Genomic DNA, 72,089 nt, shown 5'->3' with positions numbered 1-72,089 from the left:
GGGACCCGCATCTTCAATACCTGATAAATTAACCCAAAACCGTGCAGCTAGATTTATCTTCTCAGACTATTCTCTCGATACTAGCCTCACTAATCTAACAACTAATGCCGGTCTCCCTAGCTTGCAAGCGCGCCGTATAATATCCAGACTCTGTTGATTTCACAAATTTTATCATGCCTTATCACCTACCACAGCAGTCATCAAACCGATTCACCAGACATCCAGTCGCATCAACCCCACCTTGGCCATTTATCCGCCACGTGCCCTCGAACGACAACGCACCTGAATTCATTTTTTGATAGGTCAGCCATCGACTGGAACGATCTTCCCGCTGACATCGTTGTTCATTCTAATCCAAGCGATTTCAAAACCGCCACTGAACAATAAATTTTTCTGTTAATCGCGATAATCCTGTCAAGCCTACCCCTCATGTAAAACCCCGTACCCCTAATAAATAAATACGTAATAGCACCTTCTCTTTTTGAAACTTCATCCGCTTCTCAGACTCGCAGCAAGTCGTAACCGCACGCTGCGATAGTTCATCCTCTGCATTCACAACGCTATTCTGATGCGCAGCACGTATTTGCCGCAGCTTGCTGCTTCTAGGGCTCATAATCACATGAACGCAATGCAACAACACAACATAAAGAATGAAAACAAGCCTATCGAACAAGGGCGGGTGGGGGCGAAAGCAAACTCGCTGTGCATGACATGTCAACTACTAGAGTGTACTAGAATTTTAGTACTATATACTAACCACTACTGCCACTACTCCGACGGCTACGCAGCCGTTTACATACGCTGTTCGTACCCTGACAACAGCCTCCCGGAACACGCGACACGTCAAAACATCGACCAAACCAGTGCCTCCTGGAGAACTCAAGGATAACTCAAGGAGGCACTGACCAAACTCGTGCACGGGCAGATCTCGGAACTCATGGCGTCTTCGCCGCATTAAGACCAGCACCTTGGAAAGCTATGTTGGAAAGGGACTGAAGGCAGCTCGCTGCAGATCGGTGCGTTTGGTACGATATCCGTTACCTTTTTCGAGCACAGGATCGTGAATGCAGACTACTGTGCTGCGGGCTTCTCGTTAGCAACATCACGAACAAACCACAAACTGAGTTAAAGAGTATGAAGAATCCACCACGTCCACCGCAAAGGGACGAGCACTCCGCGCCGCCAAAAATAATTGGCGATCATGATATACGTGCTGCAAGGTAGATAGATACAGTCGTGCCTCGTTAATATGGACACTTTGGTTTCCGACCAAAACTGTCCATAAAGCGAGTCATCCATAATAACGAGTCATGAATAAAAACAAAAAGGATTTTATTGAGAAAAGAGAATTGGAATTAACGACTTCTTTTGCACATAACGGTGCGCACTGGACTCAAAATTCCACAGAACACCGGCAATTTTGAGTGCATTATCCTTGTCATTGTTGTCTTAAAAAATTTTAGTGCAGTCTGAAGCGACTCGCTTACCATGACACCCGTGATGTTGGGCTTTGTGTTGGTCGAACTTTCGAGCACGAACTCCTCACTGGCCGATGAATCAGCGTCTGATTCTCTACTCACCGCCACTTCCAAAATGGCCTCTTCACTGAGCAAAGTAGCCGCTAAGTAGCTGCTAGAGAATCTCCTGAGGCGAGGAAACAGCTGAGCCCTCGCAGCTTGGATTGACTGAGATGGCTTTTGCCGCTTGTATTCACAGATTTCTTCGTGTCTACGTTCAGCTCTGTTCTTTTGCGTTTAACTCCCGCCTTGCCAAAAGCCAGACTCAAGTTGGGGCTACTTTTTTGCCTAGTTAACCTTTCCGCCTTTCCGTACTGATTCTTTATTTTTTTTGCCTTGTACTGTTTCTGTAAGGAAGCAAGGGAGTCAAGTTGGCAAGCTGCTATGCAGAGGGCTATCGAACATCCCATCTTCTTGGCGCCGTTTTTATGTGTTCCCATAAAACAAACACTGCAAGCTGAAGTACAGTTTAGAACGTCGGCTAGCCGACTACGACGGGCTCAGACCTTGTCAAGGCCGCATCGTTGACTCAAAGCGAAGCCGACATACGGACCGCCTAGTGTGCAAAGTTTGTCAGTTCGGCAGCGCAACAGGGACGAAAACCAGGAGCATGAGAGGGAAGTGCGTCCAGGACCGGACGACCGGTCCCGGTTGCGTGTTCGTACGTCGCCTTTCTTTTGTCGCCCTACTTTGTGAGTGTGTCTTAACTCTCACCGAAAAGCGTTAACGGCTTCATGGAACACACATTGCGCTTTGGGAAAGAAAACTTCAGTTCCCACCGCCACTGTAGGCACTTGTGTTTCTTCCTGTCATTTCTTTCTTACGCTTTTACTGGCCTCTCTGTTCACGTTCAGCAGAATTTATTGCAACCACATGTTGCTGTTTTCCCGACTGCGGCGGCACTTCCGCTGCACCCAGAAATCTCCTGGTTCCCCCCTTTCGGGGTCTTTCTTACGCTGACCCTCGGTTTTCTGTGTACGTTCCGCTCCGCTCTTGCGCTCCCCCCCCCCCCCCTCCTCCTTTAGTACGGCGACACGCAGGCTTTGGTTCTTTCCAACCCCACAGGATTCGTTCAGGCATCCCGCCGTATCGGCTGTCGCGTAGGTTCGCGGGCGGCGCGCCCTTCTTTAACTTGCGTTCGGACTACTCTTTTTTTCAAGCACTGTCCATATTAACGAGACAAAAATACATAGGTCCAAGTGGGGCGCGTGCATTCTTCCCCTGTCCATTGTCCGGACAGCGAGTTTCCATATTAACGAGGCATAAATACATTGAAAAGGTTTCGTCCCCAGAAAAACTGTCCATAATTCAGGTCGTCCATATTAACGGGGGTCATATTAACGGGGCACGACTGTATACGGATATACCTTGCGTGCTGGACAAATACCATTGCTAAACCACGGCCGGTCTCGAGGGAGAGAGCGCTTCTCTTCTCTTACGGCCTCTCCAATGGGGGTCTGTTTCCACCGCCCGCCGCGCCTCGGTGGGGTCGCCACCGCCCCACTGCTGCTCCTCCGCTACCGCCGTTCACGCGCAAGGGAAACGCGCGCTCGCTTTTAGCTTCGCCCGCGTCAGAATTGCAACCAGCAGGTCCTGACATTTCGCCCCTTATGGTTTATACAAAGTCCGTCATCAACATCGAACATTTATCGTGTACGAGGAATAAAATGCAGTCAACAATCCGCTCACGCGCGCGCTCCTTCGTCAGTGCGGCCGTGCACAGTCGAATGAAGCTTCGGGTACACTTCAACATTTTTTACCCCTAACTTTTGTACAAAAATAGATGTACCAGGTTATGCAATGTGCCTTTGAATGTTGTTAGCAGGTGTAGGGCGACCTAACGTGAGTGCATGGTGAACTGTTGGGTGGAGATTCTGTCAAGCGCTACCGTTTTCGTTTATATCAGAAAAGGCACCGGCAAAAATTCATGGCGCGTCTCAGATTCAGAGTAAATAACAAAAATTTACTCATATAATAAAAATTTCACTTGTCTAGTGGAGTGGGCTGTTCTAGCTTCGTTCAAAACATATATCAGTCGGTTGAAAGACCGAAGATGTATATATAGTCTTGCGACTAATTTTAATCAAGGAAATGGGCATAAATAGTTAAGCAGAATCGAAAAGAGCGGCAAACAATAAAAAAATTATCCTTCAAAGTTACACATTGCACTATATATTCATAAATTTATCAAAATGCGACCTCCGTCTAGAAAATTCAGGCTCAAAATCTTCCTGTACGGCTTGTGCACATAAGGAGTTGGCCTCTCGGTCTTCTCTGTCACTTTCCTGGTATAATTAATTGAGAAGAAGAATTCTGAGAAATTTTTCAAATATCAAAGAAGCGGACCTAATAAGATAGCTGTTGCCAATTCCTTTCGGGCAACTCAGTATTGAGTTTTGAAATACTGACAGGATCTTCAGTACTTCGAGAACATTTGTGTGTAGTAGGCGCACGGCAGCTTTTTCAAAAAAAAAGCTTGTCCAATAGGGCAACAAGCTCGTTTCGGATAATGCAGTCCACTAGAACATTGTCCTCTTAGAAGAGCGTACTACATGAGGCTGCTTCTTTCACTAGTTTCAAGAAGAATAGCGCAAGCGTCACACCCGAAGTTAACTAAACGATATATCCAGCGACGTAAGCTGAACCGGAATATGTGACAGTGCGAAATGGGATGGTAGGTGATGCCATCACTTCCTTCAGTGCCTTGATTTTGCTCTCAGATGAAACGTCCGTCTTGACAATGTAGTCATGCTAGCTGTTACGGCCCTCGCATCTGGCATATATGTCATACCCTTCCGCACATTACTTTCCCGAAGATCGAGAGAGCCTCAATGGGTCGCTATATAAGGCTTGAAATGAGTCTTCAGTGAGAGTTTCCTTCTTTAAAGGGGTCGTGAAACGAAAATGTAGCAGCCCAGTTGCAATTTTCCTTGCTTCAGTAAACATTAGGCATGCCGATTCCAAAATATCTCGTCGAAATATTGCTTCTGCATTTAATAATACCATTCTGAAAGCGCAGCATTTTTGCGTTTCTGAAGCGACCATGCGACCCTGTAGGCCGGAATTAGAAGTACTCGCCTACGTCATATTTAGCCGTTTAGAAACTCAGATATAATCATTATTTCCCATACAATAATAGGTTGCTGTTAAAGTTAGCAAATAAAAATATATTACATCAATTATTCGCTCACGCAAACGCATTTCTTCAACAATACTGTCACGTGACGCGCGGTCGGCGGCGGCGGCGGAGCAGGACGGGTGGTAAAGATGCTGCTTTCTTGTGCACCATACCACAGTGTCTCAGTGGTTATGGCGTTTGACTACTGATCCCAATTACAAAGGCGTTATACCGACCGTAGTGGCGTCTGTTTGATGGAAGAGAAAAGCTAATATGGCATCCTTGGGCGCTGCACATTGTCAGTGCTCTTTGAAGAACTTAAGGTGGTTGAAGTTATAGGAGCACTCCACTTCACTGCGATGTTTGTCGTAATGAAATGAAAACACTGCTGCATCTCCGTGACACCACGCGGTCAACTTGGGAGTCCTTAAAATGGCTAACATAGCAACAGAACAGGGACACCTTGCATTTTGCATCCATAGAAACATGGCAGTAGTGGCTGAGATCGAACTTGGGTTAACATTGTACAGTACTACATAGGTTTTGCATCTATGAAACACGGCCAAAATCGAACTCTAGCCACATAGTGCATGGGCTCCTTGCACTTTGTGTCCATCACAACTGAGCCACAGTGGCGGCGCTGTCTATTAGCATATCTACAACCAGAAAATGCATATTAATGTATCAAGCAGCCTTGTGGCAGTAGACAAGGCCCACGGGGAGATGTAGGCAGTGCACCGACATTCGGAGCCAAAGAGCACTCCAAATAACAAGCAAAAGGAAAATCGGACATGGATGCCAAACGAAAACGCCACCAAGCCAGCGAGATCGTGTATTGTACCACGCCATGCACATAGCGTATTAAGTATTTCTGCATCATCTTTGTGTCCATAGCATTCCTCTTGTCAAAGTTGTCTTGTCAAAGGCAAACAAAAAAGTGCTTACCTTCATTATCTCGATCATTTTCCATGTGCGTGAAATGCTTTGACATTTTGTTGGGCTGTTATTGTAACAAATGTAATTTCTTCCCTCCCCTGACTATGCAGCGCTGTTGCCTGCTGTATATGTAAATAAATTAGAGGCCACAAAAGATTGGAAGGATGGGCGAAAAAAAAAAATGTCTTTCTGTCCTTTCTGTCGCTGCTTTCCTTTTACAGTAGCAACATTTCGGAGGGTATATTTGGGGAATTGCGAGAACCCCAGTTTTTGTTTCCAAGGATTGGTAGGTGACTAGGTGGTTTTTATATAATGAGTATTTTGCCTAAATGGGAGGGTAGGCGATGTCTCGATGGGAAAGACTTGGTATATTACAAAAGGTGCATGCCATGGCGGAATTGAACAAAAAGGAGAGCAAATGCAAAAATCAAATTGTAATTCTTCCTATTGGGTGTCACTTTCTGCTTTTCTTGGCAACATTTCAACTCTGAGGCATTGTTCCAAAGTGTCAAAAAGATTTCTAGTTGGGCTAGTTGGTGACTGACTTGTTCAAACATCGTTGCACTTATGAAAAACAGGCGTAGAAAATAATACGAGACACAGGAGCACTCCTATGTCTCGTATCGTTTTCTACATCAGTTTTTCATAAGCACAACGAGGTTTGAACATCCCTAAGTGTATTACTGCTACGTGAAGCTTTTGGATCTGGCATTTTGTCATTCTTCGGACACAGCCAGACAGGTGCAGTAGAATCTAGTTGATATCTGCCAACTTTATGCAATTTCCTCTTTCATACACTGAAAATCGTGGGCAGTAGATATCTCCCATAGAGTTAGACTTTTTCTTCCGGGTAATATGTTCCCTGATAAAACAATTTCCTGATTAATAATAATAATAATAACTGGTTCACAAAAAGGGATAGGCGCAGTATCTGTCACACATGTTTCTGTGCACACCTGAACCATGCCGTATAGCAGGGAGGAAGATGGGATTGAAAGTGGAAAGAGGGAAAAAGGAGCCGTAGTGGACGTCTAAGAAATTTTTACCACCTGGGGATCTTTATTGTGTGGTGACAGCACATGGATGCCTCTTCGTTTCGTCTCCATCAAAACGCCGGCGGTGGCGGTCGGGATCGAACCCGGGTACTCATAGTCGGGCATCTTAACCACTGCACCGCCGTCGCGGGGCACCATTTCCTAGTTACTGCATTCGAAATTTTGACACGTTCTGGCCGTATAATACTTTTCGCACTCAACCAGACATACGGACGAGTGCTCACGACATTGAAAATTTAGATTTTAATTTTCTGTACTAAGTATTGTTGCTTGCATGTGTACGTGATGTGAACATACTTTGTGAAGTGTGTGGGCCTGGATTTAGTTCTGTGTAACCGCTTAGGAGCAGTACACGCATGCATGGGACATTAATGCACTCAACATTTTAAAAAAGCCTTTTCACAAGGTAGCACCACCAAACAGCAAAAACTAGTTTTGAACTGAGCATAGGAAGGTTCATTTACCAACCTAGAATACATAGAACTGGTTACTTTGTGGCCACATGCTAACAGTGCTGTCTTGCCCAATGAAGCAGGTTGGGAAGGCATAAAAGGAAAAGTTGTTGCTGTCGATGGTAACTAAATAAAAACCGCAAAGCTATTTGAGTTTTTAGCCAGCTATAAAATGCATCTGGTCAAATCAGCATTTTGTTAATGGCAGTTTTATTAGCACCAGGTATGCTTTAGTGATTGACCTGTGCTACCTTTTCATAGGACCTAAAGACCTGACACATGCCCTTAGATTCACAAACTGAAGAAAGCCTGTTTGCCTTGCCAACTGTGTGGCTAAGGGCTGATAGTAACTACTTTATCTGATTTGAGAGGACTTTTGGAATAAGAAAGCATGTCATGATATTTTATACCAGGCACATTCTTTTCCATGTAAACTTACTCCTAAGAGAAAATGCAACAGTAGATTTATTTTGCTTTGAGATTCCTACGAAAAAAAAAATGCTTTACATAGATTGACAATTGAATTTAAACATCTCCTTCTGCACAATACTTGAGATTTTCCAACCCTGTGTTGGGCACATGGTTGCCCCTTGCCCTCATATGTGTCATGTACCCAAACATATATGCAGAATTTTCTTGCAGCTTTCGTGTTTTCCTGGGGCTTTGGCTAATTTTGCTATGTTCTGTTTTGTAGGCAACATGTATTGAGTGCACAGAATACAGCTTGCCCACTGGACAACACATTGAAGCGACTGCTGTCAACCTCTGCAGTTGAATCCTTTCGTTGATGCCTTCAGAGAGGGCAAAAAGAAATGAAACTAATATAAGATACCATTTTATAGTATTGTGTTTTGAGCGTATATGATACTCAATTTAGAATCTGTGCGGCAATATTACAGATCACACTACTACTAGTGTGTTCTTCATGTTCTGTAGCAATTTTCTGCCTCACGGAATGTGATTCGTCAGGTGCAATATTCTTTGTGCATGTGTGTTAATACAGGAAGCACATTAGCAGTGCCGTTCATGGCATCGGTTCCTTGTACTGACACTTCTTTGCTGTGCTTTATTTTGCAGGTCGTGTCTCCTAAACAAAGGAGTGAAAGGTTTCATGGGAAGAAACGTTCAGTACCACACCTGCCAACCATTGCTGTTTCAATGGCATCATGTTCAAAGCATTGCATGTCCAGTGATCTCGATGCTAGAGCTTTATGCACGTTGTTGGACATTGAATGCTTCAATATCAATATATTACCTACCTCTGTTTTACATAATGAGTTGAAAGAATCAGTGTCTTTTTCTTAATTATTCTTTAATTATGCCTAAAGAGCTAAAGGAAGTGACAGGTTTTAAGTGTTGGGAATTTTTAATATAATGGTGATGGTAATTACTGGTACAGGTTTTATAGTGTGTGGGAGCAGGCACAGTCTGCCAAAAGCATAGAGCACAGGGAGTCTGCTTTTGAGCCACTTTGTGTGGATTGTATTTGATTTTCCAATGCTCCAAATCTTGGTGGTAAGATTTGTTTTTTTTTTTGTCTTACCCTCTCCAGTGGGAAGGACTCTCACTAATGCTAATTCAGCGCCACTACACGACTCATAAGCAGACTCCCTGGGCTCTACACTTTTGACAAAGGCTTTACATTAGGTTCATTTGAACGGAACCGAGAATCCTACTGATGCGTTAAGTATGTTTGGTATTTTTTAATTTTTTTTTCCTGTGCTAAAAACTCTGCCTTCAAGCATTTCCTCTTGATGTGAAATTGGGCTCCTGAAGATAAAGCAATAGCTATGAAGCTCGAATGATAGCCACTGAGAGATTTTGTGTGTGACATCATGACATGTTGTACAGGAATGCCATTGTACTAAACATTTTTATTTTTAGAACCATACGAGTGAAGCCATAATTATCCGGTTTCACTGGAGTCTCTAGAAAAAAGTGCACATAAATTAGTAGCCTTCACCATTGGTGCATTGTTTATGATGGTATGTCTTGTGCTAATATGCCCACACTCATTTTAAATGTCTAGCTGTGAGGCTTAAGCACTGCGACTTTTCCTTAATTTTTTGTTTCGTATTATACCTGCCACTGACTCTGCAAAAGCAGTTATATACTTAGATGCTTTGATCTGTAGTGGTTGGCCGCTTTTGAATGAAAGCCAGACATGTTTTGTTTTTGTTTTTTTTTCTTTTGATATAAAATGGCAGAGGCAGAATGAAAAGGAATATCCTAGCCCATGGCGATTTGGCTTGATCTGCTTCTGCCTGCTCTAAAAATTGGAGACGTGCCCAGTCTCAGGCATAATAAGGTGTACCTTGAGATTTCAATTGTGAAAGTTTTTTTGCAGCATTGTCATCTTAAAAGCAGAATCTGGACTGAAGAGCGACTTTGGCCTCTATAGCTGCTGCACCATTACTCTAAAGGCAGTCATTCAAAAGCATGAAAAGGCGTGCCATGAGTGCTTAAATTGGCACAGGCATGCAGTCTAACATACTACGTCATGCACCTCTGTTCCTTTTCATGGTGCATTTACCTATGCATCGCGGTATTCTGGTTCTTTTTGGTTAGTTAGAAGTAATTGCTCTCTTTGTTATGGGCATAAATTTGATGACCCTCTCAAGCTTAGCGCATTTGTCCTAGACCTTGAATTCTTACATTCCATTTTCAGGCCTTGGTTCACATCTGAGGACATTTTGTTAGGTGAAATGTGGAAGCATTTACTTGCGCTTTTTTTTTTTTTTTTCAGTTTCTGTCCACAAACTGAAACTGTATGTATAAACAGGATGTTCTTTAGGAGGAAGGACAGTGATATCTAATTTGAATGGCTTTTAAGTGTGTTCAGCTTTCTTTTGAAAATATTTAAAGAAGGTAAATTTCAAATTTTTGTAGAGCTTAATTGCTAAGCATAATTAACTGCCACTAATTAATGCTTACATTTGCATCAACTTGAATCTGTCATTCAGCTCGTAATTGTGCATATTTATTTATTTACTTGGATTGAGGCCAGTTTCCTTACCAAGTTATAACAAGCACTCAATTTTTCTTCATAATCCTGAACGTCATAGCTAAATTTTTGCATGCATTACCTTTTCTGCCCAACACTAAATGGAGTGTTGCAGTGTTCTCTCCTCTTATTGAAAGCATTTTGGGTCTTAAATGCAGATCCAGTTGGCACAGTCTTCAAGTATACCACCCTTCCTGGTCAAGGTTCACCACATCAGAAGCATCCAACGAGCCAGTACACCAATTCTACGTGTTCTCATATGGGGAAACCCTCGGGCCGCAAGCTTCACAAATGCAGCCAATGCAGCAAGAGCTTCAGCTCTAAATACGTTTTGGGTGTGCACCTCCGTACCCACACGGGCGAGCGTCCATTTCATTGCGACTACTGCAGTAGCAAGTTTACACAGAAAAGCGACCTGAAGAGACACGTCAGGACTCATACGGGCGAACGTCCGTATTGTTGTTCCTACTGTCAAAGTAGATTTGCTCACCAAGGTGTTCTGGTAGTGCACATGCGTATCCACACAGGTGAAAAGCCGTATCAGTGCCAGCTGTGCCCAATGACCTTTGTGAATAATTCGACTCTCCTGACACATGTGAGATCCCACAAGGGTGAAAAGCCATTTCATTGTGACTTGTGCCCAAAGGCATTCGCAAGAATGCACAATTTAAAACAGCACAAAGGGAAGGAACATTAGGGGAAGAGCCGTCGTCTGTGCAGGCCTCAAATGGTTTGATAGTTATCCTGTTCTTTGCAAACTAGCTACATACAAACTACTATACAAGTTTAGCAACTTGACCTACATCAGAGGTTTTCAACTTGTAGAATTTTTTCATTTGCGCTAACATATTTAAAAAGGTATTTTGATGATATCAGACAACACATGCACAGACTGTCTTCTAAATGTTTTCTCAAAATGTAGGAGACTATTGAGCTCTCAAACTTTCATTTTAAATAATATCATGACATTCTTATTTGGAATTTCTTACTTTGAACAATGACCTATTATTATTTACTGATGCAACTTGTATTTCAGAGCATGCTTCCCTTGAGAGTTTCAAAGAAGCTAACGAGGTTGTGACATTTTTTTTTTGCGTTTTGATTTCACATTTTACGTCAGTTCCGGAAATATCACATCATGTCTAGTTGTAGGCATGACAATGGAAGACACCTGCTCCTTTGATGTTTTCTGTGTTAACTGTAGTGAAAAAATCATGCCATGAAAATATTTCTTGCTTAATTTGGACCCTTTGCAGGAAACCTGTTAAATAGTGTTAACAAAAAAATGTTGAGTGTTCAGTTCTTTATATTGCCATTCCTCAAAGAACTGCCACTGACCTTGATTTAAATTTAGTATTTTTTGTGGTATTATGATGTTTCAATGAACTCTGATTGACCCATCTCATTCACACCAGCTTCTGCGTAGATAATGGATTGTTAGGCTTGCGGACACTGTAGTAAATTATACTTGCATTGCAATGGGTGATGAAACATTGTATTCTTCTAAGGTTCTTAGTGATGCATTCATTTCAATGCAGTGCCAAATATATTTTGTCTATTCTTATTTATTCCTTGTCTGTTTTCTATGCCATATTGCTTAATTAATTTTAGTTTATTTCATGTATTATGTAGTTTATTGCAACGTGTCGGTTTTGTGATTCTCATTTTCATCACTTGTTCTGTGTGTAATTCAAAACCAACTCTGTCTTCTCTAAGTTAGTCCTGTAGAAGGCTATGCTCCCTACCTCCCTCACAGCCAATTTTTTTGCGGAGATTTTCTACCTCATGCTTTATCAGTTCTCAGTTCTGCATCCCACAATAAAGCTACTTTTTGCAGTGGAATTTTCCTTCTAATGGCACAACAGTGTGGAGGAAATTTTTTGTTTGGGAACAAATTTTGTACATTTGTTTTGCAGTATCACCATATGTCTACTAAGGCATGCCATTTCATTTTTCGGTTTTTTGAAGAGGAGGAAAAATCTGAGTAAACTAAACAATATGATGCCGACTTTTATATTTTTGCATCATGCTGCCTTGTGCACAGTTAGCCCTAGTATAAGATGGACAGACATTTCCACTGCACATGCTTGCACCTTTGTGGCCCCATTTTCGTTGGCGCTCTGCCAAGGTGATGCAGTGGTTACGGTGGTATTGATATGCCCAAGAATGTGGACTTGAATCCCGCTTGCATCATCCGCTTTTCCATGGGGCGCCCGTGTGCTGTGTGATGTCAGTTCACGTTAAAGAACTGCAGGTGGTCGAAATTTCCACAGTCTTCCACAAGACATCTCTCATAGCGCGAGTCGCCTTGAGACGTTAAACTCCATAAGCTAAACTTTTCCTCTGGCCACAATATTTCAAGTGGATGCTTTGCTTTGGTTGACCTATTTGAAAAACGGGCACAGACTCATCTCGTTTTCTCTGCAGGGGCACCTTGTGTAAACTAAGCGTTGGTGCTTGGCGCCACCACGGACCCCTAGCTCCCATATCGAAGCTGTTATCCGTACCGTGGTGATAAGTTGAAAGGTGAAGGAAAGAAACCTTGAACGGTGACGGTTGAGGCTGTGGTCAAGTCTCGACCGATGGGCTCCTCGTTTGGCTCCAGGACCTTCTTCTGTCTATGAGGGTAAACCAGAGGTGACAACATTAGGAACTCTTAGCTCATACATGCCATATGGACAAATAATCTTCTAAAAAACATGATCGGCACCTGAAAAGGGGTCGCACCGATGCAAAGGAATTTGTGCCACACAAACCAGAAGCATTTCCTAAGTTCTTTTTGATCCACTCGATGAATGACGAATCAGTAGCGAACTTGTCAGTTTTCGTCATTGCTAAAACCCTGAAGAACTGTGTAGGCAAAAACTACAAGTAGAGACCAAAGAACAGAACAAACTGTTCTCTCTGCAAAATATCGGCAAAATGAATGTCACAGTAACTCTGCACCGCACCCTTAACAAGACAAAGGGGGTCATCTCTGAATACGAGCTGTTACAAAGTACTGATGGGGAAATCGAAGAAGAACTAGCTAAACAAGGAGTAATAGCAGCCCGCCGCATAACCATCCGAAGAAATAATGCAGAAATCAAGCACAAACACATAGTCCTAACATTCAATAGTGCGATCCTGCCTCGGTCCATTCATGCAGCATACCTAAATTGTAAAGTCCGACCCTACATTTCTAACCCCAGGCGGTGTTTCAAATGCCAGCGCTTTGGACACAGCTCCTTGGCTTGCCGGATCAAACCGACTTGTGTCACATGTGGAGAAAACAAGTACACTGATGACAGACGTGAGCGCACACCGAAATGTGTAAACTGCAATGGTGCACATAGCGCATACTCTGGGTCATGCCCGGTCTGGAAGACAGAAAAAAAAAAATCATCACCCTGAAAACAACAGAAAATCTGACATACCCTCAGGCAAGAAAATGACTCTTCTTTCAACACAAGGGTACATACTCTGATGCGGTGACCCGGGGACCACCACTGCCTTCAGTTTCAGTCTGCACACAGGTCAATTCAATGGACGTGGTGTCGACATCCAGGTCCCCACCCTGTTCACAGCAGCCAATGGCACACGCCGCAGGGCTAAAAATCTCGCGCGATGATCAGTGCCGGAAGATCTCAGTCGTTGCCTTCAGCAGCGGCCCCCCTGGCGACAGACAAGGCTACCTCATTGTGCATCAGTTTTCACGGCAGATTGTTACGCTGTTTATGCTGCTGTTGAGAAAGTAAGGAATGAAAACCTTAAAAATAGCATCATTTACACAGATTCTTTAAGCGTCCTGACTGCATTAAACTATAAAAAAGTCGTCGAACCACTGATTGGAAACATAATACACAGCATAGTACAGATAACGTCCCGAAAACATAATATAAAATTCTGCTGGGCGCCCATCATGTAGGGATTAGGGGAAATGAAAGAGCAGACATGCTCTGCACAGGCCAAATCCATGAATATAACGCATGAGAGCATACCCCACAGGGATTGCAAAAAGTTGGTACGTAGCAAACTAAGAGCCAAGTGGCAAGCTGCTTGGGCAAATGAAACAAACAACAAGCTGTATTCTGTAATGCGCTTTTTAGGGGAATGGAAATCATGCCGACACCAAGAACGTTTTAATGAAGTTATTTTATGTCGTCTACGCATAGGATACACACACATAACACATAATTTCCTCTTGACAAAAAAAGACAAACAATTGTGTGAAATGGGTGGTGGTGAGCTCACTGTCAATTACATTTTAATCTCATGTCCGCTGGGAAAGCATATTTTACAGTATTTTATAATGAACACATTTCATTTCACCCTGCATTGCCTTTAGGCAAACAAGCATTCATCGATTTTTCTCTTGTTTGTGTATTCCTTAAGAAGGCCAAGTTGTTTCAAATCAAATACGAGTATCATAATTCTAAGCACCTCACGTAACAACTCGTATAACCTTGTGTTTAGCGCAGCATCTCTGCAGCTGCTTTTGCGCCATTAAACCCACATATCTAACTAACCATCTCATTTTGCATTTAGGTGCAAAGCCTGTTGAGCTGTTTCGAGGGGTGCATTTTTTCACAATTTCAAACTTGTGCCCCAGGTGAAATCTGGCTTTGAGCGGTATGTTAATGAAAAGGCATCATAAACATAGCAGATTGTTTATATGACCTGCTGGCAACTTCACTTGGTGGCCAAGCATCCAGCTGCACTAGAAGGATGGTGCAGGGACTTTGCAGTGGGACCACTTATCGGATTATGTGATATCACAGCAGGGACTTTGCAGTGGGACTACTTATCGGACAATGTGACATCACAGCCAGCTATATGGCATTTGTGTCAGCTTGTCTTGCAGACTGGATGCTATGTAGCCACTCTTGTATATAGATAGATATGGGCATCTGGAAGTCGTCACGTCAAAAGGTGCATTGTAGTGTACAAGTGCTGGGCACAAAGTGTGACACTCCTTTGTGTGAGCTGGGCTGCAGGCATTGCAGCTCCTCATGCAATCATTAGCAGCGGCAGGAAGTATGCAACTCTTGACTAGACAGACAACTTGTAAGAAGCTGCTAAAATAGTAGACAGTTCAGTACAAGTTGTCATCGGAACGGTTGTTTGTTTCTTTTCTCGTGGCAGACACTGGTGGTGCCCTTAGTGATGATTCGTCTGGATGTCAGACATAAGCATTCATCCAATGGGCCTACATTAGAGAAAGCAACTGTGAATGCTTCTGCACACTTTGAAATACTCATGGAAGAAATATACTAAACCGGCTGAGATACATAAGTGGCTGCTTTTTAAGCTTGTTATTGAGTTATTTTGCATTATTTAGGCATTACTCCTTATAGCTATCCCAGTTTCTGTGCACCACCTTGACCTACTCTTTTGAGATTGGCATTTGACTATACAGCAAAGGTGGAATAATGGTTTCTTTAGAGAACATTTACATTGTAAGTGGAAAGCAGAGGCCTAATTTTCAAAGTTGATTTGCAATTTTTCACTGTGCTTCAAGCGCAGTGGACAAAATGTGAAACTGGAAATTTAGCAGTTATACTTCTGCAGTCGTGTCCGAGAAGCCATCACTGGTTCAATTCTCGGCCAGTCAACACTGCCTTGCACACATTGCAAAAGGGCTTGTCCCAGCTCAATGTTGAGCAGCATATTTGAGGTCTGGCATCTTGTGCTGTGTTGTATTTTATGGTTCATAAGCAACTAAGACTATCATGTGCCAAATGCAAGGTAGAAATTTGCTTTCTAACAAATGTTTAAAGTATGTTTAAAATCTCATAGCTTCTTACTGTAGCGAGCGCTACATTGGCCACAGTCTCGCTATTTCGCCATGCCTGTCTGAAGAGCAAAGGAAGAAGAAAAAGACAGGTAACTCGGTAGTTGGTAGAGGCGAACGCCAACAGCAAGTTGTTAGGACAGAAGGTTCGTTGGAACGTTTTGACGGCAGTGTGCCCCAAAGTTCGACGTCTTCTGCACCTGAATGAGAATGGTCAACGACATATGAGCAAAGGGTGCTCATATGTGAGGTGATTCCCTTCACATAAATAAAGCTGAAATCATAGAGTAAACTACTATGTGCAAAAGCCATGTCTTTCCTTTCAAGGCGAACCTAAGCATAGCCATGTAAATTACCCTCGCGTAATTCCAGGTTTAGCAAAGCTAAATCACAGCTAATTTTAATCTCAGGCCTCTTATTAAAATGTAAACACACAAGATATTTCCACGAGTGAATTTTCTCCTATGTGTAAAGAAGGGTGAAACGGTATGTACTCGGGATAACAGTGCAAAGTGTTATTGCCGTAGTTGTCTAGTCTTATGCTTGCAAATAATATGTGAATTAATATGTGGTGTTCCACACAAATCACATTTTGGTGTGTTTTCTTTTCCAACAATAAACCATGAGTGAGGTGTGTTTGTCCAATGCGAAGACAACATAAAATGATTTCAATCAAGCGTTTTTGGTGTGACCATGACTCCCATCCCATTATGACAGGTTTTACTAGGTGTAACTTATTTTACTTCAGTGTTCAATTTGGACTGCCAGTTTGCTCTTGAACGTCATTGAGCCTTTGGCTGAAAAATTTTTTAATCTCTAGAGTCTGGGCTCGTGCAGCACACGCATCTGATTTTTATTTCCGCCTATTCCAACATGGCTTGGAACTCCATGTGTTGTGGCTCTTCTTGTGTTGTGTATAAGGTCTCCAATTAATGGTCTTACTGCGTTTCTTGGGTTACTTAAGGTGAGTAGATGTTCAGTGTAAATTATGCTATTCTGGATGCTGTGAATAATTATTTTTTTATAGCCATACAGACCGCAGCCGACCCTGTGGTGAAAATGGACATAAACTTGGGTAGCAGCACTGTTTTTTTCCCCAAATACTTTATGTGCCACAGCACTTCCTACGTAGCGTGCTTATATTGAACTATCTCTATTAAATGCTGACTGGGAGACCCTCCTGACCGGCAGAAGATAGCGACAGACTGGGCTGCCATCGTCATGAACCATAGAAACATGAACGTTTGAGCAACATTACTAGAACAAACTCAGTTTAACAGCTACCCATACCTCTCAGCGGAGGAGAGTGTCCCAAGTGGCGGTCGCGAGAACTAGCGGCGCTGCAGTCAACTCTTGCTCTTTGCCGAGCGCTTCGTCTGCTACACGCGACATGAAAGTATGGAGCGGCCAGCACACACATAGCTTTTGCGTTCTGCCGTTGCACTGTACATGGCTGCAGTATAATTATAACTACATTACGACAGCTTTGGCTTCGAAGCAACGCATTACCTTGGAGAATGCGTTTGTGTTATGTGAAAATCATTTGTTAATGCTATGAACAAGTGTGAGTGCCGTCGGCTTGCTCACGAGCACTGTTTCTTGCGTTAATCCCTGGCCTGTGTTTTGTAGTATGGTCTGTCATGGCATAGATCCTGTCATGCAAAAAAATTATCTAACTTTTCAGAGCATAGGAGCACTCTAACCTTAGAAGGTAACGCAGTGGTTGTCACGTTTACTACTGCGCTGCGCAGATTGCCTCAATTACACGCAGAAATCTGCTAGCCTGTGCAGCCTGTTCATGCAGTGCATGAAGTCTGGCTACTCGCGTCAAAAGATATAGTGAACACAGATTACGCATAAACGGCCTCTGTCGTCACCTAATCAGAAGCGCTTTTCTTAATGTCTCACTTTCAAGGTATGGCGTGGAACTAGTTCTGGATCGGCACTCTCACGCTCCTGTATATAGCAATATGTAAAAAAATATATATATATTCCTTTGTCGTCTAAAACAACGTCAGATGTGAATAGGTATTTAACGAGTTCACTAAAAGAGAAATCGGTGAGAATGGGCGTGTGCACTGCGAAAGGAAATGGCTGAACAAGCGCATGAGTCTTATAAAAACTTATATTGCGAGTAATCAAGTCGCGCCCCTGATAGATTCCCCTCCTCCTTTACACACACACACAGAAAAACAACATAATTTTACTGTTTGTAGGGGAAGTTAATGCAATTTCAAACTAGCACTGGACTGCAGTATTAAAACACGTACAATATTCAAGGTATATTCAAGGGCCGGAAAGGGCATTAGAAGTGAATTACATGAACCTAAGTTATTTATTAGCACAAAGAGAAAAAAATGACAAAAAAACGCAATATTGTTTACAGCACTTATGTCGAATGCTGATGAAGTGCAGCAAACAACCAGAGCTTGACTTCATCAACATAGACAGACATATTGCAAGGTTACACGCAATTAAGAGGAGAATATTATACCTCTTTTGGGAAATATTTGAGTGGGCAGCATAATCCTTTTTGTGTGTGTGTGTGTGTGTGTGTGTCTAGTGGGAAATGAACGTTGGCGTTCATAACTTCCCCTGACCATCTTTCTTTTTTTTTTTTTTTTTTTAGCATGTGATATGTATTCCTTCAACAGCAAAAACCATATTTGCAGTGAATTCACTTCAATGCATGCATTAATGAGATCGTATGCTTGGTTGGCAGCATATTTCAAGCTCATTCAGAAGCTTAAAAGCTTTTGTGCTTGCCCGCCTCACAAAAATGCAGTTATGAAGTCATTCGACATATCATACTTTAGTTCAGGCAGGAGCTTAACGTACCAGCCATTGGAAGTCTGGAAGGCCTAGCTTTTAGATGCAGATATAGATCATCTTCTGGGCTTTTAAGATGCTTACCTTTTAACAACGGGAAATAGCTTGAAGAACCGTGAAGAAGCGATAAGCTACATTCCCATCCCTCCTAACTCCTTAATTACCCCAACAGCGGCTGAAAGTAATCCCTTGAATCAAATAAAGGCTTAATTCATTCATTATCTTCTTTTGTTTCATTTTCTTGTCACCTGCCGCAACTCGCTACGTTTTCTACGCCGCATGCATGCTCAGTTATTTTGAAGATTTTTTTTATTTTTGTGATCATCTTGCTTTTTGAATTTCTCTGCAGCTCTTAGATGTCTTCTCTCTTCACATTAGCTCTAAGTTGGAAGCTCCGTGCACAATTTCGCTTCAATGACATGCTTCAGAAGAGCTGTAATCAATGCTCAATTCACATAATATAAGAACTTTATGCGCAACATATCATTGCCGTGACTATTAACCGCTCAATGACAAAAGTATTCTCAACAAGCAAAATTCCTCACCCTCATGGCTCGTCTATTTCCTCGTCGCGAAATATACACAAATTTCCTTCGAATTGCTGGTACTGCGACGAACTCAAAATTATCTAAATCAAAATCCGTTTATGCAGCTCAGGGGGGGAATTCTGTAACGCTCTCAATTTCGCTCTCAAGTTGTAGAGCGTGACGTCAAATTGACGCGGCTTTCACGTGACCTTAAGACGTCAATCGTGACGGATTACGGAATCGACCAATTGCCAGCGACTCGTAGCATGACTCCGCCCCTGAGGTCCCCGTTCCGCGGTCGTGCCTACTGCTACACATTTGTCGCAACGCTAGCCGAGGCCGACGAGGGACCGTATGAAATGGCGCAGTTAATACGCAGTAAATAAAATTAATAAATATTTATTCTGCTGAGGAACTGTATTTACAACTAACTAACATGAAGCATAAGGAGATACGTTTTATGCTTCGCAATTAAATTTGCTCTTTAGTAACTTTTTGTCTCCGCGAGGGCACGCTGACGGTGTCAAAGAGGGCACATGGCGGCTTGCCAGAAAACAGCTGATTCCTCGGCTAGTTGCTATTTTCCGTGCGTCGCCTGAAATCGAGGTCCTGTGCGGATGTCGTGAGCAGCTGGAAAAATCCGATTGAAAACAATGAAGGCTACGAACCTGCAGTGATCAGCGTGGTGAAAGCGTTGGGCATGAAAATCGACTAAGTCATCAGCTTACTGAAGAGTGTCAGCGTTGTCAAACAGTGTTTACTATCGATGGCAAGAGCGCCGAGTGGGAGGTATGTGGTCTGCTGTTCTGTTTGTTTAAAAGAAAATACAAGAAGATCATGAAGGCTACATTACTGTGTTTGCCGACAGAGGAACGTTTGCACTTGCAGTAAGGCAGGTGGCAGCTACTATGCTAGAGTTAGCAATTGCAGTGCGGGAAACGAGATCCGACACACGACCCTCCACTACGGACTCCTCATGCAAGCCACGGTGACAGTCACTCCTGTGCTTCGCAGCCAGTTGACTTCGGCCACATCGGGCTCCGTTCCCGATATTCCGTTGATGTTTTGATGTTGATTGTTTAGTCTCTATAAGGTACACAAACTGTGATGTTAATGCTTCCTTTGGTGTGTTCAGAGAAATAAAATACTTTATTCAGAAATTTGATATAGTGACCGAGGAGAGGACGAGCTTGTTCAGCCAGGTCTGGACAGGGATGTGCAGTATGTTGTATTTCGCGCAGCAGGTTGTGTTTGTTAGTGGCACATTGTTGAACGGTATCCCCCCCCCCCCCCCCTTTTCGACGGGAAAGACAAACACATCACGCAAGCTTGGTGCGCGATGCCGGAGGCGAGCTGGTGAATCTGCTAAATTTCCCTAGTCTTATAAACAAGAGGCCCACCAGTGAGGTGTGCAGATTACCTCGAAGGCGAAGAATGTGTGCTAGTTTTGAAGTGTCATCATGGAGTGTGTGCAGTGTTTCAAAAAGATGTTCATTTTACACACATTCCTCATTCTATTACCTTTCCATGTTGTGTGCATTATGTACAAACCATTTCAATTGAAAAGCCAGTTTGCACAAAAGATGCTTTTTCTGATTATTTGGTGAAAACAACTTGGAAAATAAATTCCAAGGTCAAAAGTAGGTGACAATTAAGTAAAGAGGTGCTTATCACATGGTTATGGTGTATGAAAGAGCGCTGAACACGGGTTGAGGGGAGCCTCAGTTTGAAAGCCGAGCCCACATTTCGATTTTGGTTGGTTGGTTGGTTTGTGGGGTTTAACGTCCCAAAGCAACTCAGGCTATGAGAGACGCCGTAGTGAGGACTCCGGAAATTTCGACCACCTGGGGTTCTTTAACGTGCACTGACATCGCACAGCACACGGGCGTCTTGCTTTTCGCCTCCATCGAAAAGCTGCCGCCGAGGCATTTTGGCTAGCAAACCAAGGTTCCTCCTCAACCCTTGTTTAGTGCTGTTTTGTATTGAGTAGCCATCTTATTTCCCTCGTTCTATCATGTTTATGGTGAAAAATATTTTTGAACGCTCATGTCTTAGCTGCCTCTACTGTCTTAAAGCTGCTCAGCAGTCCCCTTGCAGTTTTACACGTTTTATTAGTGTACATAACATCTGCTCACACATTGCCTTAACAATGTATGTGTGATGCTTATTTTATTTTCACTAGAATTTTGTAATCATTCAGCAATCATTGTGGGCACTGCAGCCTAGTATTTGTACACCATTCTCCTAACAGCTGTTACAGCATTTAGCACTGCGAGCAAGATCTCTAGTAGTATACCATCCAGCTGGCATTTTTACTTCTGATATGTAAGCGTTTTGCACACTGCACCATGCATACAGTACCTATTTGTATAGGTAGCTTCAATATGTTGAAAGGGAGCGGCTTCTTTGAGCCCGATAATTATTCTGCAATATACGTGTCAATGTTGTATGGTCATTGTACATCAAGGTAAGTGTGCTGGTATGTATGATGTCTCTTTCTCAATAAAAACACTCGAGTGAAATACAGCGGCCAAGAAATAAGTGCTTCTACTGAGTATATGTGGCAGTAAAAAATCTTTGGTGCCATTTTCTGATTCCAATAAGCGTCATGGATATTTATTACCTTGCTGTAACGCTACGCTTTTCGGTTTAAGTATGTTTACCACACAGCTAGTGACCACAGCCAACTGTGCCAGGCTGCAAGGTGATAGCAGAGAAGGGACAGCAAGTTGGGTCTGGGATGACTTGGCATTGGTGTAAGCAGCCATGACTCCAGTGGGTAGTCACTGTCTCCTGCATAACCAAACAATGACATCCACTTAAGTCCGCCTTTTGCATGTTCTAGTATACAATCAAAGATCCATACCAACTAGCCCGCAGTGAGGTGGTAAACATTCACAGGAATGTTGGCAACGTGTCACAGGGCTGTCCAAGCAAGCATCATTGTAAGGATAGCCTTGTAGCTTTACAGTGATATAAACAAAAATGTGTTAAGATTACCTGCACAACACAAGCGCTACGGTTTCTTAGGCAGTAAAGAGATTTCAAACATTGAATATTTGGTTCCTGGTGCCATAACACTAAATTTGTACATTAACAAGCATTCATATGCATAACTATAGTCCGTCTTATGCATGCAACTTCAGCGAATTCAGACAATCGATCACTCGCCGAAATACAAGTCAGCTTCTCTGTAAGGCTCGTAATCCAACCAAAGGGTCTCGTTGTCACACAACAGTCTTCTAGTTCTTGCTGAAACGAAAAGAAGCAGGCGCTTTTTGCAGCTACTCACATTTTCGAGTAGCGAACGTGTCGTAGGGAGGGAGCGTAACGAATGGGGGCAAGGCACTACAATCCCTAGTCCCTTCGTTCTGTATTTTGAGGTATATACAGGTATTGAACTTTCGTCAGGTGTCGCTGGGTAATCTCGAAGACAACAGCTGGAAAGAAAAGAGATCTTTCCTCTGTTCGTTTTTTAACATTGCGAGGGGGAACGAGTCCTTTTGGTTAGAAAACAAGACTTGCAGAGAAGCCAACTTACAGCAAGTGGTCGATTGCACATATTAATGCATATAATCAATATCGTTCGATAACCGACGCGGGGTTTTTACAGCTTACCCAAGAAAAAGTCGCAGGCGTTTAGCAGGCCTTCGTTCACCTTTCGGCGTGCAGGAGTACCGCTAGACGAACGCGTTGTTTGGAGTCCTTGGTCCCCCGGGGCAACGAGGGTCAAAAGTGCGTATGTTGGCGTCGCAGATCTGTAATAAAATAGGCACAATACAAGTTTACAATGACGTTTCGAAGTCGTAGCCAAACACACACAGTCAAAACCAACATTTACTCACTACTGTGATGTTCACAACGTAGAACCCCTTGCCTATAGCGACTTCTTTCCATATCGCACCGCGGCACCTTGACGACAATCAGCGTTCCGCCCGATGGCTTCCGCTATCAGCGCACGCACCTGCTGATCGATGCCTATGCGATGCAAACGATGTTACGTTCCCGACGCAAGCTGGTAGCCCCCGATAGCAAAAAAACACGATGCGCATGCAGCCGCAGTGGCTGCGCACTCGTCCGTGAGCTGCGTGAGCCCCCGTTCATCGATGTTCGTCGGCAATCGCCGCACAGTCACTCCACTTTCTGCTGGTTTCCGAGTTGAACACAGTCGGAACAACTAGACCGGTACGTCAAACGCGTCTTCGTCCTCCCTTCTACGCCGTGGATCGCACCGACACAACTGTCACACAGCCAGCGCAACGCTATAGCAACGCAAGGAACACAGCCGCCATTTTCGCTCTACTCAGTTGACTGGTTTTGGGGTTACCTCGTTTCGATGGGCAACGTCACCACTTTAGTCTTGTTGATGACGTAAGCGCAGTCACCGGTGAGATCAGTGATGACGCAAAATTTCAATATGGCCGCCGACCAATAGGAGCAGGGCAAGTTGAGCGGTTTGAGACTGGCATGGAGGAAGGAAAGCTTAGGAGAGGCCCTGACGTCATTTTTTTGAAGCCGGCGCGGCCGCGCCGCGATCGGACGCTGCAACGTCTCTCCTCCTCCTTTACCCATAGAGTTCCTTACACTAACTAGAGGGAAAGCTGAGGGCGCTGCACTTCAGCCACCATGGGCGCGCTAAGAATCATGGGCCGGTGTGCTACTTGTTGCGGGACAGTCGGTTTTTCTCGGGTACGTGGAGTGGCGTTACTGCGATGTTTCTTTTTTCGTCATCATCATCATTTGAAAGTGCGTACATAGACCGCGAAAGACATAGTAGCGAAGGCTCAAAAGCAGACGTCGCCAATAAATGGTTTCTGTTTCCCGAAATGCCACTAAAAACTTCCTGAAGTGATTGCGCAACCATAAATATTTTTATAACGTTTTTTTATTTCAAAGTTTGCATATTAAGTGCGAAATATTGGTATTTGTGCTGCTCAAAACTAAGCCAATAGGAGAAAGAGCCATCGCTTATATTTGATAAATATCACACTGACATGCTGTTTCTCTCTCTCTTTACAATTTATAGTCACAATATTCAATCTTAGGGCATTATTTACGGTAGAACAACGTTTATATTTGCATTAGTTTTGGCCAAAAGTTGTAGTTCTGCACTCGGTAGCTCACCGGCCCATGATGCTTTGAGCGCCCATGGTGGCTGAACTGGCCGTCTGGAAACTCCATGTAAACGCCCATAGACGGCAGCACAGCTTTCCCTCTAGGTAAGAGTAAGAAACTCTATGCCTTTACCCTTTCTCAGCGACGCTCACGTACCTAGGGCCCTTAGCAACGCTGTTGCTAGTGGCCCGAGTTTTCATAGCAACGCATCGCCGTTGCTAATGGCCCGACTTGGCTAACCCTAAATTTTGACGTCACTTCCGCCACACTTTCTCCAATGCATTGGGAATGGCAAGGGCCTCTCCTAAGTTGTTTCGTTCCTCCATGGAGACTGGTTTTGTATTGAGAGCGTTACAGAATTCCCCCCCAGAAATTGTTCTTCGAAGTAAGTTATATCTCTTATGTGCAGAGCTTGTGCCCACATTTTAATCTCGAGGAAGTCTATCAGGGGCACGAACAAATGACAGACTTCCAATTCATTTCGATAGGCTTCGTTGCGCACGGTGCAAAGCATGCAGACCAGCATAAAGAGGCCTTATGTTAAAAAAAAATATATATATATATATATATATAGCAGAAAGCTTCGTCTTAAGAGAGGACGCGATAGCGCCTTTAACGCCGTCTCTTCATTCCGCCACTTTTAGGCATCTAAAGGCTGGTACGTAGTTGAGAAAGCGTACGTCTATTTGTTTTTGATTTTGGGGTAAAGACGCAGCATCTTGACGCACACCCTACGTTTGCAGTGAATGGCATAGAATTGGAGGCACATATGGCGGCGGATTTTACAAGCGTTTAGGGGTAGCTCGGCTGGAAACGCTAATTGGCCCAAAATTTGTGACGTCATATATGACGTCACAAATAACGTCATGGGTCACGTGATATTTTATGATGTCATGTCCGGATGTAGGGCGCACGTATTTTCTCTAGACTGTCCCTGGATTCCCCATGCTTTTCAGAGCGCCCGGGCGCGACCCGGCGGTGTCGGCGGCGCGCCGCAAGCAAACGGCAGCTGCCCAGCCGATGGCCGTCGGCGGAGAGGCACGAGACCTAGCTTGCATGCAGTGCGGACACCGTGGAAACGGCAGCGACGTCTAATAACATATGCACGCTTCGAGCCGCGAAGAGGTTTCCGAACCAGCTTGTCACACCACACGAATTGCCGGGGAAATCACAGCTTAATTACTTTCCTTTATCTAGATCTGTGTGAGACCTTTCGGCGACAAAAACAATCGAGGTTCGCCAACGCAGTGTGACCTGTTCGTAGGCCGGCCGGGCGAATTTTCCATTGACAACTGCACACCATGTTTGCAGTGATTCCGCTCTTCTGCCCATTTCGTATATTTGCAAAACGTTTCCTTGCAAAATAGCTTTCTCGGTGCGACGTCGTTCAGGCGCGCAGGCTGTCGGCAACGGTCGTCCGTCCCGTTGCCACGCGTCCCGATATAATTCGGTCTTTTTCTAAGCAAAATAGTTCATTATGAATTGTTTTAACCAGAAATGCGCTCGGTGACAGCTCTTATTGGCTAAAAAGGGCCTAATTTCCTCACTCCAAACTAATGCGCCGGCGAATGCATATATGATGCCGGCCGGCAACACCGCGGCGCCGGCGCTATTATAAGCACATCCTAGCTGCAATAGGTATAGCTAGTCGATGACTGTAGGGGGCAAAAAAAAAAGCTTTGAGGACAAAGGGAATAGAGATACGTATTTCGACTCTACAAATTTTTTAGGTCAGAATTGTGATGCTTGGAGTGATATGATGATTAGGGAAAAAAAAAAAAAAACTAAATAAGCTGTAGTATTAAAGGATGACCTCTCACTGTTTTGGTTACCCTGTTGTTAAAAACAATCAGGTGCCTAATGAATATCCTATTCTCATTTGGGCTGATTATTATAAAACTATGTAAATCATTTCACATTGATCAGGGCTTGTTTTAGATTAAGTTTAATAAAGCAAATCCCCATCTTGCACTTGGAGCATAATGCCTTCATACCTCAAATAAAGTTGATGGAGCATATCATAAAGTCGCAATTAATACAACCGGATTTCAGAACATTCAGCCTCAGGATTTCAGGCTAACAAGAAGAAATGTTGTACATTGTTACTAAGGAGGTCATGTTATATATGGGTAACTATAGGAGCATTATAAGATGTGTACTTTTTATGTAGTACAGAACTGTGCGTAGCCTTTAGAAAACATGAAAATATTGCAGCGTATATCACATGAAGAGTAATGGCATTGTTTGTTTTGTGAGTGTCAGCATATGTTTGCTGTCAAATTCAGATCCATGTGATGCATGCATCTTTTAATGACTTAGTGCTTGTTCTAATGCAACGCATGGACCATTTCAGCTTGTCATGCCTTCGCATGTCTAATATGTAATAAACAGCGTCTTACGTCTTCTGCATTTCTTTCACGGCAACAAGTTTTGCATCCGTCATATGTGTCAAGGTGATTTTTAACTGGACCTGTAGCCTGAAACAGACTGCTGACTGCCATCACAAATTTGTTTGTTATATATTCAAACACTGCATTTATTTTTGTTCATAAAAACATTGAAATGCTTTAATAACTTTCATTGCCTTGAGTAAATGTTTGTCATTCGTTACATTGATTGCTTGCAGTCGAGAAATTCTTTAAATTTTTATTTGGCTATACCTTACACTTACAAACACATATAAAGTTAAATATGTGCTACACTATTTTTCCTTCCATTTAGTATCTCTTTCACACAACCTCAGAGTTTAAAGACAATTATTTATCAAACAGCACTTGTGAATATATCTAAGTGGACACTTTTTTAATTGCACAATGATGGCATAATGCAATGAAGAATGAGTTAATGTGGTCCACCACTTCAGTTTGCAAAAGACTTATGAAAGAGAAAAGTAGCATGCACTATAGCCAATTTTTAACAAAATTTTCTAGGCATATGCCACCTTTTATGCAACTAATATGTCAACAGCAAAAAAAAAAAGAAAAAAGAAAAAACCTTTCTTATACATTAATAAGGTGCAAAGATGAGTAAAGCGAGTATTTGCTGAATTTCGGGCTGTCCAGACATTGTGGGATTGCTTCTCAGGATATAAAAAGGCACTTTTTTAGCATAAAGGAGGGGTTAGAAACCTTGCTGTCCCTATAGGGGTGTGAGGACTGCACTGGGTGCAGTGCTCAGGAAAGTGTGGCTGGGAATGGGGGGGGGGAGAGGGTGGTAATGCAAAGAGTGCAGTTAGAGAAATATATGCAAGGCAATTCACATGCTGCAATACTGTGGGCCTTAAGTTCTTTTCCTCAAAAGAATGCTTTCTCTCTTTTGTTGCTGTAAGAGAAAGTTATTGTTAAAATGAGAGATACAAGTCAGTCCATCATGAAATCAAACCTGATGACCCCCACTATCACTCCACTGGTGAAGACCACTTTGAGACTAAATGTATTCTGTTAGCAAGGCATCGCTGCTCATTGGTACCTTTTTTATTTGCAAGGAGGCGAAGTAGTCTGTGCCATTGCTTTTCTATGTTGCTTGCACCTATAGCATGCAGTACCTGAAGTAGTAAATGCTGCACAATTTCATTTGCAGACAAAGCACCTATACCTTGACAAAGTGGTGGCAAAGATGGATGATTTAAAGCTCTTTCTCAAAGATGATGTGTGGCCACAGTGTGCAAGGCTATTGAGCAGAAATTCATAATATCAAATGAGCTCAGAATATCAGTAGACATGCCCCAGAAGTTCAAAAAGAGTATGGTAGGGGAATGTGTCTGAGGTTTAGGGTTTTCATTGCAGGAAGAAAATAAAAGGGGCGATGCTTGACTGCTCTGGTAGATTTTATGCCGAGCTCTGCATTAAATCAAAAGCGATTTTAGAAGCCGCAGAACATATCTGGTCCTCTTGAAGTGAAGAGATTTCTTTATTCTACTGAGGGACCTCTCAAGCCTTAAAGTATGTATTCCGAAGCTTACATCCTTCTACGACAAGCTGTCTGATAGAACACATTCAATCGAAATGCCTTGGCTGAGGAGACACCTCAAATTAAAGTGGCAAGCATTGGACTCGAAGAGGCCGACAGTTGGGCAGCATTGGAGTTCCCCAGATTGAGATTTTCTAGAGCCTCTCCCCAGCCTGCAACTATTCCTAATATATGAGTGTCTGTAGTATCCTGTGAGAGGAGGAGGTTGTGTTCTGTGAGGAAGAGGACCTATGATTGGTCAGTGCACGCTTTCAGACCTTGCAATATCATCTCTCGTAGGTGAGCTGGCAAAAAACATTGATTTTGACAAACCAAGTAGCAGCTTTGAAGCCTTAAAGACCGGAAAATGAAAATGTTGGCATGTCGGGGTTCTTTTTTTTTTTTGCTTTATGCTGTTTAGATCAATACCAGCTTTCAAAACAAGATTTATAATATCTGAAATTAGTTGCTCAAAGCAAGATGACTTCAGTGTTTCCCACTTTTTGTACACAAGCGATTTCTATAATTGATCGAGGGATATGCTTATTTTATTTGTGCGGCAGGATTAATTATGCACTTGTCCCTCTGCAAAATTTGTCTTTTACAGCGTAGTTGTTGAAGGCCTCAATTATGACTGCTTGTTTGTTTTTGTAACTTCAGTTCTCTTCTGTGTGTTCGAGTTGTCCTTTCACTATTAGCATGCTTACTTCTCAAATGGCATTTCTACGCCCATATTTGCATGTGAACGCTCAGTCTAACATTCTAGCTGGTTCGTATTTACTTTATTCTTTGTCACTGTGGCCGATGTAATTGCAGTTGTCTTGTGCATGTTCAAAGCTTTCAACAGTCCTTATGAAGAGTTTGTGGAAGCATAAAAAATATGAACTACAATACAGCACATTGGCCAGTTCTCAAGGCTTTTGCTGGCACTGCGCTATGCCTGATGTAAACGAAATTGTTCACAACGGCAACGTGTTATAATCCTGGTCGCATCTGCCAGTTTGCCACTTTTTAGTTACTGTGCGTGTTACCAAGTATTTCTACATGCTCAAAGTTTGCAATTCTTGTGGTTTTTATATGCCCTTTTATTTGAGTAGTCCCAATCTAGAAATTCATCTGTCAAAAACCTCTACTTAGTTCTTCACAAATGCACCTTTCTTAAGAAAAGAAAAAATATGACATATGCCCCTCGTAATTATTATCAGTTGTGGGGTATGCTTGTTACGTTGAAGTCTTAAGAAATGAAGGAAAAAAAGTGCCTCAGCTTGCACCATGTTGTGCAATACGAAAAACGAACTTCCCCAATCAAAGAAAGCCTTGACGACAAAGTAGTTGATGGTATTGCGCTCAGGTGTGTTCATGAAGGGGGGGGGGGGGGGAGGGGGTTGCCCCGCGTTATTGCACCGGATGTCGCAGACCTACGCCATTGGGGGTTAGAAATGGAGTGCTTTCATGGGATACAGAGGAACGAATACAACCGGTCATGGAGACTTTAAACATGCGCCTTATCTGCACTTGTGCCCTCGTTTTTGTGTTCTTTCTGAGTTGTAAACCATCAACAGGTAGCAAGGCTCGCATGCAACGGGTACCTTATACGCATGAACGTTGATCCCAGTTGAATTCCAGTTGGGGATTCATTGTTATCCAACTGGTATGAACTGGAAGTTTGTTCCTTAAACCATTTACATCAGTTAGGATTTTTGCCTGGGTTGTTTCAAAGTAATGTAGAAATGTTGTCAGTGTTGTTCAAGTTACTGCCTATGAAGCAACACAATTTTACAAAAAAACAATGGTTGTGAGCCGCCTCATGCATTTATTTTTTCGTTTTGAAAATGTTTCAAGCTACAATAATTGCCATGTCACTTAGCGTAAAAGAAGCTCTAGCTTTTTACAGGAATGGTTTTAGAGTGTGCTAAAGAAAGAAAGTGTAAAGAAAGATGGAATAGTGACATGTGGCCTCTTTTATGCATGATGTTTGTGTGCCGCACATGAAGTGAAAAGATATCTCTGTTGGTTAACGGCTTTGCACTCAGTGGATTAGTCATGCAGTGTTGCATGACAGACCACCGAAGGCCCAATACATCCTACAAGAGACTAAAAATGAGAAAACATGACGATGAAGTTGAAGGCCCATGATCTGCCAGGAAACAATGGGGTGGCTCTGAGAAGGAATTTTATATTGGCAGTAATAAGGATGGCAGTCCTCTGCTTTGTGGCTCTTCATTTCGCAGTGACAACACTGGTGTATACTGCACTAACACCTACTGTAGTTTGCCGATGCTGTCAGTTATTCTGAGAGCTGCGGCGGTGAGCATCAGCCAGTGCTCTAAGTTTCAAGTGTTCATTTGTAAAAGGTGTTCTAGATCCTGCTAAAGAGTCTTGTATTATTCAATTGAGTTTCCAGAATTTACACTTTCGCTAAAAGCCCTCATTCCATTTAGGCATCTTTTCATTCTTTCCAATAAGAATTTTCAGTCCTAATTGAATTTCCATAATCAAATGTCTTCCAGTTTCTAGATGACCTCCCAGCTGGAATAATTGTACTTAGTCCCAACTGCATAGTTTTAACTCTCTGTAAAGAAGCAATTTATTTTTATTATGGACTGCTAAGTTATGGTCATCTTACAGATTAGAATTGATATTCCTAATGAACATCCAAACTGAATGGACAATTGTTATGCATGGTGAAACTGGAATTCAAACTACATTTCAATGATGCATTGTGTGTGCGCTGGCTAAGATGTTAAAGGAAGCTGGTGCATTTCGCTCCCTAGTAAAAATACACCCAAACATATAATATTTCAATAGGCTTTGCAGTTAAAAATTTTGCAACTAATTTCAAAGTCCAATCTGGAGTCAATTCGAATCTGGAGTCAATGATTTCAATTCGAGCATATTAGATAGTCTCGAGAGCTAAATTAAATGTTTCAGAGAGCAACTCATGCACTTAGGTCCTGGACCCATTTACAAAGGAGCAGCAGACGTTAGCTGCAGAGTAGGATAAAAAAATTTACACATTATTTAAAAAAAAAAGTGCAAGAATTAGAGACCCTATGTCTAGATCTATTAATGCGAAAGTGTTATTTCGCTATGTTTATTTATTTATTTATTGTAAGTACCTACAGCGCCCATGAGGCATTATTGTAGGGGGGATACAACTACATACAATAACACATGCAAAGAAGATATAAGGAAACTTGTTAGCAAGGTAACACAACACACTGATAGAACACTAAATGAATTCTCAAGTAGTATAAGTGATAACATAAATTACATTAACACAGCGCTGGAAAACGCACAGATTTCACAGATTTCTGTCCGCAGACCGCGTCCGCACACCGCATCCGCAGAACGTGTCTGAAAAATCATGTCCGCAGCAGTTGTGAATAATTGAGAAGTGGTTGAGGGTAATGAGTGGTGTCAATCGATGGAGGGTGATGTAATATGTTGCAGCAGCATTCGTTCTTTTGCATTGCTCCAATGCAGATTCTGCAGTGCTCTTTAACTTTGCAACATTTCTGATTTTACAACCCTAAAAAGTGTATTCATAGCTGTTTTCACAATTTCAGGAATACCTGTTTAAGTTCATTCAGTGAGACCATTAGATTGTGTTTTATTGATTGCAGGTTGCACCAAGTGTGAAAGTGCGGGAGAAACCAGAGGTTGGAGTTTTGAGTTAAAATGGAGTGGCTCTAATTGCAGCAGTGCCATCGCGCAAAGAAAGCTTTTATTGTCCTGCCAAGAAAAATAGGAAACATGCAACAAGTGGCATTCATAGTTAAAGATAATTATACTGTATTCTGCACGGAGGTGTCATGTCGTAAACCGGCAGTCAATATCGGTTATGTAAGAAACACACATTTAATTTACTGAGAATTATCATTTTATTGATATTTGCTCTTGTGGTGCTTGCCCACATAAAACTGCAATACCTTATCTGTGGGGACTTGCATAATTAAAGGCAAGGACAGTACCACATCAAGGTAAAGCTCACTCATTGAAGAAATCTTTTTTTTTATTTGCAGTGTTGTTTATATGAATTTCCTATCTCAAATGAAAAAAATTCACACTAAGACTTATGCGAGTTTCTACAAGGTCAATATTTTTATTATAGATCGGTAGCCATCTCTTACATCATTTTCTTATTTCAGACTCAAAACAAAATAGTTTTTCTGTGTTTATTTCTTCATGAAATATTGGACCAGGCAAACGATTTTTCAAGTAAATAATTTCAATGTAAAACAGTTTCATTGAGATCAAAGCCAATAATAAACACACTATTATCAGCATACATGATGAGCTGAACACTGTTGTCAATATGAATTGTCATTTATGTACAAATTCAGCAAAAGTGTGCCTAAACTCTTCATTGAGGTACTAAACAAAATAAATAAAGGATGATTTGTTTTTGTTACTGTTCATCTGATTCCTTGAATGGGACTTGATTCAATTATTTCCAATACCTTTGCGAGTGCTGGTAATTAAAATAAAATATCCCTATGAACGTGTGCTCCATGCTCTAGCAGATTTCATAGAGTTCTCCGATAGAATATTGAGCTTTTATATTAGCATTGCATGACATGTTAATTGGATGTGAAGCATGTTTGATGTTCACAAATGCATGCCATTTCCATACTTTCGACTCCCTTAATTGTACGAAATGTCGGCACAGAGCTGAACTGTTGCCATTGAATTGCACTCCAAATTTTTGACTTGGGGCCAATATCCAGGTTGGAAATGGTCATTTCCGATTTTGATTTGGCCTCAACTGTTTTGTTAAACTTGGAACAAAGCCATACTGCCGCGGTGCAATCCATCGCTACGTACGTGGTTCGGCTAGAGCAGCTCTTTAGACACAGTGACAGACACAGAAACCAATGACAATTTTTATTTAAGAAACAGCCAACAAAAGTGAACAGAAAACATTGCAACCGCTCACCCCATACATTGTTACTATACAAAGGCACACTGCACTTGAACCTTGCCTAGGACGCCTAGCGCGTAGGATGCTTTCGTTAAAAAAAAAAAAAAAAAAAAGACCGGCGTTGTACAATGGCATCGAATCCAGGTGCGTACACTTCTGCCTTTTCCCGTGCTCTCGAGTTAAGTGATCCTTGGATGGCGACTATAAACTTCGAAATGTGATACATTTATAAAAACAAAAAAATACACAGCGGCACAAAGCCGCGGTGTATATTGTAGCCTATTGCGAGGCCTATAGTTTGTCGTCACTGCAGCACTGGAGAGAACGACGCGCTGGCCAAGTGCTAGCTGCAGCAGCTGTGGAATGCACGAGGTAAGTGAGAATTAAGCAGTACAGTATTTTATGAAGCAATATTCAAGACGATTATGCAGTTGTTATATAAAATGTCGATACTTCCATTAACATCGCTGAACAATGCCGCACCACACTGAGAATACTCTAGCTGTTAACCCTGTTGTATGGGCTTAGCGTTCGTCGCGGCAGCAGAGTGACGCTTGCCACGTGTTCTGCAGCTGCTGCACGAAGACTCGGAAGAATGCGTGAGGGAAGCAGGTAATAAGCACTGTAGCACTTTATTAAATCAAATTTGACACGATTATGCATGCGTGTATATACGTATAGCCTGGTAAAGAGGCCTAGTGCGCAAGTTATTTTGGTGGCCGCGGCGATTGATACGAAGCCACGTGCAACGTAGAGAGGGAAGAGGAGTACGGGATGTGCAGGTCTGCGGTCTGCCAGGAAACATTGGGGCGGCCCTGAAAAGGGCCGTTTGGATGCGCAGCGACGTGACGGCGTGGCGAACACAACGCCCTGTACTCGTCCGTGGCCCTTTGCCGTGCACCGTCAACAGTGGTGCACTACGTCGTACACAGTGCCTGCTTATATGCTGCCCTGGATGCTGTAGCGATGCTTCTACTGTAGACATTTACGAGGGTTGCGGCGATGATCTTGGAGAGCTGATCGATGCCGCGATCCCTGACATGTGCTGCTGCGTACAAAGAAAATCCTCGGCCTCTTCGCAGCATACAGGAAACGGTGCTGTAAAAGAGTAGAAAAAAGTTGCATTATGAACATAGCGATTTGATGAATGCGCAACATATTACAAAAACCTTCGACAAAGAAATCTGAGTTCTTGTACCTCAATCAGGGTTGAGAATGCGCACGGCAGACGTGCGCCTCAGCATAGCAGTCAGGCAGCGGTTAGTTGCCGACGGCGGATGTTTTCGTGGAGGTCTCCATAGCCGTGGCCGATTTTTTTTTTTTCTTTTCTTTTTTTTTTTTTTTTTTGAACACGAGGAGCGTCCATGCCACGAGCTGCTGCTGCACGAGGTCCTGGAAGCACGTGGGGAGAGAGAAGCGACACAGCACTTATAAATAAGCAAAATGCGAGACAACTTTGCCCAATTTATACTTACCTTGACGGTGCTTGCGATCTCCCGCAGGTTGTCGCCATTATCAACGTCATTCCGCCCAACGTACAGCACGGATCGGAGTGCTGAAAGCGCATTCACGTAAACGCGCAGGCCCGCCATCGTCGAGCACCTCGGTGACCGAACGAGCCGGTGCCATGCAGCAGCGAGATCCACGAACCGAATGCCGGAATCGCGCGCGTTGCCAGAGCGGGCATGAGCGGGGGGCACCTAGCGATTCCCTAGAGCGCCTAGGGACGAAAAAAAAAAACAAGTAAATCCAGTTTTTGACTACGTCACGTCCGGTTAAGCACCGAGCCCAACGCAAAAAACGTCACGCCAGGCCGCGGCGTGTCCACCAATCAGCGTTTCCAGCCGAGCTACCCCTAAACGCTTCTCGGATTTTTCCCTGTCGCAAATTGGACTGAAACTGGAAAAGAAGGTGGGTGCTAAATAGGAAACGAAACATTGCATGACAGCACGCTGAACGCTGCGCAATGAATAGTTACGACATATTGTTTTCAGCCGTGTAGAGTGGAACGGCAGCACGTAACAGCTACGGGGACCCACCCCTAGCCTCGTGAAGCTGACTAAAGCTTAAAAAAATGGAAATTGTCGAAGGAACGCCGGTAGATCCGGAGGAATTTCAAGTGCCTGGCCAATGGTATACCACCAAGAAGAAGAAATATGTGCCGCTCGTGAAGACCGTGCAACAAGTTGAGAAGCGGCGAGCTGCTGAGAAGAATGCTGGAAGAAAAATGGCTGCGAAATCGGTGGAAAAGCAGCATGCTCGCCTACCCGATGGCGCCGAGAAAATCATTTTGAGGCCACGTGGCGGCCTCGTGCGTCTGCTCAAGTTTGGTAACGCAATCTTGGCTGACGCAATAATCGTGGCAGCTGGTATCCACCCAGGCGAGGCCGGGGAGGACGTCATCTCGACGAATATTAAGCAGCACTCGATCCTCGTGGCAACTACAAGCGCCGAAAGGAAGAGACGCTACGCGAGCCTAACCCACCTCGTGTTCGAGGGGGAGAAGATTGAATTGACTGCCTACGTGGCGACGCCGGAAGATTGCGGCAAGGGCGTGGTACATGACGTGCCACTTACTTATACTGACGAGATCATCATGGAGAGGCTGAGAATCCACGGCAACCCGCCAGTTTTGGGTGTGCGGAGACTCGGCAAAAATTCCAGAACTGTACTAATTCTCTTTGAAGAGAGAGAAGTACCACGATGGGTTCGCCTGACTCCGATGGCGCAGCGGTGTCAACTTTACCGCAAAAAATATGAGGTTTGCAATGCCTGCGGAAGACTCGGTCACAGGGAGGACGTCTGTCCGGACCCGAGCAACCTCAAGTGCAGAAGCTGCGGAATGGAGAGGCCACCGCAAGGTCACCAATGCGAGACAAAATGCCAGCTATGCGGCAAGGGCCACCTGCTTGGTGACCGAAAATGTAAGGAAATGTTCAGGACTCCGTACGAGGTGAAGAAGAAGCAATGGGAGCGAAAAGTCAAGGATAAGCCAGCGCACGACGACAACAGAGGGCGACCGAAAGTCAAGCAAGAAGGAGAAGGAGACTTCCGCGTTAGAGATGACTCCTTCCCAAGGCTGGAATCTACCGCCAACGAGACGCCACCGCAGCAGCGAGGGCGTTCCAGTTCTCGCTCCATGGGACGCTCCAGGTCTGGGTCCAGGAGACGGTCGAGTTCGAGGGACGCGGCCAACCCATGGACCAAGCGGAACGCCAGCGGAGACCGGAAAAATGTAAGCTTCAACAGCGGGGCCTCCCAGGCTAAACCTAGGAAAGATAAGAAAGGCGAGGAAGTCGAAATTCTTAAAAAAGAAATTGAGGAGCTTAAGGGGGTGATTAAAAAGCTAACGCAAAATCAAAATTCGAAACAGCATGCGGAAAAGCAAGGGCCTCCCACTCCCGCGAAGCAGCTGCCACCTGCTCAGCCAGTCGCCCCGCCACAAGCGGCGCCACCGGCGAAAGGGGATGAGCAAATGGCGACTGAGGCGTCTCGCCCGCCCCCGGTGAAGCGCAAAATTAATGAAACCGACCCGTTCCAAGCCCTCGAAAATAGGCTTGACGAAAAATTGAATTCATTCATGAGCCAAATGACCCAATTCATGAACCAAATTCAGAGCCAGGTACAGGCACTTGCAGGGGAAGTGCAAAGAGTTCGAACTGAATTCGTAGCCGTCAACACTTGGCAGCAGAATGTCGAGCAAACGCTAACCCAGCTGCAAAATGGCCAGGCGCGTAAATGAAAACCAAATTTGGCAGTGGAACTGTCGCGGCTTCCAGCGCAAGAGAGCGCTACTGCAGCAATACCTTCCACTCATAACTGAGACCCCCCTCGCAATCGCCCTTCAGGAAACAGGGAAGGGAGCCAAACTAATGGGATACCAGGTGTTCAACAGCGATAGAGGCGTGAAATCGACGGTGGCGACCTTTGTCAAGCGCAATGTAGCGGTGATAGAACACGATTTGAATTCGAGAGATATCGAGAACGTATTTCTCGAGATATTAGCGGGACGAAAGAAGGATCCCAGTCTATTCCTTCTTAACCTTTATAGCTCACCCAAGCAAAAGAAAATTAGATTTAGGGCCCTTATGCGCAAAGCCATCAAGGCGGCCGGGAATAATCCCTTGCTGATTGTTGGTGACTTTAACGCCAGACATCAAGAATGGGGCTATGCTTTACAGGACACCAAAGGTAGGCAGCTATGGGAGGACACGCACGAGCTAGGTCTCACCCTCCATACGGATCCCGATCATCCAACGAGGACGGGTAACAGCGTATGTGCGGACACATCCCCAGACCTGACATTTTCAAAAAACTTACAGGGTTTAGACTGGCAAAATTCTGAGCAAAATTTTGGCAGTGACCATTTCATTATCGTTTCGGTCCTCAAAGAAGACGCACAGGGCGTGCCAACCGGCCGTTACAGAATGGGATCAATTTAGAGAAATCAGGGCAACCGCGCAATTAGAACGAATTGAGAACATTGAGGAATGGACGGAGGCACTCAAACGCCACGTTGGTGAGGCGACAAAGACGCTGGTAGGAGACGACGCTCCTGGTATAGCAGATAGCTGACTGCTCCACATGTGGGACGCTAAACAAAGCATGGAACGCAGGCTGAAGAAACAAAAGTGGAAGAAGAATCTTAGAAGACGAATCGCGAGGCATAACAAGGAAATTGAAAGCTACGCGATCAAATTGTGCGAACAAAACTGGCTCAGCAGGTGCGACGAAATGGAGGGAGGCATGAATCTCTCCAAAACGTGGGGCATGCTCCGGCATCTGCTGGACCCAACAAATTCAAAAACTCAATCGGGAATAAGATTGGCAAAAGTCAGGCACACCTTTGAAGGTGACGATGCGGCGTTTATGAATAAGTTAGTAAAAACGTACGTTGCAGACAACCAGCGTTCCCCACTCCCGAGCTACGGTGGCACGCCCAATGAGGCTCTTGACGCCCCCATCACGGAGGCAGAGGTAAGGGCGGAAATTGTAAGACTAAAAACTAAATCAGCCCCGGGCCCCGATGGGATCACCAATAAAATGCTAAGGAATCTAGACGATGACTCTGTAAGTCTACTAACGGAATTCATTGGAAAAGTTTGGGAAACGAGCCAGTTGCCAGATCAGTGGAAAACGGCAAACATAATACTAATACCCAAACCGGGAAAACCCCCGCAATTGGAAAATTTGAGACCAATTTCCCTAACCTCATGCGTAGGGAAGTTGCTGGAGCACGTAATACAGACGAGATTAACGTGCTTCATGGAGCAAAACAACCTGTGGCCGCATGAAATGGTCGGTTTCCGACCACACTTGTGCACGCAGGACGTAATGCTCCGACTAAAGCATGATATCATAAACTCGCGATCGAGAGACGCCAAAGTGATCCTGGGCCTAGACCTCACCAAGGCCTTCGACAATGTCAGGCACGAGGCTATTCTCGAAGGGCTCGAAGTGCTCGGAGTAGGGGAGAGAACGTACAACTACATAAAAGACTTCTTATCGGGCAGAAAAGCCTGCATGATATTTCAAAATTTAGAATCTCCTACGATAGAGTTAGGAAGCAAAGGCACACCGCAGGGCTCAGTGCTATCGCCTTTTCTATTCAACGTGGCAATGAGAGGCCTCCCGGGTAAACTTAACCAAATCAAGGGGCTAAATTTTAGCATGTATGCGGACGATATTAACCTCTGGATTAACCAGGGGAGCGATGCGATTACGGAGGAACGCCTGCAAGCAGCGACCGACATCATTGTCGATTACGTGGCTAAAAGGGGACTTTCGTGCTCCCCGCATAAATCTGAGTTGTTCGTTTATAACCCAAAGTACCTCCGCTGCAAGAATAGCGGGGAGTTTCATATTCAGGTGGAGGGCAAACCGATGCCAAAAGTAGATCAGATCAGGATTTTGGGGATGGTCATTCAATCCCACGGTCACAACGGAGAGGTCCTGAAAAAATTAGAAAGTTACGCGATGCAAACCCTCGGGCTCTTGAGGAGGGTCGCCACTAAAGGAAGAGGCCTCAAGGAGAGAAATTTACTAAAACTAATCCAGGCATACGTAATAAGCAGAATCAGTTACGCCACGCCCTACCTGGACATCAAGGCCAGCGAAAAAGAGAAGTTAGACTGCCTGATTCGAAGATGCGTTAAGAAGGCGCTAGGACTGCCCATGGGTACCTCGCGCGAACGACTGCTCGAACTCGGGGTGCATAACACGTGGGCAGAATTGGCGGAGGCAGTGCGAGTCTCCCAATTAGAGAGACTAAGCACGACCGAGACGGGCAGGGTAATCCTTGCAAAAGTAAGCCTCAACCCAGACAGGGGAGTTCAAAAAAAAGTCACAATTAATAGTGAAATCAGGAATGCCTTGGTAGTCCCCCCCTTCCCTAGGAATATGCATCCAGAATTTAATGTCGAAAGAAGGGCCAAACGAGCTGAAGCTCTAGAGCGACGGTTCAAGAACATGGGAACAAAGGAAGTAGTCTATGTTGATGCGGCAAGTGGCAGAACAGGTGCGGCGGTAGCTTCGGTAGTCGATGGCCGAGGGGCACCGGTATCCGCGGCAGCCATCAGAGGCCGCAACATAGAGACTGCGGAGGAAGTTGCGATAGCGCTAGCTTGCGTAGGAACAGAAGCCAAGTTCATAATTAGCGACAGCAAAACTGCCATTCAAAATTTTGGGAAGGGGAGGATATCGCCGGAGGCGGCCAAAATCCTCACCCAAAGAACAATAAATAGGAAAATTCAGTTAATTTGGACACCCGCTCACGCTGCCGTCCCTGGTAACGAGGCGGCTCACGAGCTAGCCCGAGCTCTCTACTTCCGGGTAGCCGTCGAGCCCCCCGAACACTGGGCATACGACGAGCGTCTGCAAAATTATGGGGAAATCATCGACCATTATAAATTGGGACGTAGACTGGTACCCCCGCCAGATGTTAGGCTAAATAATAGAGAAGCTGTCGCGTGGAGGCGGCTACAAACTAATACGTTCATGAACCCGGTCTGGGCGTTTCACGCGCTACCAGACTTTAGGGACAATGATCTCTGCAAACACTGTGGGGCGAGAGGGACCCTCGACCACATAATTTGGGAGTGCCCACAATCTCCAGGGATAGGGCAAAATATTACAAGTAGAGAAGCCTGGGATACCCTGCTGCGAAGCGCGGACCCTGCGATCCAGCACCGCACCGTCCATCTGGCGGAAGAGGCCGCAAGAAGCCAAGGGCTACCTGCCAGCCTCTAATCCGCGGGCGCACGACTCCCCGTTTCCGATGGAAATAAAAGTTGTACAACAACCAATCATGCTCCCTCGCCGCGCGTAGCAGACGACGCGCCCGACCAAGAGCCACGGCCGGTCTCAAGGGAGAGCGCGCTTTTCGAGACCGGCCGTGCTGCAGCGCCACTAGTTCACGCGACCACCACCGGGGGCACCTCTCCGGGCGGAGCCGGCGGAGCTGTGAAACTGAGTTTCTGGTGGCCAGAACGTTGGCCAGACCTGAGTTTGTTCTAGTAACCATGCGTTTGAGTGTATGGGGCCGTGCGGGGGCCCAAGGGGAATGTACGCCCCAAACTCTTTGTTTCAATAAAGTCATTACATGGTCATTACTACTACTTGCGCAACCAACGAAGCGTTTCGGTTTTGATTGTGCTGAACTGTTGGAAGGTTGCAAATAACCAGCGATTTTCAGATTTTTATGTTGTGCACAGCTACAAATTTGCTGAATGTGGCGCCTGATATTAACTACGTACTTTATACTAGCGTTTCATTGCTTGTTTTGAACAAAATGTTACATAAAAAAAAAATTGTAAACTTTATTGATGCGGCAAGCAGCATTGCGGGGTGCATCAATAGTGTCACGTGGGAAAACAAATACTGGAGGTGTAAAAAAATAACTACTTCCGAACCGGTGGCGGCAAACGGTATGTTTGTTATGCGTTACGCAAATGAATGCTTGATGTTTTCGACTTTGTTTATCTTTTTTTGCCAAAACATAAGAGCGGAAAGTCTAGCCGAGAAGATGTTACGTGCGGTTCGCAAAGCGTCTTATGCAGACATGGTGGTTCGGGCTCTTGGATCCATGTGCGGGCCTAACTTCATAGTTTGACAGCAGAGCTAGGGTGGAACTTGAAGATATTCTGCAGTGAAAAGACCTTACACATTACACCACTTCACCACGTTCATTGCGATACTCGTGGCGCAGATACCACAATCGATCTGGTGAAAAACTGTTCTGAACATTTCACCGTAGCCGCCGTTGATGTGCTTGTGTTGTCACTCGAAAGGTTCGTCGAACGGGCTGTAGTTTTAAATGTACCATCTACATACCTCTGGTGGACCCGGTGCGTTTTTCACCGGTATACACAGGAAAAGCCGGATGGATGCTGGTAATATTTTTCTAGTATGCGCGGGACGACTAATTTCCTAAACAGTTTTACCCGTGCGTCCAAAATGTATGTTCATCACGCGACGTCGTTGCCGTGACGTATTTGTCGTAGCAGTAGCAGTAGCCAGATGTGACCAAATCGAAGTTGATACGGTTTTGCAACGTGAAATTGCGAAAATAGTACAGTGGCGCAAATAGGAGTGGCTGAATCAGGTGATATACTACGTGATGGCGTCATATGATAGATCTGCGTGGGTTGAGCTGCGGCAGGGTGGCAAGCACAATCAAAACGTAAACGCATTATAAGCAGAGTGCTCTGCTCTGTGCATGAAATGTATAACCTAACATCTTGAGTCACCGCCTTCCTCCCCTTAATCAAAATATCCATTCAGAACCACCAAGTCATCGACAGCACCTAAAACCTAACATCTTGAGTCACCGCCTTCCTCCCCTTAATCAAAATATCCATTCAGAACCACCAAGTCATCGACAGCACCTAGAAAGCTTTCCGAAGATGTGCTTGCTCGTCCGTTTGCATTACTTATGACTTCTTATCTGCTTTCGACATTTGCCCTTTCTCTTATTGGTCGCTGTTTTTCTTTTCTTTTTATCTTTTTTTTTGTGTCTTCTTCTGATTTCACATTTTGTTTTTGTTTTTGTACTGCACTCGCTTTTGGGCACAGGCTGATCGCAGTCACGGCTTCGAATTGGGCTCTTCTGGAGCTGCGCCCGCATGACACAAGCTGTGGATTTCGTAGACAGTAAATCATTGTTTAGTCTTGCGAGCAAGATATGATCCCGCGTGACTATAGATTGTCAAACCGGACTAGATTTTCAAGCTTTTTCCATTTCTGAGTCCCGGAAGTTTGAAAAATGAACCTCCTCGGTTTTATGGCTCACAATCTTTATTTTGTGTGTGTGTGTGTGTGTGTGTGTGTGTGTGTGTGTGTGTGTGTGTGTGTGTGTGTGTGTGTGTGTGTGTGTGTGTGTGTGTGTGTGTGTGTGTGTGTGTGTGTGTGTGTGTGTGTGTGTGTGTGTGTGTGTGTGTGTGTGCGCGCGTGCGTGCGTGCGTGCGTGCGCGTGTGTGTGTGTGCGTGCGTGCGTGCGCGCGCGCGCGCGCGCGCGCGAAATATGCTAAGTGCCAGTGATTGGTGGCCTTTGCTAGATTGCCTTTGGGTCACATTTATATGCTCCAATATTCATAACTCTTCGTGTTTCGTACCAAAAGTAAGGTTTCCTCTCTGTTTAACGCCTCCAAAATTTGAATTCATGCTGTAGAATGCAGTTTCTTTTTTCCTCCAAGCTGCTCCAAATATGCATCTTACTGCTCCAAAACTAAGATTTTGCTGCTCCAAAAATTGCTACACATCTTATTTCTGCCATTGCACTCTGTCAGGGTGCATGTTCTTTGAAAGTGAGAGAATCCTGATTTTATTTTTAATGTGCACCGGAGTGTTCTCCCTTGGATGTGCGCAGTTTTTGCATTTTGGCTAGAATATGCATATTGGTTTCCACCCTCGCTAGCCTTCTGTACCTCGCGATATTCATGGATTCTATCAGTTCTTCCATTGTAAATGGAGAGGCAGCTCTGTGTTTCGTGATGTCAGCTGATGTTAAAGGCTTCCAGATGGCTGAAATTTGTGTAACCCTCCACTGTGGGACCTCTTTAACTCTTTTCGCTTTCATCACTTTCACCTTCCTCCCTTCCCTCATGCCTGACAGATACTGAATGTTTCCTTTCTTATAAATCAAAGCACAATCTACAAAAAAAAATATGAAAACATCACCTTGACCTGATTAGGTGTAGATATCCACTACTCCGTGGTGACTATCCAAAAGTATAAGCTGCCTTCCTTTCCCCGAAACCTGACTTAAAGAAAAATTATAAACCTGCGGATTGAATAGGTGGTGTTACAAGAGTTATCCCCGCAACACTCACACCTTTCACTCTATCACTAGGTTCAAGCCATTTTTAAACCTCTGCTTTTTCTTTTTCTTTTTTTTTTTTTAATGTATTGCACATTTCTATGCAACCGGGTGCATTGGCAGCACTGTTCTTATACTCTAACTTCTCAGCACTTGCGTCTCACAGGTACTCTATCCAGCTTTTTCACAGTGCAAAAGATAGAAAGTGAGAGATTACCCTCAACAGCCACTTTCAGGTTCTTGACCTAAGTGGGTACAGTGACATACGGAAGTTGAGCTTGTTGACTTCTCGAGTTTGGCGTGTTTTGAAACATGCAAAACGGCACGTGTATTGCCTTTTTGCACAGCAGGGCGCACATAAATAGAAGGTGACGCCGGAACACTCAAAAAAGGAGTGTGCCGGCAGAGGCAGTTTTGAGGCATGCTGTCTACGAACAGAGACGCTAACATTCAGAAGTGCATGCAATGCTGAATACACTTGTAACAAGGGTGATAGGCATTATTTCACAGTCACGGGCCCTTGCTTCAATAAATAAATGCTAATATTTTTGTCGGCGCAGATTCCTGACAGTCTAATATGACAAAAACAACAAGCAATTACTGTGAGTTCCGTAGAACGTAGCCATGTCTATTTTTGCCGTGCTTTTCCGGCAGGATTTCTTTTACTTCGCGTGTGATAATGCCAATTGTCCAATAAATTAGATCAGGGCTCGTGTTTTGAAACATTCAAAACGGCGTTTTTTATTACTCTTTTGCACAGCTGGCCAGACAAATTTCGCATCCCCATACGGGGACACGGCGCCTAAAGGGAATATCTGTGTTGGAGGGTCATACATATATTTTTTCAGCCTAGTACTGTATGCTAATGAGTATGTATGAGGTAATAGACACAAATTAAGGGAATAGTGATTAAGCAAACAGCACTGTGGATGTACTGAAACATGATTCTGCTAGGGGGAGCAACAGATGAAAACCAGTATTGTCAAATTGTCATACTCCCAAAGGGAAATTTAAGTGTCCCCAGATTTCTTTGCTGTCCTTCATTGAAGTCTTCTAGCTCAGGAGCTGTTTAATGTAATGGCATTGTATTCTTGTGTTGAGTTACATATTATTGTAGTATGTTTTGGCATATTATTCCTTATGTCATTACACTAGCCAATTTGTTTGCATTCTCCTATGTATGTCCCCTAGTATTCTTTCGTGCATTTTCTTAGTACTTCTTGAAGATCCATATTTCCACAGTATTTCATAAATAAAAAAACCTCTTTTTCAGCTCTTTTCAGCTCTTTTTCCACATTTTTGAGTATTAGTTATTTGGGTTTTTGTGCATAATCTTCTCTTTAGTTCCCATTATATCAGTATACTGATTTCACTTTGGTATCCATTTTGAAGACCGCAATACAGGCTGCGTATTACTGGGCCATGTAGCCAAGCAGTACATATTCCTGACTGCACTTTTTTTTTTTTTGGTATGATTGTCATCAGTCTAGTTTCCTTGTTTCAGTTGTAAAGGTCAGATAATATACTGAAATAATATTTTGAATAGAGTATAGGATTTATATGCCATGTAGAGAAAATCTACTCCAGGAAAACCATTATTCAGCTGTGCAAGATTACCTTTTGGCAACATTGCTTTTGCCATCTATTTCATAGCTAACGTGTCTGTGGTTGGGTCAGTGATTGTGCCCATACAAGGAACTTCTTCATCAGAAAGGCATTTATGTTTATAAGGTACGCTTGCAAATAGCCGTTTTTTTTTTTTTTTTTCAAGTGCCTAAAAAGTTGTTAAGCATGTAATTCTGGAACAAACGTTTGGCAGCATCATTTCTGCTGTGACCTGTGGGAGCATATTCATGACTCTCTCTTTAGACTTCAAGGGAGCTTGCACCAACATCAAACTGGGTGCTATGCTTGTGCTGTAAGGAGTGCTGATGTATGACATGCATATATATAATCAGCTCATTTTCATCTACACCTGCCTGCAACGCAGAAATTAGTTGGTTAATGTGTCAGAAAACTGCACTGATGACATCATGTGAATGCATCCTGTACTTATGGGTGGAAGGGATACAGCCTACAGCAACCAGGAGTTAGCAGCGAAGATTTGTGACGAGTCGTCCTCTGATTTCTTATAGAGACAAAATGTATTTGCACTACCATGGTGGAACTCTAGAACTGTGCCCTAGAATGCGGAATCGAATCCCCGGACTCGGCTGCAGCTTTTTAGTGTAGACGATAAGCTAGGCTTCCATGTGTTGTGTGATGTCGGTGCGCGTTAAAGAGCCCCGGTTGGCCGAAATTTCTGGAGCCCTCCACTACGGTGTTTCTCATAGCCTCAGTCGCTTTGTGATATTACACCCCATCATCCAAACCGAAATGTATTCTGTTGTAATTTGCCAGCCTCGAATCATTAGATGCCTTTGTTGCCCTTTGGTTGCCTTTCCTGGTGAAAATGGCTATAGCCCTACTACGAAATGTGGCGGCTGCGTTTTGATGGAGGTGAAACGGAGTGGCGTCCGTGTGCTGTGCGATGTCAGTGCACGTTAAAGAACCCCAGGTGGTCAAAATTTCCGGAGTCCTCCACTACGGCGTCTCTCATAGCCTGAGTCGGTTTGGGACGTTAAACCCCACAAATCATCAATCAATCATACTAGGAAATGTGTTTATGCCTCTCAAGTTTTTTTTTTTTTTTTATGATGCCAAAAATGTATTTCTTTGTTTCTTTTCACAGGTGTCAAAATTAGTGCTGACTGGACAAAGAGTGCAAATTTCCAGGAGAACAACTTTCCAAAAAGGACTACTGCCAGACCACACAGATCATCAGCTCGTATCCTTGCAAATCCAGCAGATAAAGCTAAGAATGAATGCCACCTTATACACCAATAGCCGATGTAAAGTCTTGTTTCTGCATTTAATATGATTTAGTGTTGCCCTTGCTCTTTATTTCTTTTAGCTGAATTTAAAATCTCGGATATGTGTTTGAGATAATATATCTATTGGAACCGGAAATGGTAGTATAAACCATGGCCAAACTTTGGGTAAAGAAATTCTGTTTGCCTCAGTGAGATCTCGTCTGAAGAGAGCAGGTTCTGTTAAGCTGCTGGGCAGTTGCATATTTTATCAGTGCAAGCAGTCACAATTTTATACAGCCATGAAAGTAAGCTTAAAAGCATTGTTTTGTAGATATGGTGCAGTATGCAGAGCGAGATGCGATGCTGATTACTTGGTAAAGAGCTGTCCTGTGTTACGTTACTTACCGAATTCTTTGGTTATCGCATGTGTCATGTTAGCATGCAGTTGGCATTTGGCTTAAAGGGACACTGCCGCGGTTTTCAAATGTACCAATACTATAGGCTTTTGAAGTAGATTATTTGTTGATCTTGCCTGTGAAGTTATTTTTTCGATTAGGCATAAAACTCCTGCGCAATCTTTGACTGAAAGCGCGCAATTCAAATTTCCTGCGCCCCGCGCGACAGCTACAGAGGAGGAAAGCGGAGGGAGAAACCTCGCTTCTCCGTCCGTCGTGACGTCACCGTGAGGAGCCGGAGGCATTCAGAGCCAAAGGAGGAGGTTTTCGGCGTGCGCTGTTCCTCATTTTGCGTGCGTTGTGGACGTACAAAACACGTCAACTTAGTGTTGTGCACCTGATGCAACACAGTTCTGCATGTGTTCGGATGCATGAACAGCTGTGGACGCGACGATGCGATCTTCCATTGTATTAAAAGCTCGCGGCACAATGCGGCGTTGCTGAGAAGAGAGATAAATTCAAGCAGACCAAAAGAAACATTCTACTCGAAGCATTTTCGTAACTGTGACTACATGCAGTTTGTTTCTAATGCGATTTCTATAGGGCTTTGACAAAAAGGCATGGCTGAACCATGACGCGGTTCCTTCTGTTTCCTAGTACAAAACAGTCGGGACAGTCGTCTGCGATCTGTTCATGGACTGCAATCGCATGATGGAACGGTCAGACAGGATCGGCGCGTGGTTGTATTCGCGTATCTCTTTTTCTTCTTCTTCTTCTTCTTCTTCTTTTTTTTTTTTTTTTTTTTTGCGCAAAAGCTTCGCGCAACGGCTTCTGTGCTAAACAGGGACAACTCATCAGTAGTACGCACTGATGATGTTTGCGAACTAGCAGATGATTGAGAAGAGTCCACTGCTGTGTCGAAGCTAGATTGTGAAGACTGCGATATCTTTTCCAGCACGGCACGTGCCTGATATGTTCGTGGAACCCTTACGGGAGCATTAGTAGAAGATAAGGAGTGTACTGCTCAGCTGGGTATAGGTGCATTCAGGTAAGGAGCACAAAGAGCGAGGTTTCCTTCGGTGTGTCCAAGCAATCAATCATCGAACTTGTTCATACATGGCCTTGCGATTTTGCACCCGTCGCTGCCTTGTCATTTTGCATAGTCCTGTCTTGTTTGGGGATGCACATTGTTGGAAATGAAAACGACGAAGCTCTTTTAAGACAACACATTTTGGAACACGGTTTTCTCATGAAGGTATGGGTGCGGAGGAGCTGCAGCTTGGCTTTCAACATACGTCAGCTGTCAATTCACTAAACGTGTATTGTGACAGTACGATAAAAAGGAAAGGCTTTCAACGTCTACTAAATGTCGTATGACTCAAGCAGCATTCTGCGCGCATTTGACTTGGCCTCCCAGCACAATTGCCCCGTCAATGCCTCGTTGCATCGCAGAGCTCCGCAACCGCGCTTCGCTTATTGTTCATTTGTCTGGTGGTAACTGTGTATTGCTTCAACCTTTCTGTAAAATTCTTCGTTTCCCCTAGGTACCACGACTGGCATTCAAAGCAGGATTTGGTACATTAAGATTTGGGTTCATTTTTCACAGCAATGACCTTTCGGGCGGGGCGAAAGGCCTGAGACGGAGGTAGTCGGCTAGGTCATTCATTGTTCACTGCCCTTCCTTCCCAGGAATATGCGGGACGAGGTTTCGCTCAGGGCCATGTAGTTTCTGTTAATAATGACACACACTACTTTTCAAAATGCCTCACTGTAACCAAAGCAAGTTTTCATGCCAAATCTACACTCCCCACAACGGAAGTGCTGCATCGTTTGTGGGCCTATCTGGTACGGATACATGCGGTAAAAATCCCGCTGATCATTCGTGTGGAAATGGCATGCCATAATGACATTGACAAAGCCGCAGAGAGCTGCGATCAACCCAGTGCAGCGAAGGAGCCGCATCGGCAGCTTCCCCGGTCCTCAGAATGCCGTCACGTGACGTCTTGGCCAATCACGGGCGGCGGCGCGACCCGCGGTGAGCCCCGTCGCGCGGGCTGCGTATTTATGCTGAAAAAAGGCTATTTCTGCCTTCTTCTGCCTAATTTTCATCTGATATTCGAGTTCGCAGCATGAAAAACTATGGCTTTCTGCTGAAAGCCCAACTTTTGCAAAAAGTGCTGCAGTGTCCCTTTATGAGAAAATTCCACGTTTGGGCTAGCACCAGCTTTCTCATTCATTTTTTTTTGCCATTTCCCATGGGCGCTTTATTACACAGAAAGTCTGTGCAAGATGTGACAGTGAGCTGTGGTAAAGTATCACTAATTATTTCTTTAAATATAGTTTTGGCTCAAGCAGGCTTTAGCACCACTGTAATGTCAGCGACAATGAAAGCATTTTGGCATTAACTAAAGTGCCTGGCTGCAAAGCCAACCAGTTGGCGGCTCAGTACTTTCTGTTTCTTCGCAAATAATGTCTCATTCTAAATGTAATATTGATAATACCATGCCTCCTGAACAGAACCAGCACGTTAGCTGGACGGTTCATGGCTACATGTGGGAAGTGTTGGTTGTAACATGCGATATAGCCTGGGTAATATGCAGGCAAATATCTGCTCTATTGCATTGAATGTGGCAGGTTGTTCCCAATGGCATTCCACCTGAAAGGTGATCTTTAGGTCTACATGAGCTGCCTTGCTGCCTTTTTTTAGCAGTGGCCACTGTAGTAGCAGATACATAAAGGAGCAACTCTGCAGCACTATCCTGCATCTATACGGAAATGCCTCTTCTGATTGCAGCTGGGTCACATGACAGTGACACTGAAATCAAACCTCTTACACTGTGGTATTAGTGTAGAGACCATTTCAGTGCCACCTTTATGCAGTCATGCGTTGCGAGGAATAATTTAGTTAAAAAGTGCAATTGGAACCACAGTTTCTATCTATAAGCTATTTATACATAGCTTGATCAATATGAGTGCCTCTGACCTATTTCGATTCAGTGAAATTTCAAGGTAGACATTTGTCAGAAGGGCGATTCTGCGGGCACAAAATGAGCCTGGAGCTATTTCCGGTTTTACATGCACAATATATGCATGTAGCCAGCAGGTGAGAAAGCATGCTGTATGCATGAGCTTTGGTAATTTGAAACCAACAACAAACTAATTGAGATGTCACTATGAGGTGTCATGCATGACAGCTGTATATTGATGATCGGCTTAGAGATGCTGGCTGGTTGCGCCATCGTCATCTGCTGCAAAGTGCTGTTAGGCTTCTCCACGCAGCTCGCGAAGAAGCTGGTGGATCTGACTGTGGACCAATGCAACCGGAATTCTTGCTTCTAAACGCATTATTTATGCGGCGTTTGCAAGTGGCAATCAAGAGCACACCAGCACCAAATTGAATTGTACAAATATCATTTTAATATTTAAGATTACCTTGGTTCAGCGCTATTCAGCTCATACGTGAGCAGTGCCACATGACCATGCCTGTTTATTTTAGGCTCAGCCTATAATGAACCTTGCAGGTGTAACACATTCCCTGAAAGTTTCTAAACTTGCTGCTGTAGCCTGATAGGGCCTATCTATTTTCTACAGGTCTTGGAAGTGCGCCTGAGCTCTTGCACTGTGTTTTTTTGTGCAGCTTGCTTTCTGAAATAAGTGTACAATGCTGAACTTTTTGAACTTTCTTAATCTTTAAGAAACCTTGACACACATTTTCTTCATTTTTGCTCGTGTCGCGCTCTCTCGGCTGTACTTTGAATGCAGAACTACAGTTTAACTTTTAAATAATGAACTTCAGTGTGATGAAATCCTCAATGTAGCAATTATTTTGGTTTTTCACAACTTTGTGACCATAGAACAGTGTATTTTTTACCTCAGTATAACAAAGGTAATTTTAACGTAAACCATACTTAGTACCATACTTATTTTACCGTACTTAGTGAAATTTTGTTGGTGGCTCGAAACGGACCCGAGGCAAAATAGTGCCACAAGCTTGAAGGGACAAGTGAGGCGTGTATCGAAGAGCCCACCAGAGTATGTGAATGTGGGTGCTGCCTGTAAGACAGGTGAAGAGCACATGCATGATTTAAAAGTGGGTGATGGCGGACCATCCTGTTTTTGTGCCACCTGAGTTAGTACAAAAGAGGTTAGCAAAAATAGTGTTGCTGGTATCCACTAGGCATTACGAGCACCTGCACAACTCTGGCAACGCGCAACCAGCAAGGGCAGACGCAGCTCTTGCGGTATGTTGCAGTCGGGCACAATCTTGCACCAAATGAGCACCAATTGCGGTGTCTTTGTTCAAAGTGAACTGCGCTGCGGTTACTGCGTTTTATTCCCATAAGGTTCCATAAAAGAACTGGAATGTTAGGCACACCCTGCCTGACAGCATCACAGGTGGGCATGCTCGCACTTGTGCATGGCGCAAAGCAGTGATCAATGTGGACTGGGTTTCACTTCATCGTGTTTGATGGTGGACACTGTTCTTGATGCCACTGACGTAGAGCAAGCGAGGTGGAAAAACCTGCCTTGCCCATCCCTGCCGGCCTTCATTTCCCTGGCTGCTTCCCACGCAGCTACATTGGAGGCGAAACTGGTCATTGTATGCATGCTATGATCGGGGTTCACACTTCAGAATGGTGACAATCATGGTTAAACTATAACTATACAGCCACATTCTCATCACGTGCGTACCGTCCATTTCCGCCTCAATTACTGTAAAGGTTTTCTTTCGGAATAGGCAGTGAAATGTTCTGAAGTGTTTTCTGCATGTAAAGAGATAAATTTTGATTTTTTTAACCGTAATTTTATAAATAAATTTTGTGTTTTACTCACTTGGTTGTGTTGATGTATAACTGTGTTCTCTTTAGTGATGTGAACATTGTATGGGGCCTTTATTTGCAGGCGATGACCCCTTCCTTTCATAACACTAATTCTTCATGCATATGCATCCATCTTCTATGCGTTACTGTTGATGAGCACATCACTTTGCTTTTATTTTTTCATGGTTTGTCATCTTCTGCCTCACGTTGAGTAAGGCTGTTCAAGAATTTTGGAACTCTTTAAGTAGTGTGACCATAGGGTACGCTTTCCCACTCACCAGCCATCGCCGCACACGAGCACGGTCGTAGGTTTCCTCAACAAAAGCTTATTGTCTAAGCAGCTATAAGGTAGCAACGCATTAGGTTTTGGCTTCTTGATAAGATGACAGGGGCCACTGGTCGCATGAAGCCGCATCGGCAAGTGCAGTCGGTGTAGTGTGTACATTGTGTAACTCACTTCGAGACTAGGGACAGAAACTGAAAAGGTTCCACGCATCATTCATTCTTATATATACATAAAAAAGAATTTGCACGCACAAGTGCAGTATATAGTCACAGTGCCAGTCTGTTGCCCCATCACGGAGCTTTTCCTACTGAACTGCCGCTGCCCATTGCTTTTGACCCTCCTCCGAATGCAAAGAACTTGTGGAACCATATATGCTGCTTTCTTGTGCACCATACCACAGTGTCTCAGTGGTTATGGCGTTTGACTACTGATCCCAATTACAAAGGCGTTATACCGACCGTAGTGGCGTTTGTTTGATGGAAGAGAAAAGCTAATATTGCATCCTTGGGCGCTGCACATTGTCAGTGCTCTTTGAAGAACTTAAGGTGGTTGAAGTTATAGGAGCACTCCACTTCACTGCGATGTTTGTCGTAATGAAATGAAAACACTGCTGCATCTCCGTGACACCACGCGGTCAACTTGGGAGTCCTTAAAATGGCTAACATAGCAACAGAACAGGGACACCTTGCATTTTGCATCCATAGAAACATGGCAGTAGTGGCTGAGATCGAACTTGGGTTAACATTGTACAGTACTACATAGGTTTTGCATCTATGAAACACGGCCAAAATCGAACTCTAGCCACATAGTGCATGGGCTCCTTGCACTTTGTGTCCATCACAACTGAGCCACAGTGGCGGCGCTGTCTATTAGCATATCTACAACCAGAAAATGCATATTAATGTATCAAGCAGCCTTGTGGCAGTAGACAAGGCCCACGGGGAGATGTAGGCAGTGCACAGACATTCGGAGCCAAAGAGCACTCCAAATAACAAGCAAAAGGAAAATCGGACATGGATGCCAAACGAAAACGCCACCAAGCCAGCGAGATCGTGTATTGTACCACGCCGTGCACATAGCGTATTAAGTATTTCTGCATCATCTTTGTGTCCATAGCATTCCTCTTGTCAAAGTTGTCTTGTCAAAGGCAAACAAAAAAGTGCTTACCTTCATTATCTCGATCATTTTCCGTGTGCGTGAAATGCTTTGAGATTTTGTTGGGCTGTTATTGTAACAAATGTAATTTCTTCCCTCCCCTGATTATGCAGCGCTGTTGCCTGCTGTATATGTAAATAAATTAGAGGCTACAAAAGATTGGAAGGATGGGCGAAAAAAAAAATGTCTTTCTGTCCTTTCTGTCGCTGCTTTCCTTTTACAGTAGCAACATTTCGGAGGGTATTTTTGGGGAATTGCGAGACCCCCAGTTTTTGTTTCCAAGGATTGGTAGGTGACTAGGTGGTTGTTATATAATGAGTATTTTGCCTAAATGGGAGGGTTGGCGATGTCTCGATGGGAAAGACTTGGTATATTACAAAAGGTGCATGTCATGGCGGAATTGAACAAAAAGAAGTGCAAATGCAAGAATCAAATTGTAATTCTTCCTATTGGGTGTCACTTTCTGCTTTTCTTGGCAACATTTCAACTCTGAGGCATTGTCCCAAAGTGTCAAAAAGATTTCTATGGACTAGTTGGTGACTGACTTGTTCAAACATCGTTGCGCTTATGAAAAACAGGCGTAGAAAATAATACGAGACACAGGAGCACTCCTATGTCTCGTATCGTTTTCTACATCAGTTTTTCATAAGCACAACGAGGTTTGAACATCTCTAAGTGTATTACTGCTACGTGGAGCTCTTGGATCTGGCATTTTGTCATTCTTCGGACACAGCCAGACAAGTGCAGTAGAACCTAGTTGATATCTGCCAACTTTATGCAATTTCCTCTTTCATACACTGAACATCGTGGGCAGTAGAAATCTCCCATAGAGTTAGACTTTTTCTTCCGGGTAATATGTTCCCTGATAAAACAATTTCCTGATTAATAATAATAATAATAACTGGTTCACAAAAAGGGATAGGCGCAGTATCTGTCACACTTGTTTCTGTGCACACCTGAACCGTGCCGTATAGCAGGGAGGAAGATGGGATTGAAAGTGGAAAGAGGGAAAAAGGAGCCGTAGTGAACGTCTAAGAAATTTTTACCACCTGGGGATCTTTATTGTGTGGTGACAGCACATGGATGCCTCTTCGTTTCGTCTCCATCAAAACGCCGGCGGTGGCGGTCGGGATCGAACCCGGGTACTCGTAGTCGGGCATCTTAACCACTGCACCGCCGTGGCGGGGCACCATTTCCTAGTTACTGCATTCGAAATTTTGACACGTTCTGGCCGTATAATACTTTTCGCACTCAACCAGACATACGGACGAGTGCTCACGACATTGAAAATTTAGATTTTAATTTTCTGTACTAAGTATTGTTGCTTGCATGTGTACGTGATGTGAACATACTTTGTGAAGTGTGTGGGCCTGGATTTAGTTCTGTGTAACCGCTAAGGAGCAGTACACGCATGCATGGGACATTAATGCACTCAACATTTTAAAAAAGCCTTTTCACAAGGTAGCACCACCAAACAGCAAAAACTAGTTTTGAACTGAGCATAGGAAGGTTCATTTACCAACCTAGAATACATAGAACTGGTTACTTTGTGGCCACATGCTAACAGTGCTGTCTTGCCCAATGAAGCAGGTTGGGAAGGCATAAAAGGAAAAGTTGTTGCTGTCGATGGTAACTAAATAAAAACCGCAAAGCTATTTGAGTTTTTAGCCAGCTATAAAATGCATCTGGTCAAATCAGCATTTTGTTAATGGCAGTTTTATTAGCACCAGGTATGCTTTAGTGATTGACCTGTGCTACCTTTTCATAGGACCTAAAGACCTGACACATGCCCTTAGATTCACAAACTGAAGAAAGCCTGTTTGCCTTGCCAACTGTGTGGCTAAGGGCTGATAGTAACTACTTTATCTGATTTGAGAGGACTTTTGGAATAAGAAAGCATGTCATGATATTTTATACCAGGCACATTCTTTTCCATGTAAACTTACTCCTAAGAGAAAATGCAACAGTAGATTTATTTTGCTTTGAGATTCCTACGAAAAAAAAAATGCTTTACATAGATTGACAATTGAATTTAAACATCTCCTTCTGCACAATACTTGAGATTTTCCAACCCTGTGTTGGGCACATGGTTGCCCCTTGCCCTCATATGTGTCATGTACCCAAACATATATGCAGAATTTTCTTGCAGCTTTTGTGTTTTCCTGGGGCTTTGGCTAATTTTGCTATGTTCTGTTTTGTAGGCAACATGTATTGAGTGCACAGAATACAGCTTGCCCACTGAACAACACATTGAAGCGACTGCTGTCAACCTCTGCAGTTGAATCCTTTCGTTGATGCCTTCAGAGAGGGCAAAAAGAAATGAAACTAATATAAGATACCATTTTGCAGTATTGTGTTTTGAGCGTATATGATAATCAATTTAGAATCTGTGCGGTCATATTACAGAGCACACTATTACTAGTGTGTTCTTCATGTTCTGTAGCAATTTTCTGCCTCGCGGAATGTGATTCGTCAGGTGCAATATTCTTTGTGCATGTGTGTTGATACAGGAAGCACATTAGCAGTGCCGTTCATGGCATCGGTTCCTTGTACTGACACTTCTTTGCTGTGCTTTATTTTGCAGGTCGTGTCTCCTAAACAACGGAGTGAAAGGTTTCATGGGAAGAAACGTTCTGTACCACACCTGCCAACCATTGCTGTTTCAATGGCATCATGTTCAAAGCATTGCATGTCCAGTGATCTCGATGCTAGAGCTTTATGCACGTTGTTGGACATTGAATGCTTCAATATCAATATATTACCTACCTCTGTTTTACATAATGAGTTGAAGGAATCAGTGTCTTTTTCTTAATTATTATTTAATTATGCCTAAAGAGCTAAAGGAAGTGACAGGTTTTAAGTGTTGGGAATTTTTAATATAATGGTGATGGCAATTACTGGTTCAGGTTTTATAGTGTGTGGGAGCAGGCACATTCTGCCAAAAGCATAGAGCACAGGGAGTCTGCTTTTGAGCCACTTTTGTGTGGATTGTATTTGATTTTCCAGTGCTCCAAATCTTGGTGGTAAGATTTGTTTTTTTTTTGTCTTACCCTCTCCAGTGGGAAGGACTCTCACTAATGCTAATTCAGCGCCACTACACGACTCATAAGCAGACTCCCTGGGCTCTACACTTTTGACAAAGGCTTTACATTAGGTTCATTTGAACGGAACCGAGAATCCTACTGATGCCTTAAGTATGTTCGGTATTTTTTAATTTTTTTTTTCCTGTGCTAAAAACTCTGCCTTCAAGCATTTCCTCTTGATGTGAAATTGTGCTCCTGAAGATAAAGCAATAGCTATGAAGCTCGAGTGATAGCCACTGAGAGATTTTGTGTGTGACATCATGACATGTACAAGAATGCCATTGTACTAAACATTTTTATTTTTAGAACCATACGAGTGAAGCCATAATTATCCGGTTTCACTGGAGTCTCTAGAAAAAAGTGCACATAAATTAGTAGCCTTCACCATTGGTGCATTGTTTATGATGGTATGTCTTGTGCTAATATGCCCACACTCATTTTAAATGTCTAGCTGTGAGGCTTAAGCACTGCGACTTTTCCTTAATTTTTTGTTTCGTATTATACCTGCCACTGACTCTGCAAAAGCAGTTATATACTTAGATGCTTTGATCTGTAGTGGTTGGCTGCTTTTGAATGAAAGCCAGACATGTTTTTGTTTTTTTTTTCTTTTGATATAAAATGGCAGAGGCAGAATGAAAAGGAATATCCTAGCCCATGGCGATTTGGCTTGATCCGCTTCTGCCTGCTCTAAAAATTGGAGACGTGCCCAGTCTCAGGCATAATAAGGTGTACCTTAAGATTTCAAATGGTGAAAGTTTTTTTGCAGCATTGTCATCTTAAAAGCAGAATCTGGACTGAAGAGCGACTTTGGCCTCTATAGCTGCTGCACCATTACTCTAAAGGCAGTCATTCAAAAGCATGAAAAGGCGTGCCATGAGTGCTTAAATTGGCACAGGCATGCAGTCTAGCATACTACGTCATGCACCTCTGTTCCTTTTCATGGTGCATTTACCTATGCATCGCGGTATTCTGGTTCTTTTTGGTTAGTTAGAAGTAATTGATCTCTTTGTTATGGGCATAAATTTGATGACCCTCTCAAGCTTAGCGCATTTGTCCTAGACCTTGAATTCTTACATTCCATTTTCAGGCCTTGGTTCACATCTGAGGACATTTTGTTAGGTGAAATGTGGAAGCATTTGCTTGCGCTTTTTTTTTTTTTTTTTCAGTTTCTGTCCACAAACTGAAGCTGTATGTATAAACAGGATGTTCTTTAGGAGGAAGGACAGTGATATCTAATTTGAATGGCTTTCAAGTGTGTTTAGCTTTCTTTTGAAAATATTTAAAGAAAGTAAATTTCAAATTTTTGTAGAGCTTAATTGCTAAGCATAATTAACTGCCACTAATTAATGCTTTCATTTGCATCAACTTGAATCTGTCATTCAGCTCGTAATTGTGCATATTTATTTATTTACTTGGATTGAGGCCAGTTTCCTTACCAAGTTATAACAAGCACTCAATTTTTCTTCATAATCCTGAACGTCATAGCTAAATTTTTGCATGCACTACCTTTTCTGCCCAACACTAAATGGAATGTTGCAGTGTTCTCTCCTCTTATTGAAAGCATTTTGGGTCTTAAATGCAGATCCAGTTGGCACAGTCTTCAAGTATACCACCCTTCCTGGTCAAGGTTCACATCAGAAGCATCCAACGAGCCAGCGCACCAATTCTACGTGTTCTCATATGGGGAAACCCTCGGGCCGCAAGCTTCACAAATGCAGCCAATGCAGCAAGAGCTTCAGCTCTAAATACGTTTTGGGTGTGCACCTCCGTACCCACACGGGCGAGCGTCCATTTCATTGCGACTACTGCAGTAGCAAGTTTACACAGAAAGGTCATCTAAAGACCCACATCAAGATGCACACGGGCGAGCGTCCATTTCATTGCGACTACTGCAGTAGCAAGTTTACACAGAAAAGCGACCTGAAGAAACACGTCAGGACTCATACGGGCGAACGTCCGTATTGTTGTTCCTACTGTCAAAGTAGATTTGCTCACCAAGGTGTTCTGGTGGTGCACATGCGTATCCACACAGGTGAAAAGCCGTATCAGTGCCAGCTGTGCCCAATGTCCTTTGTGAATAATTCGACTCTCCTGACACATGTGAGATCCCACAAGGGTGAAAAGCCATTTCATTGTGACTTGTGCCAAAAGGCATTCACAAGAATGCACAGTTTAAAAGAGCACAAAAGGAAGGAACATTAGGGGAAGAGCATTTGTCTGTGCAGCCCTCAAATGGTTTGCTAGTTATCCTGTTCTTTGCAAACAAGCTACATACAAACTATTATAAAAATTTAGCAACTTGACCTGCATCAAAGGTTTTCAACTTGTAGAATTTTTTCATTTGCGCTAATATATTTAAAAAGGTATTTTGATGATATCAGACAGCATGGCACAAACTGTCTTCTAAATATTTTCTCAAAATGTAGAAGACTATTGAGCTCTCAAACTTCCATTTTAAATTATATCATGACATTCTTATTTGTAATTTCTTACTTTGAACAATGACCTATTATTATTTACTGATGCAACTTGTATTTCAGAGCATGCTTCCCTTGAGAGTTTCAGAGAAGCTAAGGAGATTGTAACATTTTTTTTGCGTTTTGATTTCACATTTTACGTCAGTTCCGGAAATATCACATCATGTCTAGTTGTAGGCATGACAATGGAAGACACCTGCTCCTTTGATGTTTTCTGTGTTAACTGTAGTGAAAAAATCATGCCATGAAAATATTTCTTGCTTAATTTGGACCCTTTGCAGGAAACCTGTTAAATAATGTTAACAGAAAAATCTTGAGTGTTCAGTTCTTTATATTGCCATTCCTCAAAGAACTGCCACTGTCCTTGATTTAAATTTAGTATTTTTTGTGGTATTATGATGTTTCAATGAACTCTGATTGACCCATCTCATTCACACCAGCTTCTGTGTAGATAATGGATTGTAAGGCTTGCGGACACTGCAGTAAATTATACTTGCATTGCAATGGGTGATGAAACATTGTATTCTTCTAAGGTTCTTAGTGATGCATTCATTTCAGTGCAGTGCCAAATATATTTTGTTTATTCTTATTCATTCCTTGTCTGTTTTCTATGCCATATTGCTTAATTCATTTTAGTTTATTTCATGTATTATGTAGTTTATTGCAACGTGTCTGTTTTGTGATTCTCATTTTCATCACTTGTTCTGTGTGTAATTCAAAACCAACTCTGTCTTCTCTAAGTTAGTCCTGTAGAAGGCTATGCTCCCTACCTCCCTCACAGCCAATTTTTTTGCGGAGATTTTCTACCTCATGCTTTATCAGTTCTCAGTTCTGCATGCCACAATAAAGTTACTTTTTGCAGTGGAATTTTCCTTCTAATGGCACAACAGTGTGGAGGAAATTTTTTGTTTGGGAACAAATTTTGTACATTTGTTTTGCAGTATCACCATATGTCTACTAAGGCATGCCATTTCATTTTTCGGTTTTTTGAAGAGGAGGAAAAGCCTGAGTAAACTAAACGAAATGATGCCGACTTTTCTATTTTTGCATCATGCAGCCTTGTGCACAGTTAGCCCTAGTATAAGATGGACAGACATTTCCACTGCACATGCTTGCACCTTTGTGGCCACATTTTCGTTTACGCTTTGCCGAGGTGATGCAGTGGTTACGGTGGTATTGATATGCCCAAGAATGTGGACTTGAATCCCGCTCGCATCATCCGCTTTTCCATGGGGCGCCCGTGTGCTGTGTGATGTCAGTTCACGTTAAAGAACTGAAGGTGGTCGAAATTTCCAGTCTTCCACAAGACATCTCTCATAGCGCGAGTCGCCTTGAGACGTTAAACTCCATAAACTAAACTTTTCCTCTGGCCACAATATTTCAAGTGGATGCTTTGCTTTGGTTGACCTATTGGAAAAACGGGCACAGACTCATCTCGTTTTCTCTGCAGGGGCACCTTGTGTAAACTAGGTGTTGGTGCTTGGCGCCACCACGGACCCCTAGCCCCCATAACGAAGCTGTTATCCGTACCGTGAGGATAAGTTGACAGGTGAAGGAAAGAAATCTTGAACGGTGACGGTCGAGGCTGTGGTCAAGTCTCGACCGATGGGCTCCTCGTTTGGCTCCAGGACCTTCTTCTGTCTATGAAGGTAAACTAGAGGTGACAACATTAGGAACTCTTAGCTCATACCTGCCATATGGACAAATCATCTTCTAAAAAACATGATCGGCACCTGAAAAGGGTTTGCACCGATGCAAAGGAATTTGTGCCACACAAACCAGAAGCATTTCCTAAGTTCTTTTTGATCCACTCGATGAATGACGAACCAGTAGCGAACTTGTCAGTTTTCGTCATTGCTAAAACCCTGAAGAACTGTGTAGGCAAAAACTACAAGTAGAGACCAAAGAACAGAGGAGCAAACTGTTCTCTCTGCAAAATATCAGCAAAATGAACGTCGCAGTAACTCCGCACCGCACCCTTAACAAGACAAAGGGGGTCATCTCTGAATACGAGCTGTTACAAAGTACTGATGGGGAAATCGAAGAAGAACTAGCTAAACAAGGAGTAATAGCAGCCCGCCACATAACCATCCGAAGAAATGCAGAAATCAAGACCAAACACATAGTCCTAACATTCAATAGTGCGATCCTGCCTCGGTCCATTCATGCAGCATACCTAAATTGTAAAGTCCGACCCTACATTTCTAATCCCAGGCGGTGTTTCAAATGCCAGCGCTTTGGACACAGCTCCTTGGCTTGCCGGATCAAACCGACTTGTGTCACATGTGGAGAAAACAAGCACACTGATGACAGACGTGAGCGCACACCGAAATGTGTAAACTGCAATGGTGCACATAGCGCATACTCTGGGTCATGCCCGGTCTGGAAGACAGAAAAAAAAAATCATCACCCTGAAAACAACAGAAAATCTGACATAGCCTCAGGCAAGAAAATGACTCTTCTTTCAACACAAGGGTACATACTCTGATGCGGTGACCCGGGGACCACCACTGCCTTCAGTTTCAGTCTGCACACAGGTCAATTCAATGGACGTGGTATAGTTCAAAATAAAACAGAAATAACAAGGCTACCTCATTGTGCATCAGTTTTCACGGCAGATTGTTACGCTGTTTATGCTGCTGTGGAGAAAGTAAGGAATGAAAACATTAGATATAGCATCATCTACGCAGATTCTTTAAGCGTCCTGATTGCATTAAACTATAAAAAAGTCGTCGAACCACTGATTGGAAACATAATACACAGCATAGTACAGATAACGTCCTGAAAACATAATATAAAATTCTGCTGAGCCCCCATCATGTAGGGATTAGGGGAAATGAAAGAGCATACATATGCTCTGCACAGGCCAAATCCATGAATATAACGCATGAGAGCATACCCCACAGGGATTGCAAAAAGTTGGTACGTAGCAAACTAAGAGCCAAGTGGCAAGCTGCTTGGTCAAATAAAACAAACAACAAGCTGTATTCTGTAATGCGCTTTTTAGGGGAATGGAAATCAAGCCAACACCAAGAATGTTTTAATGAAGTTATTTTATGTCGTCTACGCATAGGACACACACACATAACACATAATTTCTTCTTGACAAAAAAAGACAAACCAATGTGTGAAATGGGGTGGTGAGCTCACTGTCAATCACATTTTAATCTCATGTCCGCTGGGAAAGCATATTTTACAGTATTTTATAATGCACACATTCCATTTCACCCTGCATTGCTTTTAGGCAAACGCATTCGTCGATTTTTCTCTTGTTTGTGCATTCCTTAAGAAGGCCATGGTGTTTCAAATCAAATATGGGTATCATAATTCTAAGCACCTCACGTAACAACTCGTATAACCTTGTGTTTAGCGCAGCATCGCTGCAGCTGCTTTTGCGCCATTAAACCCACATATCTAACTAACCATCTCATTTTGCATTTAGGTGCAAAGCCTGTTGAGCCGTTACGAGGGGTGCATTTTTTCACAATTTCAAACTTGTGCCCCAGGTGAAATCTGGCTTTGAGCGGTATGTTAATGAAAAGGCATTATAAACATAGCAGATTGTTTATATGACCTGCTGGCAACTTCACTTGGTGGCCAAGCATCCAGCTGCACTAGAAGGATGGTGCAGGGACTTTGCAGTGGGACCACTTATCGGATTATGTGATATCACAGCAGGGACTTTGCAGTGGGACCACTTATCGGACTATGTGATATCACAGCCGGCTATATGGCATTTGTGTCAGCTTGTCTTGCGGACTGGACGCTATGTAGCCACTCTTGTACATAGATAGATATGGGCATCTGGAAGTCGTCGCGTCAAAAGGTGCATTGTAGTGTACAAGGGCTGCGCACAAAGTGTGACACTCCTTTGTGTGAGCTGGGCTGCAGGCATTGCAGCTCCTCATGCAATCAATAGCAGCGGCAGGAAGTATGCAACTCTTGACTAGACAGACAACTTGTAAGAAGCTGCTAAAATAGTAGACAGTTCAGTACAAGTTGTCATCGGAACGGTTGTTTGTTTCTTTTCTCGTGACAGACACTGGTGGTGCCCTTAGTGATGATTCGTCTGGATGTCAGACATAAGCATTCATCCAATGGGCCTACATTAGAGAAAGCAACTGTGAATGCTTCTGCACACTTTGAAAAACTCACGAAAGAAATATACTAAACCAGCTGAGGTACATAAGTGGCTGCTTTTTAAACTTGTTATTGAGTTATTTTGCATTATTTAGGCGTTCCTCCTTATAGCTATCCCAGTTTCTGGGCGCCACCTTGACCTACTCTATTGAGATTGGCATTTGACTATACAGCAAAGGTGGAATAATGGCTTCTTTAGAGAACATTTACATTGTAAGTGGAAAGCAGAGGCCTAATTTTCAAAGTTGATTTGCAATTTTTTACTGTGCTTCAAGCGCAGTGGACAAAATGTGAAACTGGAAATTTAGCAGTTATACTTCTGCAGTCGTGTCCGAGAAGCCATCACTGGTTAAATTCTCGGCCAGTCAACACTGCCTTGCACACATTGCAAAAGGGCTTGTCCCAGCTCAATGTTGAGCAGCATATTTGAAGTCTAGCATCTTGTGCTGTGTTTTATTTTATGGTGCATAAGCAACTAAGACTATCATGTGCCAAATGCAAGGTAGAAATTTGCTTTCTAACAAATCTTTGAAGTATGTTTAAAATCTCATAGCTTCTTACTGTAGCGAGAGCTACATTGGCCACAGTCTCGCCATTTCGCCATGCCTGTCTGAAGAGCAAAGGAAGAAGAAAAAGACAGGTAACTCGGTAGTTGGTAGAGGCGAACGACAAAAGCGAGTTGTTAGGACAGAAGGTTCGTGGGAACGTTTTGACGGCAGTGTGCCCCAAAGTTCGACGTCTTCTACACCTGAATGAGAATGGTCAACGACATATGAGCAAAGGGCGCTCATATGTGAGGTGATTCCCCTCACATAAATAAAGCTGAAATCATAGAGTAAACTACTATGTGCAAAAGCCATGTCTTTCCTTTCAAGGCAAACCTAAGCATAGCCATGTAGATTACTCTCGCGTAATTCCAGGTTGAGCAAAGCTAAATCACAGCTAATTTTAATCTCAGGCCGCTTATTAAAATGTAAACACACAAGATATTTCCACGAGTGAATTTTCTCCTATGTGTAAACAAGGGTGAAACGGTATATACTCGGGATAACAGTGCAAAGTGTTTTTGCCGTAGTTGTCTAGTCTTATGCTTGCAAATAATATGTGAATTAGTATGTGGTGTTCCACACAAATCACATTTTGGTGTGTTTTCTTTTCCAACAATAAACCATGAGTGAGGTGTGTTTGTCCAATGCGAAGACAGCATGACTCCCATTCCATTATTACAGGTTTTACTAGGTGTAACTTATTTACTTCAGAGTTCAATTTAGACTGGCAGTTTGCTCTTGAACGTCATTGAGCCTTTGGCTGAAAAATTTTTTAATCTCTAGAGTCTGGGCTCGTGCAGGACACGCATCTGCTTTTTCATTTCCACCTATTCCAACATTGCTTGGAACTCCATGTGTTGTGGCTCTTCTTGTGTTGTGTATAAGGTATCCAATTAATGGTCTTACTGCGTTTCTTGGGTTACTTAAGGTGAGTAGATGTTCAGTGTAAATTATGTTATTCTGGATGCTGTGAATATTTATTTTTTTATAGCCATACAGACCGCAGCCGACCCTGTGGTGAAAATGGACATAAACCCTCATGACCGGCAGAAGATAGCGACAGACTGGGCTGCCATCGTCATGAACCATAGAAACATGAACGTTTGAGCAACGTTAATAGAACAAACTCAGTTTTCACAGCTCCCCATACCGCCCAGCGGAGGAGAGTGTCCCAAGTGGCGGTCGCGAGAACTAGCGGCGCTGCAGTCAACTCTTGCTTAGGGCGCTGGTATCGAGGCACCCTACTCTTTTTCCCTGCCGAGCGCGTCGTCTGCTACACGTGGCGTGAAAGTATGGAGCGGCCAGCACACACGTGGCTTTTGCGTGCTGCCGTTGCACTGTGTATGGCTGCAGTATAATTATAACTAATTATAACTGTGTTTTGTGGTATGTTCTTTCATGGCATAGATCCTGTCATGCAAAAAAATTATCCAACTTTTCAGTGCATAGGAGCACTCTAACCTTAGAAGGTAATGCGCAGTGGGTGTCACGTTTACTACTGCGCTGCGCAGATTGCCTCAATTACACGCAGAAATCTGCTAGTCTGGGCAGCCTGTTCATGTAGTGCATGAAGTCTGGCTACTCGCGTCAAAAGATATAGTGAACACAGATTACGCATAAACGGCCTCCGTCGTCGCCTAATCAGAAGCGCTTTTCCTAATGTCTCACTTTCGAGGTATGCCGTGGAACATAGTTCTTGATCGGCACTGTCGCACTCCCGTATATAGCAATATGTAAAAAAATATATATATATTCCTTTGTCGTCTAAAGCGTCAGATGTGAATGAGTTCACTATAAGAGAAATCAGTGAGAATGGGCGTGTGCACTGCGAAAGGAAATGACTGAACAAGCGCATGAGTCTATTCAAAAACTTATATTACGAGTAATCAATTCGCGCCCTTGATAGATTCTCCTGCTCCTTTACACACACAAAGAAAAAAGAAAAACAACATAAGTTTACTGCTTGTAGGGGAACTTAATGCAATTTTAAACTAGCACTGGACTGCAGTATTGAAACACGTACAATATTCAAAGTATATTCAAGCGCTGGAAAGGGCATTAGATGTGAATTGCATGAACCTAAGTTATTTATTAGCGCAAAAAGAAAAAATGACAAAAAATGCAATATTGTTAACAACACTTATGTCGAATGCTAATGAAATGCAGCAAACAACCAGAGCTTGACTTCATCAACATAGACAGACATTGCAAGGTTACACGCAATTAAGATGAGAATATTATACCTCTTTCGGGAAATATTTGAGTGGGCAGCATAATCCTTTTTGTATGTGTGTGTGTGTGTGTTTGTCTAGTGGGAAATGAACGTTGGCGTTCCTAACTTCCCCTGACCACCTTCCGATTTTTTAGCATGCTATTTGTATTCCTTCAACAGCAAAAACCATATTTGCAGTGAATTCACTTCAATGCATGCATTAATGAGATCGTATGCTTGGTTGGCAGCATATCTTGAGCTCATACAGAAGCTTAAAAGCTTTTGTGCTTGCCCGCCTCACAAAAATGCAGTTACGAAGCCATTCGACATATCATACCTTAGTTCAGGCAGGAGCTTGACGTACCAGCCATTGGAAGTCTGGAAGGCCTAGCTTGTAGATGCAGATATAGATCATCTTCTGGGCTTTTTAGATGCTTACCTTTTAACAACGGGAAATAGCTTGAAGAGCCGTGAAGAAGCGATAAGCTACATTCCCATCCCTCCTAACTCCCTAATTACCCCAACAGGGGCTGAAAGTAATCCCTTGGATGAAATAAAGGCTTAATTCATTCATTATCTTCTTTTGTTTCATTTTCTTGTCACCTGCCGCAGCTCGCTGCGTTTTCTACGCCGCATGCATGCTCAGTTATTTTGAAGATTTTTTAAATTTTTGTGATCATCTTGCTTTTTGAATTTCTCTGCAGCTCTTTGATGTCTTCTAAGTTGGAAGCTCCGTGCACAATTTCGCTTCATTGACATGCTTCAGAAGAGCTGTAATCAATGCTCAATTCACATAGTATAAGAACTTTATGCGCAACATATTGCCGTGACTATTAACCGCTCAATGACAAAAGTATTCTCAACAAGCAAAATTCGTCACCCTCATGGCTCGTCTATTTCCTCGTCGCGATATATATGTACAAATTTCCTTCGAATTGCTGTTACTGCGACGAACTCAATATTATCTAAATCAAAATCTGTTTGTGCAGCTCAGCTGTCCTATTTGCGCTATGTATGCTGATAGGTTTCTAGAATCTTGCATGTTCTCTACTGGCACTGCTGTCGAAACACCTGGGGCAGCGCGATTATTAGGGTGCTCTCTCTTCGGTATATAATGCTTTTTGCGTTTGAAATATGTGCCAGCAAGAAAATAAAGAGCCTGGCTACACGAATTATCACGAGAGTACTTGAATATAGTTCCTTTTCTAAATGCAGATCAGTAATTGTTCATTTCGAAGTAAGTTATATCTCTTATGTGCAGAGCTTGTGCCCACATTTTAATCTCGAGGAAGTCTATCAGGGGCACGAACAAATGACAGACTTCCAATCCATTTCGATAGGCTTCGTTGCGCACGGTGCAAAGCATGCAGACCAGCATAAAGAGGCCTTATGTTAAAAAAAAAAATATATATATATAGCAGAAAGCTTCGTCTTAAGAGAGGACGCGATAGCGCCTTTAACGCCGTCTCTTCATTCCGCCACTTTAAGGCATCTAAAGGCTGGTACGTAGTTGACAAAGCGTACGCCTATTTGTTTTTGATTATAGGGTAAAGACGCAGCATCTTGACGCACACCCTACGTTTGCAGTGAATGGCATAGAATTGGAGGCACACATGGCGGCGAATTTTTCTCTGTCACAAATTGGACTAAAACTGGAAAAGAAGGTGGGTGCTAAATAAGAAGCGAAACATTGCATGACAGCACGCTGAACGCTGCGCAATGAATAGTTATGTCATATTGTTTTCAGCCGTGTAGAGTGGAACGGCACGTGTACGCCGGGCGCTCCATGCTTCCTCGCCGCGCGTAGCAGACGACGCGCCCGACCAAGAGCCACGGTCAGTCTCGAGGGAGAGCGCGCTTCTCGAGATGGATGGATGGATGGAATATAGGAGCGTCCCCTTTGAAATGGGGTGGTAGCAGTAGCTATCATGCTCATTTTTCTCCATATATCTTAATTATTGATTTAGAATGGTTAACTAAACCATCATTCTATTTATTAAATTTTGCTCCTACATTACTAACATTATGTCACTTCTCTGCTTTTAAGCCACCAATCTTCCAGTTAAATTAAATTGGTTCACAGGAAGGGAAAGGCGCAGTAACTGTCACACTTGCTCTGTGGACACCCGAACCGCGCCGTAGGGGAAGGGAGGAGGGTGGGAATGAAAGTGGAAAGAGAGAAAGAGGAGCCGTAGTGGAGGGCTACGGAGTAATTTCGACCACCTGGGGATCTTTAACGTGCGCTGACATCGCACAGCACACGACGCCTCTTCGTTTCGCCCCCATCGAAACGCAGCCGCCGCGGTCGGGTTCGAACCCGGGAACTCCGGCACAGTAGTCGGGCGTCTTACCACTGCACCACCCCGGCGGGGCACCAATCTTCCAGCCGTTTTTTTGCTAGTTTCCACCGCCGGTTTATTCACCCGGCCACTGTTATCCCTAAACCCCAGAGCTTCAGGAACAGTGATTGCGCCTGCATCAACTTCCGGATGGATACCATTACATTCGAGTATAATATGGTCAATTGTTTCACTGGAGTTACCACGTACAGCACATGCTTCATCTTCATTGTTAAGTTTCTTTTTGTAGCTGCCTGTTCTAAGGCACCCTGATCTAGCCTCAAAAAGTAAGGCACTGCCTCTTGAGTTATCAAAAGAAGCTTCCTTCCTGATCTGCATTTTCCACTTTCGGTATAATTCCACACTCTGTTTCTTTTCATTCGAATTTATGCAATTTTCACCTCCTGTGCTTTTCACCTGTTGCTTAATGTTGTTTACTTCTCCGACCTTGTGACTAGCATGCTTACTAGGTACTTTCCAAGTTCTTTTCCTCCATTGTGCGTCAACGCTTTTTAAGTGACTTCGAAAAGCCCAATGATGATGACATGCCGCTATCACCTTATCAATAGCAAACTTGCACGTAGCATCACATAATGTGTGAAACGCCGCTCATAAATCCTAAATTGAGCAAGCGCCGACCACGCGGACGCCGAAACGAAAGCACAGCCACGGCTGCTGCGCGCAGCTCTCCGCCCGGACTCGTCCCGGAGCGGTGGCGCCGCAGCGGTGGCGATGAGAACTAGGCGCAATACGGCTCTTCTGGGCGACGCGATGGGCCGCACCCAAGTGCGCCTCCATTGAGCGGCCGTGGTTCTAGTAACCTGTGGCACGGCCGGTCTCGAGGGAGAGCGCGTTTCCCTCTTCTCTTACGGCCTCTCCAATGGGGTCTGTTTCTACCGCCCGCCGCGCCTCGGTGGGGTCGCCACCGCCCCACTGCTGCTCCTCCGCTACCGCCGTTCACGCGCAAGGGAAACGCGCGCTTGCTCTTCGCTCCGCCAGCATCGGTTGCAACCGGCAGGTCCTGATATTTCACCCCTTATGGCTTATAGGAAGAAGCTGTAATCAGCGTCTGATTTATCGTGTATGAGCAATAAAATAGTCAATAATGCGCGTGCGCGCGAGAGCGCGCGCGCCTTCGTCAGTGCTGTCGCGCACGGTCGAATGAAGTTTCGGGTGCACTTACATCAACACTTTTTGCCCCTAAATTTTTCACAAAACTATATGTACCATTTTATGCAGTGTGCCTTTGAAAGCTGTAAGCAGGTATAGCGCGACCTGACGCTAGTGCATGGCAAACTGTTCAGTGGATATTCTGTCAACCGCTGCCGTTTTCGTTTAGATCAAAAGAGGCACTGACGAAAATTCATAGCACGTCTCAGATTCAGAGTAAGGAACAAAAATTTACGCATACAGTTAAAATTTCAGTTGTCTAGTGAAGTGGACTGTTCTAGCTTCGTTTAAAACAAATCAGTAGGTTGAAAGACAGCAGATGTATACGTAATCTCGCGACTGACGCACACGTAGACAGTCGTAGTCAGATTAATACAGTGATAAAAAAAAACATTTAATCAAGGAAATGGGCATAAACAAATATGCATAATTGAAAAGAGCAGCAAGCAATAAAAAAAATGTCCTTCAAAGTTAGCACATTGCACTCATTCATCAAAACGGTACATGAGGCTAGAAAATTAAAGTCTCAAAATCTTTCTGGACGGTTTGTGCACATAAGGAGCTGGCCTTTCGTTCCTGTCTGTCACCTTCTTAGCATAATTGACAAGAAGGATTCTGAGAAATTTCTCACATATTAAAGAAGCGGACCTTATAGCATGGCTATTGTCAATGCCTTCCAGGCAACTCAGCAAAGGTGAGTTCTCAAGTGCTGGCTGGATTAAGATTTGAAGGACTTCAAGGACATTTGTGTGTGGTAGATGCACGACAGCTTTTTCAAAAAAAAAAAAAAAAAAGACACAACCTTGTCCAAGAGGGCTACAAACTCTGGTTTTGGATAATGCAGTCCGCTAGAATCTTGTCCTCGCAGAATATTGTACATGGGGCTGCTTCTTTCGCTGGTTTCAAGAAGGACAGCACAAGCGTCACACCCGAAGTCACTGATTAACTTTACAAATCAGCGACGTAAGCTAAACCAGAATACGTGACAGTGGGTAATGGGATGACAGGAGATACCATCACTTCTTTCAGTTCCTCGGTTACTGATTGCAGCAGAGCTGAAATGATTTCATCGGTGTCGACACTAGGTGCCTAGGCGCGCAATACAGCGCGACATACAACTCCTATATAGTCACCTCTGAATAAATAGCACAGAGAAAAGCTTTTATATTCATTATTGAGGAGTATCCCTTGAGTAACAGTGGCGAATGTGTATTAAGCAAAGCATTCTACCAAAATAATGGGGCAGCGATTGCTCTATAAGGCAGGCATTACTGCACAGATAGTTACAAGGAACTATTAGTTCAAACACATACTAGAAAAAGAAAGAAAATATTGCAAATTAGGGCTTGAAATCGATTTCCTGTTTATTCATGAAATAATCATAATATCATGTAAACATTTCATTAAACCAAGTTTATTTGCAAAATTAAAATAATGTTTATAATACAACATAAAACGTTTGCTGGTCTATAAATTATAGCAAAATTGAAAACAAAACTTAAAGCGTTTAATCTGACGTTATACTAATACTTTATGTCATGTAAGCATTGTGCAACTTACATTACATTTTTATAAAATTATTTTCATCTTCGGTGTTACCTTGATGAATCTAGCGCTGAAAGACGGTTTTGCCATTGTTGCTGTTATGTTTGCCTTGAATTAAGAAGCTTTGATGTGATCACTGATCATTCACTTTTTTTATTCATCTTCTTGTACAGGCTTGGGAAAAAATTCAGATTAAAATGAACAAAAGTAGATACCATGCCGCAATACATGTCATATGCTTGTCGAGCGTTTGCTGAGCGACAGTGTTTTTTAATATAAAGACTCCATTCACGTGTGTAGCACGCTGACAGGATGCCGCTGCAGCATCTACCTTCTGTAATCGTTCATTTAGGGGCTGCACTCACCACGAAACCCGCGGGCGATAGCGCGAAACCAGGCAAATGCTACCCGCCGCCACTGAAGCCGATGCGGAGCGAACAGTGAGCAGGTCGCGCCCCTTGCGGCGGCGGAGAGCGTGACTCAAGGAGAAAAGTCTCCATTGTTCACGCGGCGATTGAGAAGGCCGTAAGAAAGAGCGCGCGCTCTCTCCCTCGAGACCGGCCGTGCCTGTGGCTAAAGGTACGTCGGACGGACCCAATCGATGGTCTTAAAGGTACGTCCGACGGACCCGGTGCGTTTTTCTTCGGGATACGACGGACGGATCCGGGAAATATTTTTCAGAGGTACGGCGGTCGGACCCGATCGGTAGGGTTCTTCCGACGGACCCAACGCATTTTTCTCCGATATGGGCACGGGAAAGCCGGACGGATCCGAGATCCCCAGATGTGGTTGTAGCAACTAGTAACGTTGGTAACAACAACATGGTAGCCATATGTAGCCAAATCGAAGTTGGTATGAGGTGTACGTGCGAGGTGCAAGAAGTATGTACTACATGCGTGCGTGAAATGTGAAATTACAAAGAATAGTACAGTGGCAAGAATAGTGCCTAGAATGGGTGATATACTACGTGATGGCATGATGATAGGTTTACGTGAGTTGGACCGCGGCAGGGTGGCAAGCACGACCAGAGCGCAAGCGCATGTAATCGCGGTGTTGACGGCCAGCCCGCATGCCCGCTCATTTGGTCCTCGTTATCATGTGGATTAACGTCTACGACGGTCGTTATGTAGTTATGTAGTTTTGATTCTTCAAAGTTTCGTCACTTCCATCTGTGATGAGATGCGTCACGTAACGCATCGCTTTCTGCTCTCATTGAGGTTTGGTGCTGCAAGTTCTACGTAGTACATATACAAGCGGCGCTGAAAAAGCTGGGTGCCGCCGGCGTGTCTCTAGCCCAAGCATCGCGTCATTCGTGTTTGTTGGAGGTGTGGTTTGTGCTTACCGTGGGATGCTGTGATGTACGGATTACTGCCTACTAGAGTGCTGTGTGAGACTACGAAGAGTGCTGTGATGAGTGCGCCGATGTCCGGACGGACATCAGTGTGTCCGTTTATGATCGGCGATGTTGCACGTGCATGTCAGTGTTTATTAGGTGCAGTGGTAATTTATTTACACGCGCTGTGCAACAATCAGACGAAAATAAGTCATCGACAA

General features: G+C 43.6%; 2 long non-coding RNA genes across 3 annotated transcripts; one reads left to right on the top strand and one right to left on the bottom strand.

Moving 5' to 3' along the window:
• Nucleotides 1–20,697: 20,697 nt before the first annotated feature.
• Nucleotides 20,698–23,539, bottom strand: LOC146195199 (uncharacterized). Its single transcript, XR_014705977.1, has 3 exons — nucleotides 23,057–23,539; nucleotides 22,830–22,969; nucleotides 20,698–22,004 (listed from the first exon to the last, which is right to left on the bottom strand). It is a non-coding gene; the product is annotated as an uncharacterized LOC146195199 (long non-coding RNA).
• Nucleotides 23,540–41,054: 17,515 nt separating this feature from the next.
• LOC146195198 (uncharacterized) lies at nucleotides 41,055–57,215 on the top strand. Of its 2 annotated transcripts, none has more exons than XR_014705979.1 (3): nucleotides 41,055–41,123; nucleotides 46,245–47,113; nucleotides 47,716–57,215. It is a non-coding gene; the product is annotated as an uncharacterized LOC146195198 (long non-coding RNA). The 2 variants fall into 2 exon arrangements; XR_014705978.1 differs by having other exon boundaries at nucleotides 46,245–47,808; nucleotides 55,606–57,215.
• Nucleotides 57,216–72,089: the final 14,874 nt, after the last annotated feature.

Source organism: Amblyomma maculatum, chromosome 3 (assembly GCF_055883805.1).
Source record: "Amblyomma maculatum isolate TAMU_Amacu chromosome 3, ASM5588380v1, whole genome shotgun sequence".
Classification (NCBI taxonomy): domain Eukaryota; kingdom Metazoa; phylum Arthropoda; class Arachnida; order Ixodida; family Ixodidae; genus Amblyomma; species Amblyomma maculatum.
Note: the sequence above shows the minus strand (reverse complement) of the source record. Positions and strands in the feature narration are given on the sequence as shown.